This window comes from Ranitomeya imitator, chromosome 3, assembly GCF_032444005.1.
Source record: "Ranitomeya imitator isolate aRanImi1 chromosome 3, aRanImi1.pri, whole genome shotgun sequence".
NCBI lineage: Eukaryota > Metazoa > Chordata > Amphibia > Anura > Dendrobatidae > Ranitomeya > Ranitomeya imitator.
The window spans coordinates 676,810,766-676,882,854 of record NC_091284.1 but is presented as its reverse complement, the minus strand read 5'-3'; the positions used below and the strand labels follow the sequence as shown (position 1 = coordinate 676,882,854).

Genomic DNA, 72,089 nt, shown 5'->3' with positions numbered 1-72,089 from the left:
CCTGAATCCACAAACGCCATGACAGAATACGATGACAAAGAGCACATTAAGGTAATGGACAAAAGGAATTTGGACTGTACAGTACCAATAACGGCAGAGCTATCGAACCGCCTAGTGCGTTTAGGACAATTAGAAATAGCATGAGTAGAATCACCACAATAGAAACACAGTCTGTTCAGACGTCTGTGTTCGTGCCGTTCTACTTTAGTCATAGTCCTGTCGCACTGCATAGGCTCAGGCTTACTCCCAGACAATACCGCCAGATGGTGCACAGATTTACGCTCGCGCAAGCGACGACCGATCTGAATGGCCAAGGACATAGACTCATTCAAACCAGCAGGCATAGGAAATCCCACCATTACATCCTTAAGAGCTTCCGAGAGACCCTTTCTGAACAAAGCCGCTAGTGCAGATTCATTCCACAGAGTGAGTACTGACCATTTTCTAAATTTCTGACAATATAATTCTACATCATCCTGACCCTGGCATAAAGCCAACAGATTTTTCTCAGCTTGATCCACTGAATTAGGCTCATCGTAAAGCAATCCCAGCGCCTGGAAAAATGCATCAACATTACTCAATGCAGAATCTCCTGGTGCAAGAGAAAACGCCCAGTCCTGTGGGTCGCCGCGCAAAAAAGAAATAATAATCAAAACCTGTTGAATAGGATTACCAGAAGAATGAGGTTTCAAGGCCAAAAATAGCTTACAATTATTTCTGAAGCTCAGGAACTTAGTTCTGTCACCAAAAAACAAATCAGGAATCGGAATTCTTGGTTCTAGCATCGATTTCTGATCAATAGTATCTTGAATCTTTTGTACATTTACAACGAGATTATCCATTGAGGAGCACAGAGCCTGAATATCCATGTCCACAGCTGTGTCCTGAAGCACTCTAATGTCTAGGGGAAAAAAAAGACTGAAGACAGAGCTAAGAAAAAAAAATGATGTCAGGATTTCTTTTTTCCCTCTATTGGAAATCATTGAAGGGCTCCTTGTACTGTTATGGCTGGCAATCAGGCAACACAGCGTGCAGTAATCAGCGCACATACAGAGATCTGGCAATAACCCAAAACAATAGGACGAGCTCTGAGACGTGGAATCTCTGTAGACTGCAGTACCTGATCTATCCTCACACAACTGGAAGCAGCAGTGGATTGCGCCTATCAACTACCTATGCAACTCGGCACTGCCTGAGGAGCTGACTAGCCTGAAGATAGAAATACAAGCCTGACTTACCTCAGAGAAATACCCCAAAGGAATAGGCAGCCCCCACATATAATGACTGTTAGCAAGATGAAAAGACAAACGTAGGAATGAAATAGATTCAGCAAAGTGAGGCCCGATATTCTAGACAGAGCGAGGATAGCAAAGAGAACTATGCAGTCTACAAAAAACCCTAAAACGAAAACCACGCAAAGGGGCAAAAAGACCCACCGTGCCGAACTAACAGCACGGCGGTGCACCCCTTTGCTTCTCAGAGCTTCCAGCAAAAGATAATAACAAGCTGGACAGAAAAAACAGAAAACAAACTAGAAGCACTTATCTAGCAGAGCAGCAGGCCCAAGGAAAGATGCAGTAGCTCAGATCCAACACTGGAACATTGACAAGGAGCAAGGAAGACAGACTCAGGTGGAGCTAAATAGCAAGGCAGCCAACGAGCTCACCAAAACACCTGAGGGAGGAAGCCCAGAGACTGCAATACCACTTGTGACCACAGACGTGAACTCAGCCACAGAATTCACAACAGACGAGCTCTCGCTTCTGCAGGAGGACGAAGAGGAGGAGGAGGGGGTGCGAACGGCTACAGCCAATTGTTTCCTAGACCGTGGGCTAGGCAGAACTGTCCCAAACTTGCTGTCCCCTGTGGACCCTGCATCCACCACATTTACCCAGTGTGTCGTGATGGACACGTAACGTCCCTGGCCATGCCTACTGGTCCATGCATCTGTTGTCAGGTGCACCTTTGTGCTCACAGATTGCCTGAGTGCATGGACGATGCGCTCTTTAACATGCTGGTGGAGGGCTGGGATGGCTTTTCTAAAAAAAAGTGTCGACTGGGTAGCTCGTAGCGTGGTACAGCGTAGTCCATCAGGGCTTTGAAAGCTTCGCTTTCAACTAACCGATAGGGCATCATCTCTAACGAGATTAGTCTAGCTATGTGTGCGTTCAAACCCTGTGTACGCGGATGCGAGGCTAAGTACTTCCTTTTTCTAACCATAGTCTCATGTAGGGTGAGCTGGACTGGAGAGCTGGAGATCGTGGAACTAGCGGGGGTGCCGGTGGACATGGCAGACTGAGAGACGGTGGGAGATGGTATTGTTGCCACCGGTGCCCTAGATGCAGTGTTTCCTACTACGAAACTGGTGATTCCCTGACCCTGACGGCTTTGGCCTGGCAAAGAAACCTGCACAGATACTGCAGGTGGTGCGGAAAATGGTGGCCCTACACTGCCGGAAGGGATGTTGCGTTGCTGACTAGCTTCATTGGTCGAGGGTGCTACAACCTTAAGGGACGTTTGGTAGTTAGTCCAGGCTTGCAAATGCATGGTGGTTAAATGTCTATGCATGCAACTTGTATTGAGACTTTTCAGATTCTGTCCTCTGCTTAAGGTAGTTGAACATTTTTGACAGATGACTTTGCGCTGATCAATTGGATGTTGTTTAAAAAAATGCCAGACTGCACTCTTTCTAGCATCGGATACCTTTTCAGGCATTGCAGACTGAGCTTTAACCGGATGGCCACGCTGTCCTCCAACAGGTTTTAGCTTTGCCACGCGTTTTGGGCAAGATACGGGCCCGGCAGATGGAACCTGTTGCGATGTTGATGCCTGCTGCGGCCCCTCCTCCTCCGCTTCAGAACTGCTGCCGCCTGCACCCTGTTCCCCCAATGGCTGCCAATCGGGGTCAAGAACTGGGTCATCTATTACCTCTTCTTGTAGCTCGTGTGCAACTTCGTCTGTGTCACCGTGTCGGTCGGTGGTATAGCGTTCGTGATGGGGCAACATAGTCTCATCAGGGTCTGATTCTTGATCAGCACCCTGCGATGGCAATGTTGTGGTCTGAGTCAAAGGACCAGGATAGTAGTCTGGCTGTGGCTGTGCATCAGTGCACTCCATGTCAGATTCAACTTGTAATGGGCATGGACTGTTAACTGCTTCACTTTCTAAGCCAGGGACGGTATGTGTAAAGAGCTCCATGGAGTAACCCGTTGTGTCGCCTGCTGCATTCTTCTCTGTTGTTGTTTTTGCTGAAGAGGACAAGGAAGCGACTTGTCCCTGACCGTGAACATCCACTAACGACGCGCTGCTTTGACATTTACCAGTTTCACGAGAGGAGGCAAAAGAGCTAGAGGCTGAGTCAGCAAGATAAGCCAAAACTTGCTCTTGCTGCTCCGGCTTTAAAAGCGGTTTTCCTACTCCCAGAAAAGGGAGCGTTCGAGGCCTTGTGTAGCCAGACGACGAACCTGGCTCCACAGCTCCAGACTTAGGTGCAATATTTTTTTTCCCACGACCAGCTGATGCTCCACCACTACTACTACCCTCATTACCAGCTGACAATGAACGCCCCCGGCCACGACCTCTTCCACCAGACTTCCTCATTGTTTTAAAAACGTTACCAAACGAACGGTATTTGTTGCTGTCACACAACTTACACGGTGAGCTATAACTTCAGTATGATTTAGCTACCCCTTTACAGGTGGGTGAGACCACAACGAAAATCAGCCACAATGTTACACACTCTGTTGTTGTTGGCAACAAATGAGATGGCACACACGCAGGACTGTCACTGAAGCGCAAATGTAAATATTTATCTCCCACTGATTTGTGTTTGTTTTTTTTAAAAGGGAGACTTCAGAAAAAAAAAAAATTAAAAAAAAATTATTTTTTACAGAAGAATTTATAAAACAAATAAAATGAAATGATTGTTTCAGGGAGAATTTAGGAAAAAAAAAAAAAAAAAGGCTTTGTAGGGCCCACTGAGTGAGAGAGGACGCACACAGGAGTCAGGAGTGGCACACAAGCCCAGAGGCCAATATTAATCTCCCACCGATTGATTTAGTTATTTTTTTTGGTAGATTTTGGAACCCAAATCAAGCAAAAAAATTAATAGGCTTTCTATGGCCCACAATTGGGGAGAGAGAGAGAGAGATGGCACACCCAGGAGTCAAGACTGGCACACAAGCAGAAGGGGCAATATGAATCTCCCACAGATTTTTTTTTTTTTTTTTTTTTTTTTCAGGGAGACTTGAGAGAAAAAAAAATACAAAAAAAATGATTTTTTTCAGGAATAATTTAGAAACCAAAGAAAATAAAATGATTGTTTCAGGGAGAATTTAGAAAACAAATAAAACAAAAAATAGGCTTTCTAGGGCCCACTGAGTGACAGATGACGCACACAGGAGTCAGGAGTGGCACACAAGCCCAGAGGCCAATATTAATCTCCCACTGATTGATTTAGTGATTTTTTTGGTAGATTTTGGAACCCAAATCAAGCAAAAAAATTAATAGGCTTTCTATGGCCCACAATTGGGGAGAGAGAGAGAGATGGCACACCCAGGAGTCAAGACTGGCACACAAGCAGAAGGGGAAATATGAATCTCCCACAGATTTTTTTTTTTTTTTTCAGGGAGACTTGAGAGAAAAAAAAATACAAAAAAAATGATTTTTTTCAGGAATAATTTAGAAACCAAAGAAAATAAAATGATTGTTTCAGGGAGAATTTAGAAAACAAATAAAACAAAAAATAGGCTTTCTAGGGCCCACTGAGTGACAGATGACGCACACAGGAGTCAGGAGTGGCACACAAGCCCAGAGGCCAATATTAATCTCCCACTGATTGATTTTGTGATTTTTTTCAGGTAGATTTTGGAACCCAAATCAAGCAAAAAAATTAATAGGCTTTCTATGGCCCACTATTTGTGAGAGAGATGGCACGCTCAGGACTGGCACACAAGCCCAGAGGCCAATATTAATCTCCCATTTTTTTTTTTTTTCCAGGGAAAATTTATAAACCCAATAAAAAAAATAATAATAAATAGGCTTTCTATGGCCCACTATCTGAGAGAGAGAGATGGCACGCTTAGGACTGGCACACAAGCCCAAAGCCCAATATTAATCTCCCACTGATTGATTTAATGATTTTTTCAGGTAGAATTTAGAACCCAAATCAAGCAAAAAAAATTAATAGGCTTTCTATGGCCCACTGAGTGAGAGATGGCACACACAGGAGTAAGGAGTGGCACACAAGCCCTGAGGCCAATATTTTTCTCCCACTGATTGATTGATTGATTTTTTCAGGTAGAATTAGGAACCCAAATCAACCCAAAAAATAAATAGGCTTTCTATGGCCCACTATTTGTGAGAGAGATGGCACGCTCAGGACTGGCACACAAGCCCAGAGGCCAATATTAATCTCCCATTTTTTTTTTTTTCCAGGGAAAATTTATAAACCCAATAAAATAATAAAAAAATAGGCTTTCTATGGCCCACTATCTGAGAGAGAGAGAGATGGCACGCTTAGGACTGGCACACAAGCCCAAAGGCCAATATTAATCTTCCACTGATTGATTTATTGATTTTTTCAGGTAGAATTTAGAACCCAAATCAAGCAAAAAAATTAATAGGCTTTCTATGGCCCACTGAGTGAGAGATGGCACACACAGGAGTAAGGAGTGGCACACAAGCCCTGAGGCCAATATTTTTCTCCCACTGATTGATGTTGTGATTTTTTCTGGTAGATTTTGGAACCCAAATCAAGCAAAAAAATAAATAGGCTTTCTATGGCCCACTGAGTGAGAGATGACACAGACAGAGATGGCACTCTAGCAGAAATGTCAATCTTAATCTCCCACAAAAAAAAGCCAGGTATGGCAGGCAGCAATAAGGAGTGGACTGATGCACAAATTAAATAAAAAGTGTGGACAAACAAACAAGATAGCTGTGCAGAAAGGAAGGAACAAGAGGATTTGTGCTTTGAAAAAAGCAGTTGGTTTGCACAGCGGCGTACACACAGCAATGCAGCTATCAGGGAGCCTTCTAGGGCAGCCCAATGAGCTACAGCGCTGAGGAAAAAAAAAAAAAAAGGAGCTTCCACTGTCCCTGCACACCGAAGGTGGTGTTGGGCAGTGGAAATCGCTACAGCACAAGCGGTTTTGTGGTTAATGGACCCTGCCTAACGCTATCCCTGCTTCTGACGAAGCGGCAGCAACCTCTCCCTAAGCTCAGATCAGCAGCAGTAACATGGCGGTCGGCGGGAACTCCCCTTTATAGCCCCTGTGACGCCGCAGACAGCAAGCCAATCACTGCAATGCCCTTCTCTAAGATGGTGGGGACCAGGACCTATGTCATCACGCTGCCCACTCTCTGCGTTTACCTTCATTGGCTGAGAAATGGCGCTTTTCGCGTCATTGAAACACGACTTTGGCGCGAAAGTCGCGTACCGCATGGCCGACCACGCACAGGGGTCGGATCGGGTTTCATGAAACTCGACTTCGCCAAAAGTCGGCGACTTTTGAAAATGTTCGACCCGTTTCGCTCAACCCTATCCATTACTGCTCGTTTCTAGCAAATACCCATGGAGTCAAAATCACCACTACATTTGTAGATAAATTCCCAGAGAGGTATAATTTCCAAAATGGGGTCACTTGAGGGATGCGGGGGGGGGGGGGGAGTTCTGCTCTTCTGGTACTTAGCGGCTTTGTATATGGAGTCTGCAAACTATTGTACGATACTTTGTACTCCAAGAGTTAAATAGTGCTCCTTCCGTTCAAATTCTCATTGTGTGGCTAAGCAGTACCGTACAGCCACATTATGGGGTATTGCCCTATTCAGCAGAAATTGTGTGATATATTTTGGTGCCTTTCTACCCATTTTCCCATGTGAAAATTGAAAATCTCAGGCACGAACAGGTCTTTAGGTAGTGCCTCTAGCACCAGATTTAGATCCCATGGCAGAATTCTAAATCTGGACCTACCACAGGATTGAATAAATCATGATACCCTTCTATCTGCCACAAGATTACAGTTATATAAAGCGCCTAAGGCTGAGACCTGCACTTTAAGAGTACTACTTACTAATCCTAGCTCTAGCCCTGACTGCAGGAACTCTAGAACTACTGGTTCCTTATCCCCTAGAGCCTGCCCTGAAAATTCCAGCGCTTTCTTCCATGTCTTGCCATAAATCCTTGATGTTATTGGCTTTCTACTTTTTAAAAGGGTGGAGACTAATCCCGGTGAGAAAACCTTTCTGACTCAGTATTGTCTTCTCAAATTCCAGATGGAAGCCCTTCACTTGAGAGTGGCATACTGGATCCTGGGTGAGAAGGTCTGGGAACTCCGTCAGGATCCACAGATCTGACACCGACATTGACCTTAAGAGGGAAAACCACTGTCTTTTCAACCAGAAAGAAGCAATGAGAATCACCCACATCTGACCTTCCTCACCACTGTTGGAATCATCGCTATTGGAGGGAAGGCATAGGCAATCCTGAAGCTCCAGGGGACCTGAAGGGCATCTACAGAGTATGAGCTTTGCCTTGGGTTTAGTGAACAGAAGTTCCTCACTTTCCTGTTCTGTATGTTGGCAAATAGATCTAATTCTGACCGCCCCCAAAAGATCCGGGAATTTAAAGACCATTTTCCTGTTTTAGTTTTTTGTGGCTCAGGAAGTCTGACTTTGTTAAATTCTACTCCCCTTACATGAAGTGCTGTAAGGGACAAAAGATGTTCTGCTAGCTGGAGGAGTTTGCTTACCGCCATCATTAGGGCATGGGACCTTGTTCCCCCTTGGTGGCTTATATAAGCCACAGTTGCCTGGTGTCAGACATGACCCGGACATGGTGACCCTAGAAGAAAGCCTCTTAGAGCACTCTCCACGTTCCATAACTCTTTCAGGTTCGATCTCTAGCTTCTCTCTAGAGATGACCAAGTCCCCTGAACTGTGCAATTCCTCAGGTGTGCTCCTCAAACTGAGTTGCTCGCCTCTGTTGTAATTATGTCAAGCCTTACCCACTTGAACCCTGATGACAAGTTTACACTGTCTGCTTACCAAGAGAGGGAATTTTTGACTGTTAGGCTATGTGTATGCAGAATTTTTGGCATCAAAACCGGACTCCCTTGCCAGGAAATCCACTAGCGTTTTTCTTGCGGTTTTCAAGTGTTTTTTTTTTTCATGCGTCCAAATGCAATTCTATAGCGGCAAAATCGCCAATTTTCCGCAAAATTAATGAACATGCTGCATTTTGTTCCACAATGCTTTTCCACTGCGGAAAAAAACGCAGCATGGGCACAGCAATTGCAGAATGCCTAAAAATAATGGGATGCTTTATGTAAGCGTTTTTTAAGCGTTTTCGCAGCAGAAAATCGCCGCAAAAACGCTTAAAAAAAAGCACAATGTGGGCACACAGCCTGAATGAAAGTTTAACCTTCCCTTCTAAATATTCTCTTAGCAGCTTCTGTGCAGACAGAATTTCCCACTGAAGCCATCTTATGTAGAATTGGGCACATCTTACTGCTGGGATGCAAGATGTCAGGGATCCTAGCAGGGACATTGCTTTACTTAGGGTCATTCTTGGATGCTCTATTGCTGTCAAGGCCAGGTTCACCATTTTGTTTATTTTGTTCTCTGATAAAAGACAGATTTGGCGATCAGAGTTCAGAACCAGGCCTAGGAAGGACTGTATCCTTTCTGTTTTTAGTCTTGTCTTGAGGATGTTCACCATCCAGCCGAGATCCTCTCGGATGATTCTCACATCTTTTAGCTGTGCTGCATGGTGGTCTTCCTTCCGATCTTCCCATTATAAAGAAGTCATCCAGGTAAGGCCTCTTTCACACTTACGTCTTTGAGCTCCCGTCGATATCCATCGATTTTTGAAAAAACAGGATCCAGCAAATTTTTCTGCTGGATCCTTTTTTTTCTCATAGATTCGTATTAGTGACTGATTGTGACGGATGGCAATCCATTTCATCCGTCGTGCACTGGGTCCATTGGACAATTGCTGTCCGTCGGGCGGGGACAACGCACAGAGGAACGTTTCTGTACGTCAGAAAATCGCTCAGTGACGGATCCTGTGCTGCCCATCGTTGGCTATAATGGAAGCCTATGGACACAGGATCCATCGCTGTCAAAAGCAGGAATCCAGCGACGGGGTCCGTCTTTTGAAACTGAGCATGCGTGGAAGAATTTCCAGTCAGGGAAAATCTCTCTCTCTTTTTACTATTGATGCTGCCTATGCAGCATCAATAGTAACGAGATATGTTTAAAAATTTTTAAAAAACGCAATATTCTCACCTTCTGGTGTCCTGCGTAACGTTACCGATGCTCGCGATGCTCCCGGCAGCTAGCGCTTCCAGTAATGCATTGCAAAATGACCCGATGATGTCGCGGTCTCGCAAGTACGCTACGTCATCAGAGGTCATTGCACGCAAGGCATTACTGGAAACGCCAGCTGCTGGGAGCATCGCATCGGTAACACTGCGTGGGACACCAGAAGGTAAGAATATTGCGATTTTTTATTTTTTTTAACCTGGGTTGTGTTGTGTATGCATTTTCGCGGAAAACCGCTGCGAAGACACATACACAACAGGTGCACTTAGCCTCAACGGGTCCGTCAGAAAAACAGGCCCAGTGCACCCGTTTTTTACAATCTGCACAGGATCCGTCTTTTCAACATTTTGACGGATTCTGTGCAGATTGTAAAAACGTAAGTGTGAAAAAGGCCTAAGGGATGATAATTGTGTTTGAGTGCAAAGGTAGGCTGTCACCTCTGATAATATCTTGGTGAAAATCCTTCGAACCACTGACAGCCAGAATGGAAGAGCTCTGTATTGATAATGTTCCACATGTCCCTGGACGTACAGAGCTCCTCTCAAATATCTTGATGGTCTGGATGGATTAGGATGTGGTAATACGCATCCTTCAAATAGATAACTTCCATGAAACAGTTGTGTTATAACAGCTTTATAGCTATGTTCACCTATTCCATCTTGAAGGAGCGAATTATTATCCACCGGTTGAGTTTCCTCAGATTAATAATAGTTCTGAAGGAACCATCCGGCTTTTTTTTTTATTATCAAAAAGAGGGGGGAATAAAATTCCCTTCCCTATTCTTCCTCCGGGATCTCGTACAATGCCTATTTTTCCAGGAGTCCCATGATCTCTGCTTCCAGGGCCAGTTGCTCTTTCGGTGACGTCCTGTGGGGTGTCACTATGAAGGTTTGATGTGGCAGACAGATAATTATAAATTATCTAGATAAGGGAACTGACGGTAAACATTCAATTTAAAGACAATGCAAAGCAAAGAGGGATAGGCTAAGGGTACCGTCACACAGTGGCACTTTGATCGCTAGGACGGCACGATCCGTGACGTTCCAGCGATATCGTTACGATCTCGCTGTGTCTGACACGCTACTGCGATCAGGGACCCCGCTGAGAATCGTACGTCGTAGCAGATCGTTTGAAACTTTCTTTCGTCGCTGGATCTCCCGCTGACATTGCTGAATCGGCGTGTGTGACGCCGATTCAGCGATGTCTTCACTGGTAACCAGGGTAAACATCGGGTTACTTAGCGCAGGGCCGCGCTTAGTAACCCGATGTTTACCCTGGTTACCAGCGTAAACGTTAAAAAAACAAACACTACATACTTACCTTCAGCTGTCTGTCCCCGGCGCTGTGCTTCTCTGCACTCCTCCTGTATCCTGTGTCAGCGCCGGCCAGCCGGAAAGCAGAGCGGTGACGTCACCGCTCTGCTTTCCGGATGACCGGCGCTGACAGTGCAGAGGAAAGCACAGCGCCGGGGACAGACAGCTGAAGGTAAGTATGTAATGTTTGTTTTTTTAACGTTTACGCTGGTAACCACGGTAAACATCGGGTTACTAAGCGCGGCCCTGCGCTTAGTAACCCGATGTTTACCCTGGTTACCGGGGACCTCGGGATCGTTGGTCGCTTGGTCGCTGGAGAGCTGCCAGCGACCAAACAGCAATGCTGCAGCGATCGACATCGTTGTCAGTATCGCTGCAGCGTCGCTTAGTGCGACGGTACCCAAACACTAGAAACGAGAAAGAATTCAGAAGGATCTAGATAAGCTTGTACAATGGGCAGCGACTAATAGAATTGTATTTAACAGGGATAAATGCAAGATTCTACATCTGGGCAAGAAAAACGAAAATCACATCTATAGAATGGAAAGAATTAGAACTAAGAAACAGCACATGTGAAAAAGACCTGGGTACATTAATAAATCACAGACTGCACATGAGTCAACAGTGTGATGCAGAAGTTAAAAATGCAAACACAGTTCTAGGATGTATTAAGAGAAGTATAAGCCTAGATCTCCTTCCCATCCCATATACAATCTCTTGCCCGCTCTTGCCACTAACACCTAAAGAACATCTCTAGAATCTGCCCTTTTCTCACCATGGAGAAGGACATAAGGGAGGGTAGGAAACACCGGCGGCGGCTGCAGATCGCCGCTGTCAGTCGGTGGCGAGGTCAGATCAGGGTCTCCAGCCGTGGCCGATGATATTGCAGCATCGGCCATGGCTGGATTGTAATATTTCACCAATTTTCATTGATGAAATATTACGATTGCTCTGATTGACTGCTTCACTTTCAACAGCCAATCAGAGCGATCGTAGCCACGGGGGTGGGCTGAAGCACCACGCCCCCTGTCCCTGCAGGTCGGGTGAAATTTCAGTTAGCCCTTTCACCCGATCTGCAGGATAGCGATCCTGCCATGACACCACAGGTCGAATTGGCACCGACTTTCATGACGCCTACGTGGCGTCACAGGTCGGGAAGGGGTTAGGCCGGCGTCACACTAGGCGTAAGTAAATACGGTCAATTTTTTACGTCCGTAATACGCATTAATTGTCCCAAAACACTGTTCCGTATTCAATGCGAGGATGCGATTTTTACGCACAAATTTATCCATGTGTCATCCGTATGGCATGCGTATGGCTTCCATACGGCGATTTTTTCTCGCAGGCTTGCAAAATGGACATATCATGGATCCATCGGCTCAAATATTCTTAAAAACATATATACAGTATATATATATATACAGTGGGGCAAAAAAGTATTTAGTCAGTCAGCAATAGTGCAAGTTCCACCACTTAAAAAGATGAGAGGCGTCTGTAATTTACATCATAGGTAGACCTCAACTATGGGAGACAAACTGAGAAAACAAAATCCAGAAAATCACATTGTCTGTTTTTTTAACATTTTATTTGCATATTATGGTGGAAAATAAGTATTTGGTCAGAAACAAAATTTCTTCTCAATACTTTGTAATATATCCTTTGTTGGCAATGACAGAGGTCAAACGTTTTCTGTAAGTCTTCACAAGGTTGCCACACACTGTTGTTGGTATGTTGGCCCATTCCTCCATGCAGATCTCCTCTAGAGCAGTGATGTTTTTGGCTTTTCGCTTGGCAACACGGACTTTCAACTCCCTCCAAAGGTTTTCTATAGGGTTGAGATCTGGAGACTGGCTAGGCCACTCCAGGACCTTGAAATGCTTCTTACGAAGCCACTCCTTCGTTGCCCTGGCGGTGTGCTTTGGATCATTGTCATGTTGAAAGACCCAGCCACGTTTCATCTTCAATGCCCTTGCTGATGGAAGGAGGTTTGCACTCAAAATCTCACGATACATGGCCCCATTCATTCTTTCATGTACCCGGATCAGTCGTCCTGGCCCCATTGCAGAGAAACAGCCCCAAAGCATGATGTTTCCACCACCATGCTTTACAGTAGGTATGGTGTTTGATGGATGCAACTCAGTATTCTTTTTCCTCCAAACACGACAAGTTGTGTTTCTACCAAACAGTTCCAGTTTGGCTTCATCAGACCATAGGACATTCTCCCAAAACTCCTCTGGATCATCCAAATGCTCTCTAGCAAACTTCAGACGGGCCCGGACATGTACTGGCTTAAGCAGTGGCACACGTCTGGCACTGCAGGATCTGAGTCCATGGTGGCGTAGTGTGTTACTTATGGTAGGCCTTGTTACATTGGTCCCAGCTCTCTGCAGTTCATTCACTAGGTCCCCCTGCGTGGTTCTGGGATTTTTGCTCACCGTTCTTGTGATCATTCTGACCCCACGGGGTGGGATTTTGCGTGGAGCCCCAGATCGAGGGAGATTATCAGTGGTCTTGTATGTCTTCCATTTTCTAATTATTGCTCCCACTGTTGATTTCTTCACTCCAAGCTGGTTGGCTATTGCAGATTCAGTCTTCCCAGCCTGGTGCAGGGCTACAATTTTGTTTCTGGTGTCCTTTGACAGCTCTTTGGTCTTCACCATAGTGGAGTTGGGAGTCAGACTGTTTGAGGGTGTGCACAGGTGTCTTTTTATACTGATAACAAGTTTAAACAGGTGCCATTACTACAGGTAATGAGTGGAGGAAAGAGGAGACTTTTAAAGAAGAAGTTACAGGTCTGTGAGAGCCAGAAATCTTGATTGTTTGTTTCTGACCAAATACTTATTTTCCACCATAATATGCAAATAAATTGCTAAAAAAACAGACAATGTGATTTTCTGGATTTTTTTTTCTCAGTTTGTCTCCCATAGTTGAGGTCTACCTATGATGTAAATTACAGACGCCTCTCATCTTTTTAAGTGGTGGAACTTGCACTATTGCTGACTGACTAAATACTTTTTTGCCCCACTGTATATATATATATATATATATATACATATATATAAATAAAATTAATTCAGCACTAGATAGCAGAAAAGCTGGTAATTCAATTGCCGGCTTTTCCTATCTCCTTCACAAACCCGACAGGATATGGTTTACATGCGCCCTCTGCTGGATGAACTCATATGAACTCGAGCGTGGGAAAATATTCTGAAAAGTTCCCAGGCTCGAGTTCATATGAGTTCATCCAGCACCCTCTGTGCATCACTGTGACTCGAGGTAACTACAGTACATTCCCCTGCATTCCATTCATTCACAAAGTTTTACAGTCAGGAGCACAGCTGCATTAGCAGAGCTCCTGGGTGTAAAATGATTTAACCCCTTCAAATGGATTTACAGCGTGGGACAAGACTGTAATGACGGAAGGTATGGAATATTGTTGTTTGTTTTTTTAACTTTGTTTCTGGTGACAAGGGTCTTCAGGTGGATTAAGAGTATAATAAAATATTAAAACACCATGTGTCTTTATTTCATTAAAATACTTTTTAATAATGTGTGTGTTTTATTAACCATTTCGTACTATTGGATTAATAATGGATAGGTGTCATAATTGACGCCTCTCCATTATTAACCTGGCTTAATGTCACCTTACAATAGCAAGGTGACATTAACCCTTCATTACCCCATATCCCACAGCTACAGGAGAGTGGGAAGAGAGAGGCTAAGTGCCAGAATAGGCGCATCTTACTGATGTGCCTTTTCTGGGGTGGCTGGGGGCAGATGTTTTTAGCCGGGGGGGGGGTCCTATAACCATGGTCCCTCTCTAGGCTATTTATATCTGCCATCAGTCACTGGCTTTCCCACTCTGGCGGAGAAAATTGCACGGGAGCCCACGCAAATTTTTTCGGGATTTAACCCTTTAATTTAATAGCTAGAGACCCCAAGTTTGACACAAAGACACTTCTTAAATTACTAAAGAGGAATATGTAATAAAAGAAGGGATATGAGACGGTTTACTGTATGTAAACCATGTCTCATATCCTGTCGGGTTTGTGAAGGAGATAGGAAAAGCCGGCAATTTAATTACCGGCTTTTCCGCTATCTAGCGCTGAATTATCTATATATTTATGTGTCTCACTGATATATATATATATATATACACACACACACACCTATACTATGTGTAGACATTTACTATAGATATTCTATTCTAACCTGTCAGTGTGGTTTTACTGTACACCGCGCTGAATTGCCGGCTTTTCTATAGAACACCGCTGCGTATTTCTCGCAAGTCACACGCATGGTCCGTGTGTAATCCGTAAATTTTCTCGCCCCCATAGACTTTCATTTGCGTATTTTTTGCGCAACACGCTGACAAACGCAGCATGCGGGATATTAAAATGAGTTTTCACTGGTCAGATGGGGGGGGCGTATCCTCGTCATTTCTCCACCCTGTCCGTCCCCGTTTTCCGCAATATTTTAGTGAAAAAGAGTATGCGTGCGCCATAGTTGGAGCGTGCGCCATGCAGTCTTCAGTGGCACACGCGCAACTGCGGGCAAAGCCGAAAAGCATTACTGCGCATGCGCCCGCGCATTATGTCCCGGAAGTATTTTGTTGTGTTTCGGGACATAGTACAAAATAATGCTTTTCGGCTTTTCCCGCAGTAGGTCAAAGCATACTGCGCGTGCGCCACTGAAGACTGCATGGCGCACGCTCCAACTATGGCGCACGCATACTCTTTTTCACTAAAATATTGCGGAAAACAGGGATGGATGGGGTGGAGAAATGACGAGGATACGCCCCCCCATCTGACCGGTAAAAACTCATTTTAATATCCCGCCAATTTAAGGTGACAGGTTCCCTTTAAAGCTGTTAACCACACCTCTAGATAAGTTCCTTAAGGGGTCTTCGTTTTCACTTGTGGGGGATTTCAACTGTTTAGGCAAATCAGGGCTCTGCAAACGCGACATGGTGTCTGCTATCGGTTTCAGCCAATTTTGTGTTATATAAGTCAAATGGCACACCTACCCAAATTGTATGGTTCATTTTATCCTGTTACCCTTGTAAAAATGTAAAATGCAGGAAAAATTAAAATGCTGATTTTGTTTCCTTCAATATTGCTTTAATCCCTGTGAAGCACCATAAGGGTTAATAAACGTCTGGAATGTGGTTTTCCAACTTCAGGGGTGCAGTTTTTAGAATGGTGTCACTTTTGGTTATTTTCTGTCATATAGGCTCCTCAAAGTCACTTCAAAAGTGATGTGGTCTCTAAAAAAAAAATGGTTTCGTAAATTTTGTTGGAAAAATGGGAAAATTGCTGATAAACTTAACTCCTCAATTAACAAAAAAAAAAAAGTATAACTCAGGAGAACTATGAGTCCAAAAATGGCCAGAGAGTAAATATTCCCATACAAATTTTTATTGAAAATTCATTTAAAATAACAGACAAACATTACCATATATTAAAATTATGTGACCAAAATCCATAGGTTGTTGGGGACATTTATAGGAACATGGGACAACATCACATCAACTATACATCCTAATTGGAGGAAGAAAAAGAACAAGCAGTATGGAATTTGACACACATGGGAATACATTATGATTAAGGAATATCAAGTGATGAAGATACATATTTTTCTTACTTATATACATTGTCTGATCTCTTGATATTAATTTGATTGATGTGTGATAATAGAGTAATTTCTACCTGCTAAAACCCTCCTCTTTAATGCATATGTATATGTATGGTAGTACATATGTATATTCTGTTACCTGTTGTCCCTTTTGCCTTAACTACAGTGGTTTAGATCATGATCTAATAATTTTTTATATTATTGTCATATTAATTGTCTGGAAAGTTTTTCACCATATTATTAAATTTAGCACATAATCACTTATCTTTGGTGTATTCTTTCACTTTTATTAATATATTTTTTATGGCACTATTATATTATTTGTCGGTGCACTTATGTGATTTGTGCCCCTCGGTTCCATACCCGGGGTGGCAGTGGTTTTCAAACCTTGCCTCAGGGTGATGGACTTTTTATAAAGTGTTAAATTATTGGACATTCACGCTATCACTTAGAAGTCATGATCCAATACTTATACTCACTTATAATGCACTGAACTTTTGAGCGGCACACATCACTTTATTATCCCTGTGTTCTCGGCATCTGCCTTAGTGGCGATCGTGAGTCACCGGATGTGGGTTTAGCACTGACCCGCTCACGTGACCTGCTGAGTCGGAGGGCTGAGACGCAGTGATAGGGTTCACTTGCGTTTCACGCATGCGCACTCGCACCTTCAACGTCATCGCTTGATAGGCGATGACTTGTATTTAAACCGGATGGAGATCCTAGTTAGGCCACGCCCCCTGAGGAAGCGGGATTCATTATACGCGAAACGCCCGTTGGGGTAGCTGACCGGGATCTGGACGGGACCTGCCACCTCCATGGGTAATTAACCTCTATTTCATAGGTATGTGTTAGGTCTTGAGTTTCCGCTTCTGCACAGGGGGAATCTCAAGCCATCTCCGCTGCGGTCTCCCATTCTTATCCAGCCGCAGCGGAGTCTGCTCAGCAGGGACGTCGGTCCCAGCGTCTTGCTCGGTCTCACTCTGTACTAAGAGTTACTGCTGCTTCTCCAGCTTCTGCCATTAAAGCTAGTGCTGGTCAGCAGCGAGCGGACTTCTCTGGGACTAAGTCCTTGTCTGCACACACTGAGCATGCCCAGGGCGAGATCTCCCGTTGGAGATCGAGGGTCAGGTGCTCAGGCTCTGCAGCACATTCCATTGGTCCTTTTAGCAGGTCTTGGAAGGGCAAAACTTCTGTAGCCACTTCCTGTGCTGCAGCTATATAAACTGCGCATGACCGCACGGCCATGCGCTAGTATAGTCTTTGATATTATGTGTGTGTGTAGATGGATGTATGTCGAAGGATGAAAGCTCCTAAATATCCCTCCCTAGTGTTGTCGACTGTTTGCGGATGATGGTAGCTATCTAGCGCCCGACTTGCCATCTGCACGTAACACACATCACAGCGTCCAGTTGCTGTGTCCGCCAGTACGGCGCCATGCGCTTGCCTTGCGCTTTCCATACCCAAGCCTGGGTGGTTAGTGGTGTCCGTCAGTGCAGCATCGCACGCACTCTTGTGCTTATATATTATTATTAAGTTTCCTTATACACCCAGTTGCGGTGTTGTGACAGCAAGGGTCTAATCGGACTTCAATTCCAGTTGGGGTTAAGTTCGCTGACTACTTGCTCGCGCTCTATGTGCGGTACCGCGGTCCTGTGACGCAACAGGATCGCTTCCTTCACGCTGGGTGAGGTTTAACCCTCGTGTGTATATTATTAGTACCGCCATATTGTCCGTCATTACTTAGCAGCAGGTTCCATCTCTGCACGGTGGACCCCGGGCTGCGAACGCACCATACTCTATCTGGTTTATTATTTGGTGCGTTCCGCTAGCCATAACATTATACTAGCGCCAGGGTCTGGCTAGTAATGACGGACAAACAGCAATCCCTGCGGTATATCCAGCAGCTGGTTGGCAGCTCTTGAGAGCGCAACCTCAGCTGTGGATGTTACCGCAGTTGCTGTACAGGCTGCAAGCGTGGCTGCAGCAACCTTGTCCATTGTCACCCCTGTTCCGACATTTTCTCGCCTCCCGCTGCCAGAAAAATTTTCTGGTGATAGCCAATTTTGTAGGGGATTTGTCAGTCAGTGCTCTATTCACCTCGAACTCCTGGCTGCACGTTTTCCCACAGAGCGGGCTAAGGTGGGATTTATAGTGTCTTTTGTCGGACAGGGCGTTGGAATGGGCTACGCCGCTGTGGGAGCGTGGCGATCTTGTGGTGCAGAGTGCTCCGCTGTTTCTGAGCACTCTGAAACAGGTCTTTTTAGGACCTCAAGTCACCCATGATACTGCGCTCCAACTACTGGCATTAACTCAGGGTGAGTCCTTGGTCAGTCATTTTGCCGTCCAATTCCGCACGTTAGCTTCTGAGCTGGATTGGTCGGATAGAGCTCTTATTCCCATATTTTGGAGGGGCTTGGCTGACCACGTTAAGGACGCTCTGGCCACTAGGGAGATTCCTGCCACACTGGAGGAGTTAATAACTGTCTCCACTCGAATTGACCTCCGTTTTAACGAGCGGAGGTTAGAGCGAGCCCAGTGTAGGCAGAGGTTTCGGTTGGCTCCTACCTTCGCCAAACCTCTGGAATCTCCGGTCCTGGTACCTGAGTCACATGAGGCCAGGGAAGTGTCACAAGCGGGATCTAAGTCCCGGACCGCTTGTGCACTCAAGGTCTGTCATGTTTGCCAGCAGTCAGGACATCTAGCCACCAGATGTCCTCAGCGGTCGAGGAAACGTCAGCGTCTAGTGGTAGTAGGTGGAGGTACACTAGACACGGCGACGTTTGCCTCTAAATTGTCCTTTAAGGGGACAATTACTATAGGCTCATTCTCCCACTCGGTAGAGCTCTGCGTGGATTCTGGGGCGGAGGGCAATTTCATGTCTTCTGCCTTCGCCCAACGTCACGCAATACCTCTGGTTATGCTAGCTCAACCAGTAACGGTACGAGTGGTGAATGGGTCGACACTGCCCTCACAGATAACACATCAGACCATCCCTTTTTCTCTGTCCATGTCGCCATCTCATCAGGAGATTATATCTCTGCTCGTCATTCCTGAGGGAATTGATGAGGTCCTGTTGGGAATACCTTGGCTACGGTACCACTCTCCTCATATCGAGTGGTCCTCAGGCAGAATTCTGGGATGGGGCGAATCTTGTGGGGGTAGGTGTCAGAGGGAGTGCGTTCAGGTTGCTACTACAGAGGTATCCGCAGATCTATCCTCTCTCCCCAAGCAGTATTGGTCTTATGCAGACGTGTTCTCCAAAAAGGCGGCGGAGATCCTTCCGCCCCATCGCCCCTATGACTGTCCTATTGATCTCTTGCCTGGTGCTGAGCCTCCCCGGGGTCGAGTCTATCCGCTATCTCTCCCGGAGACGGAGGCAATGTCACAGTACATCCAGGAAAATCTGGCAAGAGGATTCATTAGGAAGTCAGTGTCACCTGCTGGGGCAGGGTTCTTCTTCGTGCAGAAGAAGAATGGGGAATTGCGTCCATGCATAGACTACAGGGGTCTTAATGCTATCACCGTGAAGAATAAGTATCCTTTGCCCTTGATTTCTGAGCTCTTCGACAGGCTTCGGGGAGCTAGGGTATTTACTAAGTTAGATCTGCGGGGTGCTTACAACCTGATTCGCATCCGTGAGGGGGACGAATGGAAGACGGCTTTTAACACCAGGGATGGGCACTATGAATATCTGGTGATGCCCTTCGGGCTCTGTAATGCCCCAGCCGTTTTCCAAGACTTTGTGAACGATATCTTCCAGGATATGCTTTCCACCTCGGTCGTAGTCTATCTGGATGATATTCTCATCTACTCTCCAGATATAGACTCCCACCGGCGAGATGTTTGCAAAGTCTTCGACCTCCTACGGGCAAACTCCCTCTATGCCAAGTTGGAGAAGTGTATGTTCGAGCAGGAGTCCTTACCTTTCCTAGGCTACATCATCTCTGCCCAGGGATTGGCTATGGATCCTGCCAAATTACAGGCTGTGATGGACTGGCAGGAACCCCATTCTCTTAAAGCGGTGCAGCGCTTTATGGGGTTCATTAATTATTACCGCCAGTTCATTCTGCACTTCTCAACTTTGGTAGCTCCCTTGGTTGCCCTCACCAAGAAGGGGGCAAATCCCAAATTGTGGTCTGAGGAGGTCTCCAAGGCCTTTAACTCTATAAAGTCACACTTCGCTAGCGCTCCCATCCTACATCGCCCCGATGTTGATAAGCCATTTATCATGGAGGTGGATGCCTCTTCTGTTGGTGCTGGAGCAGTCCTCTTCCAAAAGGATGCTCAAGGTCGGAAGCATCCTTGCTTCTTTTTCTCCAAGACCTTCTCACCAGCAGAGAGGAATTATTCCATCGGGGACAGGGAGTTGCTAGCCATGAAGTTGGCTTTCTCTGAGTGGAGACATCTCTTGGAGGGAGCACGTTTTCCCTTCCAAGTCTTCACAGACCATAAAAATTTGGTATACCTGCAGACAGCCCAGCGGTTGAATTCTCGCCAGGCCAGATGGTCCTTATTCTTCTCCCGGTTTCATTTCACCCTCCATTTTCTTTCTGGGGAGAAGAACATTCGGGCCGACGCTCTCTCTCGCTCCGTTGTGTCTTCTGCGGAGGAGGAGGAGCCTCGGCTTATTGTCCCCACCGAGAGCTTGAGAACTGTGGCTCCGGTTTCGCTAGAGTCTGTGCCTCCGGGCAAGACTTTCGTTCCATCCAGTTTGCGACCGGAGGTTCTCTCTTGGGCACACTCGTCCAGGGTGGGTGGACATTTTGGTTCCAAGAGGACATCTGAGTTACTGGCGAAGGACATAATGGTGGCCGCATATGGCTCGTGATGTCGCAGAGTATGTTCGGGCGTGTGTCTCTTGCGCCAAGAACAAGACTCCTCGGCAACGGCCAGCTGGTTTGCTTTACCCTCTGCCGGTGGCGGACAGGCCCTGGGAGATGGTCGGGATGGACTTTGTGGTGGGCTTACCCAAGTCTCGTAATTGCACCATTATCTGGGTGATTACCGACCATTTTTCCAAAATGGTGCATTTGGTGCCTCTTCCACGGCTACCTTCTGCACGGGCGTTGGCTGTCTTGTTCATCAAACATATCTTTCGCCTACACGGTATGCCAGACAAAATTGTTAGTGACCGGGGTCCCCAGTTTGCGTCTCGATTCTGGAGAGAGCTATGTCGTCTACTTAGTATTGAGTTGAATCTCTCTTCGGCATATCATCCCGAGACGAATGGGTTGGTAGAGAGGGCCAACCAGACCTTGGCCACATATTTACGACATTTTGTGTCTGCCAGGCAGGATGACTGGGCATCCTTGCTACCGTGGGCAGAGTTTGCGCTTAACAATGCCATAGCCGACTCCACCGGTCAAACTCCATTCCTCCTAAATTACGGCCAACATCCGCGTGTTCCTGTGCCCATGCCTGTGTCTTCTGCTGACTCCAGGGTGGCAGACTGGGCTGCAGAGGCACGGGACATTTGGGACCGCACGCAGGATGCCATTCGGGCCTCCAAGGAGAGAATGAGGTCCTCCGCCGATGCTCATCGGCGTCCCGCTCCGACCTTTGCTCCTGGCGACTTGGTGTGGCTCTCCGCCCGTAACATCAGGCTGCGAGTTGAGTCCACTAAATTTGCTCCTCGCTACTTGGGTCCCTTCAAGGTCCTCGAACAGGTTAATTCTGTGGTCTACCGTCTGGCTCTTCCTCCACGCTTGGGTATCACCGACACCTTTCATGTGTCCCTCCTGAAACCCGTATACATGTCCCGGTTTTCTGAGTCATCTGCCGGGACATCGGGTTCGTCTACGGACGATTACGAGGTGAACGCTATTTTGGGGTGCAAGGTGGTACGTGGCAAAAAGTTCTATCTGGTGGATTGGAAGGGTTATGGTCCAGAGGACAGGTCATGGGAGCCTGCTGAGAACATTCGGGCCCCACAGCTCATTGCTGCCTTCGAGCGTAGCGAGGCCCTAGGAGGGGGGGTAATGTTAGGTCTCGAGTTTCCGCTTCTGCACAGGGGCAATCTCGAGCCATCTCCGCTGCGGTCTCCCATTCTTATCCAGCCGCAGCGGAGTCTGCTCAGCAGGGACGTCGGTCCCAGCGTCTTGCTCGGTCTCACTCTGTACTAAGAGTTACTGCTGCTTCTCCAGCTTCTGCCATTAAAGCTAGTGCTGGTCAGCAGCGAGCGGACTTCTCTGGGACTAAGTCCTTGTCTGCACACACTGAGCATGCCCAGGGCGAGATCTCCCGTTGGAGATCGAGGGTCAGGTGCTCAGGCTCTGCAGCACATTCCATTGGTCCTTTTGGCAGGTCTTGGAAGGGCAAAACTTCTGTAGCCACTTCCTGTGCTGCAGCTATATAAACTGCGCATGACCGCACGGCCATGCGCTAGTATTGTCTTTGATATTATGTGTGTGTGTAGATGGATGTATGTCGAAGGATGAAAGCTCCTAAATATCCCTCCCTAGTGTTGTTGACTGTTTGCGGATGATGGTAGCTATCTAGCGCCCGACTTGCCATCTGCACGTAACACACATCACAGCGTCCAGTTGCTGTGTCCGCCAGTACGGCGCCGTGCGCTTGCCTTGCGCTTTCCATACCCAAGCCTGGGTGGTTAGTGGCGTCCGTCAGTGCGGCATCGCACGCACTCTTGTGCTTATATATTATTATTAAGTTTCCTTATACACCCAGTTGCGGTGTTGTGACAGCAAGGGTCTAATCGGACTTCAATTCCAGTTGGGGTTAAGTTCGCTGACTACTTGCTCGCGCTCTATGTGCGGTACCGCGGTCCTGTGACGCAACAGGATCGCTTCCTTCACGCTGGGTGAGGTTTAACCCTCGTGTGTATATTATTAGTACCGCCATATTGTCCGTCATTACTTAGCAGCAGGTTCCATCTCTGCACGGTGGACCCCGGGCTGCGAACGCACCATACTCTATCTGGTTTATTATTTGGTGCGTTCCGCTAGCCCTAACAGGTATGTGCCTTCCTCGGCACGCTTATTTGGATAGGTGTATTGCGATATTACCGGTACCTATGAGGCAATGTATATTATTTTACTGAATTGCTATACATCACCTACAGCTTAATGCATTTAATGGCAGTAAACTGGTCATATATTCTATTATACGTATTGACATTTTGGCATACCCAGTAGTGTCCTAGTCCTTGATCTCGGGTCTTTTTTGATGTACCTATGGATTTTGTTCACATAATTTTAATATATGGTAATGTTTGTCTGTTATTTTAAATGAATTTTCAATAAAAATTTATATGTGAATATTTACTCTCTGGCCATTTTTGGACTCCTAGTTCTCCCGAGTTATAGGATTGTTGGATGAGTCGCCATCTGAATTGTTTTTTGATACCTATAACTGATGCCTGTTCTATAAAAAAAAAAAGTATTTTAAAAATGATCCAGAAGTAAAGTAGACATGTGGGAAATGTTATTTATAAATTATTTTGTACAACATGACAAAATAGTTGAAAGGATATAAAAATTGAAAGTTTGAAAATTGTTACATTTTCACAAATTAACACAAAACATTTGAACCTAAATTTATCACTATCATGAAGTACAATATGTCACGAAAAAAATCTCATCAGTTGGATCCATTGAAGCGTTCCAGAGTTATGACCACGGAAAGTGAAACTGGTAAGTATTGTAAAATTTGGCCTGGTCAGGAAGGTGAAAACCAGCTGAGTGAAGGGGTTAAACATTCCTTATTCCCCCAGCCTTTCTTTCTCAAACTTTAAAATGACAAACCTTGACTTGTCCAACCATTTGTTGTTATTTCCCCATGATTGGCTGTATATGATCAACGTTTTTATATTTTTAAGAGATATGGTTTTTATTGGCATCCAGTTGCACGGTGGCCTCATCACTGGTTGTTGACTTGCTGCTTTTAACTTCTGTGTGAAAATCCAATAAAACTTTGAATAATTGAAAAAAAAAACAACAAACGACAGGTGTATATGTCATATATGTCCCAGATGGAACAAATATCCTTTAACCCCTTTCTGACCTTGGACGGGATAGTACGTCCGAGGTCAGAAGCCCCGCTTTGATGCGGGCTCCGGCGGTGAACCCGCATCAAAGCCGGGACATGTCAGCTGATTTGAACAGCTGAAATGTGCCCGTTATAGGCGCGGGCAGAATCGCGATGTGCCCGTGCCTATTAACTAGTTAAATGCCGCTGTCAAACGCAGACAGTGGCATTTAACTACCGCATCCGGACGGAAATGACGTCATCGCCGAACCCCGTCACATGATCGGAGGTCGGCGATGCTTCAGAATGGTAACCATTGAGGTCCTTGAGACCTCTATGGTTACTGATCGCCGGTAGCTGTGAGCGCCAGTCGCCACCCTGTGGTCGGCGCTCACAGCACACCTGATTTTCTGCTACATAGCAGCGAACAGCAGATCGCTGCTATGTAGCAGAGGCGATCGTGCTGTGCCAGCTTCTAGCCTCCCATGGAGGCTATTGAAGCATGGCAAAAGTAAAAAAAAAAAAAAAGTGAAAAAAAAAATATAAAAAGTTTAAATCACCCCCCTTTCGCCCCAATCAAAATAAATAAAAAAAAAAAAATCAAATCTACACATATTTGGTATCGCCGCGTTCAGAATCGCCCGATCTATCAATTAAAAAAAAGCATTAACCTGATCGCTAAACGGCGTAGCGAGAAAAAAAATTTGAAACGTCAGAATTACTTTTTTTTTGTTGCCGCGACATTGCATTAAAATGCAATAACGGGCGATCAAAAGAACGTATCTGCACCAAAATGCTATCATTAAAAACGTCATCTCGGCACGCAAAAAATAAGCCCTCAACCAACCCCAGATCATGAAAAATGGAGACGCTACAAGTATTGGAAAATGGCGCAATTTTTTTTTTTTTTAAGCAAAGTTTGGAAATTTTTTTTCACTACTTAGGTAAAAAATAACCTTGTCATGTTAGGTGTCTATGAACTCGTACTGACCTGGAGAATCATAATGGCAGGTCAGTTTTAGCATTTAGTGAACCTAGCAAAAAAGCCAAACAAAAAACAAGCGTGGGATTGCACTTTGTTTGCAATTTTGGAATTTTTTTCCCGTTTTCTAGTACACGACATGCTAAAACCAATGATGTCGTTCAAAAGTACAACTCGTCCCGCAAAAATTAAGCCCTCACATGGCCAAATTGATGGAAAAATAAAAAAGTTATGGCTCTGGGAAGGAGGGGAGTGAAAAACGAACACGGAAAAATGAAAAATCCCTACACTTAACTTGACATGTTCAACATTTTTAGGGTTGGTAAATATGCATGACAGTATGGAAACTTTAGCGGATATTTCTCCTGATGCAGTGAACTGCATTATCTTTATGTTGCTCATAATTTCATAGAGAATAATACATTTTAACCGTTTCGCGATCACATAAATTTACTTTATGTCATCGGCTCGTGGCTGGTGTATGGAGCCTGCTCAGGAATTAAAACTGGACAATATCCAGCAAATGACGGCTGTCTTACACAGCCAGCGTGTACCTGCTGCAACAACAGCCGCCATACCTTGCTCCGAGCATTGTTTACTCATGCTGCTGTCAATGACTGACATTGGTATTGAAATGACATCATTGAGCACTAGCTCAATGATTTCTCACGGCCGGCAAGGAGCATGTTTGTAGGCCCGCGTAACTGCCATCTTGGTCCTCCTGTCAGTCACAAACATAGCCTCATAGAAGAACTGTAATTTCACTATATATAGTGCAATACTCTAGTATAAGCGATCAAACAATTGCAGGTTCAAGTCCCATAGGAAAAGTAGAAAAATAAAGTAACAAAAATAAGTGTTTAAAAATCTAGTTTAAATCAACCATCTTTTTTCTGTATACAAATATTGAACACATGAAACAAGAGATGTGCAAAAAGCAATGGAAAGTCATGACTCCAGCTGAAATCTATCAGAATTTTTAAACTACCGAAGGTTCCAGGGAGCAGTGGTTGGGGCAATAATCTGGAAATAGAAAGAACATCATTTCGCCATAAACCAGCCACGACCAGGTGCTCCCCACAGGATTTCACAGAGGCGTCAAAAGAATTATCAGAAGAGTTGACCAAGAGCAAAGGACAACCTGCTGATAGCTACAGAAAGACCTGGAATCAGCAGGTACAATTGTTTAACCCCTTCACCCCAAAGCCTGTTTTCACCTAAGTGACAGGGCCAATTTTTACAATTCTGACCACTGTCACTTTATGAGGTCATAACTCTGAAACGCTTCAACGGATCCCGGTGATTCTGACATTGTTTTCTCGTGACATATTGTACTTCATGAAAGTGGTAAAACTTCTTCGATATGACTTGCATTTATTTGTGAAAAAAAACAAAAATTTGTCGGAAATTATGAAATATTAGCAATTTTCAAACTTTTAGTTTTCATGCCCTTAAATTAGAGTTATATCACACAATATAGTTAATAAACAACATTTCCCACATGTCTGCTGTACATCAGCACAATTTTGGAAACAATTTTTTTTTGTTAGGGAGTTATAAGGGTTAAAAGTTGACCAGCGATTTCTCATTTTTGCAACAAAATTTGCAAAACCATTTTTTTTTACGGACCACCTCACACTTGAAGTGACTTTGAGGGGTCTATATGACAGAAAATGCCCAAAAGTGACACCATTCTAAAAACTGCACCCCTAAAGGTACTCAAAACCACATTCAAAAAGTTTATTAACCCTTCAGGTGCTTCACAGGAATTTTTTAAATGTTTAAAAAAAAATTAACATTAAACTTTTTTTTTCACAACATTTTTACTTCAGGTCCAATTTGTTTCATTTTACCAAGGGTAACAGGAGAAATTGGACCACAAAAGTTGTTGTACAATTTGTCCTGAGTACAACGATACCCCATATGTGGGGGTAAACCACTGTTTGGGCACATGGCAGAGCTCGGAAGGTAAGGAGCGCCATTTGACTTTCCAATGCAAGATTTGCTGGAATTGAGATCGGAGCCCATGTCACGATTGGAGAGCCCCTGATGTGCCTAAACAGTGGAAACCCCCACAAGTGACACCATTTTGGAAAGTAGACCCTCTAAGGAACTAATCTAGATGTGTGGTGAGCACTTTGAACCTCCAAGTGCTTCACAGAAGTTTATAATGTAGAGCCGTAAAAAAAATTTCTTATTAATTTTCACAAAAAATGATCTTTTTGCCCCAAATTTTTTTTTCCCAAGGGTAACAGGATAAATTGGACCCCAAAAGTTGTTGTGCAATTTGTCCTGAGTACGCCGATACTTCATATATGGGGATAAACCACTACACTACAGTTTATAACGCAGAGCCGTGAAAATAAAAAATATTTTTTTCCCACGAAAATGATATTTTAGCCCCCACGTTTTTATTTTCCCAAGGGTAACAGGACAAATTAGACCCCAAAAGTTGTTGTCCAACTTGTCCTGAGAACGCTGATACCCCATATGTTGGGGGGTTCCACTGTTGGGCGCACAGGAGAACTCGGAAGGGAAGGAGCAGTGTTTTAGTTTTTCAAAGCAGAATTGGCTGGAATTGAGATCGGACGCCATGTCGCGTTTGGAGAGCCCCTGATGTGCCTAAACAGTGGAAACCCCCAATTCTAACTGAAACCCTAATCCAAACACACCCCTAACCCTAATCCCAATGGTAACCCTAACCATAGCCCCAACCCTAACCCTAATGGGAAAATAGAAATAAATACATTTTTTTACATTTTATTATTTTTCCCTAACTAAGGGGGTGATGAAGGGGGGTTTGATTTACTTTTATAGCGTTTTTTTGGCGGATTTTTAGGGTTGGCAGCTGTCACACACTAAAAGACGCTTTTTATTGCAAAAAATATTTTTTGCATTACCACATTTTGAGAGCTATAATTTATCCATATTTTGGCCCACAGAGTCATGTGAGATCTTGCTTTTTGCGGGACGAGTTGACGTTTTTATTGGTACCATTTTCGGGCAGATGACATTTTTTGATCGCTTTGTATTCCGATTTTTATGAGGCGGAATGAACAAAAACCAGCAATTCCTGAAATTCTTTTAGGGGGGGCGTTTATACCGTTCCACGTGTGGTAAAATTGATAAAGCAGCTTTATTCTTCAAGTCAGTACGATTACAGCGATACCTCATTTATATCATTTTTTTATGTTTTGGCGCTTTTACACAAAAACTATTTTATATAAAAAAATAATTGTTTCTGCATCGCTTTATTCTGAGAGCTATAACTTTTTTATTTTTCTGCTGATGACGCTGTATGGCTGCTTTTTTTTTGCGGGACAAGATGAGGTTTTCAGCGGTACCATGGTTATTTATATCTGTCGTTTTGATCGCGTGTTATTCCACTTTTTGTTTGCCTATATGATAATAAAGCAATGTTTTTTGCGGTGGTCACTGAAGGGGTTAACTAGTGGCATAGTTTTATAGAGCGGGTCGTTACGGACACGGCGATACCAAATATGTGTACTTTTATTGTTTTTTTAAATTTACATAAATAAATGGATTTACTGGGAATTTTTTTTTTTTTCTTTATTTGGGGATTTTTTTAATTTTTTTTTATACATTCTATTTTTTTTTTTTTTTTTTTACTTTCTACCATTGTCCCAGGGTGGGACATCACTGTATTAGATCAGATCGTTGATCTGATAGTGTGCATAGCACTCTGTCAGATCAACGATCTGACAGGCAAGTTCAGGAGGCTTTCCGGCACCTGCTCTCAGCAGGCGCCGGCTAGCCAGGTCATTTCATGACCTGGAAGGAGTCATCTGGGATCTGGGGACTCCTTCCGGGTCACCGGAGCAACGCGATCTCATCGCGTTTCTCCGGTGGGAGAGCGCAGGGAGCCCCCGTCCCTGCGCGATCCCCCTCTATGCCGCTGTCACTACTGACAGCGGCATCAGAGGGGTTAAATGCCCGCGATCGGCGCTACCGCCGCTCGTGGGCATTGCTGCGGGGTGTCAGCTGTCATATACAGCTGACACCCGCACCCGATCACCGCGGCGCTCAGCGCGAGACCGCGGTGATCGGTGCGCCGTACTAGTACTGCTGCTGGCACAAATGCAGTTCCGGCAGCGCAGTACTAGTACGGCGCATGTCACAAAGGGGTTAAAAGTAAACAATAAGTAATGCACTCAACCTCCATGAACTGTATGCCCGCTCACCACACAAGACTCCGTTGCTGAACAAAAAGCATGTTCAAGCACGTTTAGGGCAAGTTCACACAGGGTATTTTTGCTGGTTTTCTATACTAATTTTCATCTGCTTTTTACAGTACCAGCAGAGCCTACGAGATTTCAGAAATCTCATGCACTCACATTATTTTGTTTGTGTGGTCAGTATTTTGTGCTTTGCTGCGTTTTTTGGACATAGAGCATGTCACTTCTTTCAGTGTTTTTCCAGCGTTTTCCACCCATTGACTTGAATGGATGGTGAAAAAAAAGCTGCAAATACGCAGGCTGACTTTCCTTGCAGCGTATTTGCAGCAGAAAAGTCAAGGAGAGCCGGATGTGACGTCAGACCCGGCTCTGCTACATCTAGATGACAGGCTGCATGATGCGTTCATACAGCCTGTCATCCAGCAGGGCGGACCCGATCCCCATTCACTAGAATGGGGGGTCCAACCTTAGTGTTTGACACGCTGTCATATGCATGACGGCGCAGCAAAGACCGCTTCTGATTGGTGGGGAAATCATCCCCGCTGGTCATAGAGCCACGGTTCCCACGCTGTCAGAAGACAGCGGGAGCGCTCAGCTTTGATTGGAGGTGTAAACTTCACCTACGGTCATTGGTGTCAGCTGATGGGACTACTGCTCCCATCATCCGACACCTGCTACTGCTAATTAAAGTGAGACAGTAGTTAAAGGGTTAAGTAAACACACACTAAGAAAAAAGTCTTTTAATGAAACACCACAGTTTTACCATTTATTTTATTAGTCTACCATTCCAAGTGAAGCCCTCGATCTCCTGAAATAAAAATAATAAACCAACACAAATACTCCCTGTTCTGACGCAGTCCAAGATAACGAGTGTGCCACGCAGTATCTGGGAGAGATAAAGCTTACAATCGGGAGTGCTGCTAATGCGACCACTCCCGGCTGTAAGCTACTGGGGAATGTTACGCAGTGGGCGCAGGCTCAGTAACAAGCGGTGACTTCACAGCCTGCGCTCCCTCACAGCCTGACCTGAGGTAACCTCTACACCGTGGGAAAATGCCAGTGAAGAGGTTACCGCAGGTAATCTATCCTATCAATCTATTCATTCTATCTACAGGAAGTTGTTTTTTTTTTTTTTCTTTGTGCATGCCAATAAAGTTGAGTGCACACAGAGGGGAAAAAAAGGCATGAAAAAAAACAAAGCGTCAAAACACACACCTAAACGTGCGTTTTTGGCACAGCTTCTTTCCTGCCAAGAAGATCAGGTTTTGCTGCAGAAAAAAAAAGAAGCAAAAACGCCCTGTGTGAACTTACCCTTAAAGTGTGCTCAACAATGTTTAGACAAGCCTGTGACATACTAGGAGAATAAAGTCTGGTCAGAAGACACCATAATACGCACCATGTTTGGATGCCAAAAACTACTGCATATCACCCCAAAAACAGCATACCAAGAGTGAAGTTTGGAGGTGGGCACATCATGGTGAAGGGCTGTTTTTCAGAATATGGCAGTGGCAAACTTCATCATCGAAGGAAGGATGAATGGACAAATATACCGAGACATTCTCGCTGCCATCTACCAGGATGATGAAGATGAAACGAGTGTGGACATTTCAGCAAGACAATGGTCCCAAACACACAGGCAAGAAAACTCATTTGGTTTCAGAGAAAGAAAATAAAGCTGCTAGAATGGCCCAGCCGATCAGCTGACCTGAATCCAGTACACAATTTATAGAAGGAAATAAAGCTCAGAATACATAGAAGGAGCCCACAAGACCTTCAGGATATTAAGAGTATTTGTGGGGGAGAATGTGCCAAAATCACACCTGAGCAATGCCTGCAACTAGTTTCTCCATACAGGAGACATCTTGAAGCTGTCATCACCAACAAAAGCTTTTGACCGAAATATTAAATACATTTCAGTAAGCGTGTTCACTACTTCTTCACTGTGTCATTTCCTCTTTTATGGAGATCTATGGTTTGATTTCTTTGCCTGTGTGGATTGGATGGATTGTTACTGAAATCTGATGAGCATTTAATGTTAATAACATCCTTAGAAATAGATTTACTTAGAAAATTGGTGATGTGTTCAATACATATTTCACCCAGTATATATATATTTATTTATTATTGCCGCATCAGTAAGGCTGTGAGCACACAATGTATTTTTGATGCTCTTTTTCAGCTCGGAATTGGTCCAAAAATACTATGGAATCCTTATGCCAGCAAAGTCAATGATCAGTATTTTTCTTTTCAGGATTTGCGGTGAGTTTAAATCTACAGCATGTCAATTCTTTGTGCGTTTTTGACCCATTGAATGCAGGGGGGGGGGAAAGCATGCAAAAAAAAAATGCAGCGGAATTTTATGCAGCGTTTTTTGCTGCCAAGAGATGCAGAAACCTTCCAGAAATTTCCGTGTGCACATAGAAAATTATTTTAACCACACTTTAAACAAAGGAAAAAAAAAGTTGAAAAACAATAATGATTATACATATAGACAAATCCTATCCTATTTTTTTTTCCTATCTAGTCCAAATAGCTCACAGCTTATTGCTAAAGGAACAGTTCCTTTTTTACCCCTCTATTGATAGCAGAATTCTGTTCAGTTGAGACTATACAGACAAAACTTCTATACTGCACATTAATAATTGTAACCCAGCGAAACAACCCAATTATTACAGGATAGTGGAGCAGACAGATGGTCAGGGCACATAGTACACAATGCTGACATTAACGGCCAACCTGTATCCCTGATGGAGGACAAAACACAAGGCATAACACCGGCTTTACAACCATACTGAGGGAAAACAGCAGGTGTTCAGAATAGATCAGGGCTGCTTGTAAATGAGACTGAATACACAGCGGAGTGATAGCATCAACCAGCTGCCTCTGGTAAATAGGTGAGGGCACAAAATGACAGGTCTCCTGCTCTAGAAATAGCCTGAGGCATTATCACCCCAGTCATGTCCTTAGTTGCCATTTGTGGCACTTGTATTTTCTCACATCTTATGCCTGGAAGTCCTGCTGGAAATCAGAGAATACAATGTCTTTTACAGCAGTCTGACATTCTAGATTTATTTAGTTTTGTCATGGTGTATTAGAATTGTATGGCGAGAAATAAATATCCAGTGACTCTCGTCTGATGTGCGCAGTTCTATAAGCCATGCCTTACTTTTACTAGCCAGACCAAGTTCTATCACTATAGAGCATCACACACCCTTGTGACTCAGCAGAAACATCCTCCATATCTGATAATTATGCTACCGATTTTTTTTCTAACTCACTCTATAATAATACACTAAGATGATGGAAACGCAGAGCTAATAGGACACACAGAAATAGTTAAAGGGAATCTGTCATCCCCCTTATTAATATGGGCATACAGGTAATAGAAATGTTACACTAGTCCTACCTGTATGCCTCATAGCTGCGGTCTTGCTGTTGAGAAATTGTATTTTATTTCTGTATGTTAATTATTTCTTCCAAGGTAGCTAGGAGGAATATAGAGCGCACATAGGGTCTTATCAGAGAGGGGGAACATGCGCGAGAGATAATACAAACTCACTCACCTATTATGGTTGTGTGAGACACAACCACTGCACTTAGCATTGGCGGCTGCTGTAAGCCTTGATGTGCTAGGTGAAGAGAATGGGGCATCAGACTGCGCTGCTCGCCTGTCAGGATATTGTACCAGACAAGTCCAAGAAGATGTAATAGAGAATAGACTTTATTTCTACACGTTTCGTGGTGATCACACCACTTCCTCAGGACCGTCCATCTAGAGTCACAGTGCCCTGTACAGTATAATGGTGGCCCCGAAATCCCGCGCAATAGTGCGATTAGACAGTACCTTTTCGTCCCTTCAGTGTTCTTCTGCGCAGGTCTCTGCCGTTTTCCTGAAGTGGTTTAGCGTTAAAAAGGGTGGCCTGGTGATTAAATGGCACTGTTTGCACAAACCCTATGGAGGTTCTAAGTTAATAGAGGCGAGTAAACCGTAATTTATTAGGGAGTAAGAAAAACATCTAAACAAAATGCTTCATTTGCCCAGCGGAGGAACTTGAGAGTACTAGAATACATTCTGCCCAAGACTTGAGTAGTTACTGATTGTATCAATGTATTCTGAAATCAGCTAGTTGTTGGAAAACCCTTTTAATAAAGCAGACAACCTCTTCACAGTGAAGCACAGGCCAACTATGGACCACAATGTCCAGATCTCGATTCATCAACTGTGTAGGTCTACTCAAGGCTGATCGTTTTGGTAAAAAGATGCTGGGCTAGTCCAGACATCATGATCCATATTCGGACTGTGTTTTTCACAGATTTATGTATTTGCCCCTACTAAATGAACACTGCTCTGACTTTCTATACTCAGCATTGGAGACGTTTCCATAAAGTCACTACAGTACAGTAGAGCACAGAGACGAATTTCTGAAATAAAAAAAAAAAGGGTAAATTCAATAAGTTAATTGAAAGAATTGGCAAGAAAAAGGTTTTATCATATAATAGCTGAAATCATGAAAGCACATTTATGAATCCTGGCCATGGTGTAAAAGCTGTTAGTGACGTTATTACTTGTACCTAAGAAGCAGGCTGCGTTTGCTACATATTCTATCCCCTGTAAGATGTAGCCAGGACACCTCCATGTCCGGAGTGACGCAGTCTTGGAAGGACTGCACAATAAAAGGGTCAGTGTATTAAAAAGCAAGAAGCAGCTTTACAACTCCGACACATTAACTTAGGATTTCTTCTTCAGGAAAAACCCAAATGCTTTTGAAGACATTGGAGTAAGGAAGTTATTAGTCTCTTCTTAGGAGGCAGAAGTCTGTAGTTGGCCTTTATACACATATTCCAAAGCAGTGGCAATTATACGCATGTCCTTTTCAATACTTCTAGCCCAGTTCTCAACATCTCCAATTTCCTGTTTAAAAAAACAAAACAAAAACCACAATATAAGGTCAAACGTGTCAAGACAGGATCCAGTGCTAGATTCTTCACCAAATATTACGACTGTATTCTACAAGGTCCTGGTGTATTCACAATATTGGGTATACTCAATGTCAGAACGTCTGTGACACTAGTGTTTATTATTTCACACGGTTGCAAATTAACACATTTAAAGGGAAGGTGCCATCAAAAAAAATTTTTTTTTCAGAAATTGTAAAAATGTAAAGAATTAATGATTACATTTTCTTAAAAAATATTATCATTTGTTTATAATTTAGTAAAATATGAAAAATAATTTGAAAAGTTTTGGAATTTCCACTTTTCAACACTAGGGGGAGCAGCTGCTGAAATTTCAGAAAAACCTAGTGTACAAATAGCTCACATTACAGCACTGCAGTAATTATGGGCGGAGTCTGCTGAGGTGTTTGATGTCTCCTCTCCTCTCCTTATGGGTGTTTGCTAAGGGATTAGAGAGGATGAGATTCAGGAACCCAGTGAGCAGCCATTTTGTTGGTGACTGCAGAGTATGGCTGCCGTCACACTATCAGTATTTGGTCAGTATTTTACCTCAGTATTTGTAAGCCAAAACCAGGAGTGGAACAAATAGAGGAAAAGTATAATAGAAACATATGCACCACTTCTGCATTTATCACCCACTCCTGGTTTTGGCTACAAATACTGAGGTAAAATACTGACCAAATAATGATAGTGTGAAGGCAGCCTTATACTGACAAGTAGACAGTCACCAAGGATGGCAGGCAGCAAAAGGATTCTGGGAGATATGTGGTGGAGGGAGCAGGGTGACAGCAGCACAGAGTATTTCAGGAGAGCAGTGTGCTGGTCTATGGGGGCCCCCTGTTCGGTGTGCGGAGCAGCCAGGGATTGTACATCGAGCGCTGTCTTTTATACACATGGATGGACCGACTGCTCCACAGAAATCCAGGAAACATTTCTGCGGATTGATGGCCTGGTCTGATCCAGACTTTGCATGCAGACCCCATTCCCCTCCTCAGATCCTGTCTTCTCCATCCTGTCCTGGCAATGTGTGAAAGCGAGGCGACAGGCGCAGTCCGGGGTGACGCTGGGAAGGAAATTTAGCCATATAGTAACAATAAAAATGAGACCCCTCTCTTCAGCTGCCTCACCAGCCTTCCCCTGACTGCACCTAACTGGAGGTCACGCTGTCCCCTCTATTACCCCAGACCCGAGTGCAGGTGCTCAGCCAGAACCACCATAGAATGGGTCCGCTTTCTGAAGATAATACTGCCACAGTGTTCTCACATAATACCACCATATAGATCACACACAATACTATCAAATAGATCACACAATACTGTCATACAGTTCTCACATAATACCACCATATAGATCACACATAATACCGCCAGTGTTCTCACATACCGCCATATAGATCACACATAATACCGCCAGTGTTCTCACATACCACCATATGCTTCTCACATAATACCGCCATATAGATCACCCATAATGCCGCCACATAGATCTCACATGTATTGTAAATAAAGACTCGGCCAGAATAAAGTCCTTTATTAATCTTTTTTATACCATACCGAACGCATAATCCTCGACTCCCTCATCTCCCACAACAAAAATAATAAACCACAATGGGGAAAGACACGCAGGGGGGAGAGGAGTGCATAGGAGAGGATTAGATACTGACTGCTGAGCCGTGTATCTAATCCTGTCCTGTGTGATACTGTGCTGCGCCGTGTATCTAATCCTATCTTGTGTGATACTGTACACAGGACAGGATTAGCTACACAAGACTAGATTAGCTACACAGGACAGAGGTAGCAGTGGTAGATGGTATATAGAGGCAGGCAGCAGTGGTAGGTGGTATACAGAGGCAGGTAGCGGTGGTATATAGGGGCAGGTAGCAGTGGTATATAGGGGCTACTAGCAGTGGTATATAGGAGCAGGTAGCAGTGGTATATAGGGGCTGGTAGCAGTGGTATATAGTGGCTGGTAGCAGTGGTATATAGTGGCTGGTAGCAGTGGTATATAGGGGTTAGTAGCAATGGTATATAGGGACAGGTAGCAGTGGTATATAGGGGCTAGTAGCAGTGGTATATAGGGGCTGGTAGCAGTGGTATATAGGGGCTGGTAGCAGTGGTATATAGTGGCTAGTAGCAGTGGTATATAGGGGCTGGTAGCAGTGGTATATAGGGACAGGTAGCAGTGGTATATAGGGGCAGGTAGCAGTGGTATATAGGGGTTGGTAGCAGTGGTATATAGGGGCTGGTAGCAGTGGTATATAAGGGCTAGTAGCAGTGGTATATAGGGGCTGGTAGCAGTGGTAGATGCATAAGAAAATAAAAACTCTGTACTTACCTTCAGTCCTCTCCCAGGAAGTGCCGAGTCATGTTCAGGGCAGAGCAGTGTGACGATCTCCCTGCTCTGCTCTGAACGGCAGTGAGCAGTGATTGCAGCCTGTGCTGTAATACTAAGTACAGGCTGCAATCACAGCTCCTCGCTGCAGATACTCACCCCGACCCTCACTTCCCAGCAGCAGCTTCTCCCTGGCAGCTCCTGCCATCGCACACACTGAGCTGTGTGTGCGATGACAGAGGAAAATAAAAAACAAAATGGCCGCGATCTCCTCTCACAGCTGTGACGTAGCAGCCCAGGGGGCGTGCCCAAGTCACAGCTGAGAGGCAGGAGGAGCGGTCGGAGCCCGACTGTTGGCTCCTATGCCCATGGCTGCCGTAAGTGAGGTGTGCAAGTGTCGTGCCCAGACACTTACACCCACACTAATGAAAATGGCGGCCTCCAGTGGCAAAAGTAAAAATGAATAAATAAAAAAGTATTAAAGTACTACATTTACTTTTGTATTAAAAATAATTGATTATATAATTAATAATTATTAATACAAAAACTAAAATCACGGCACCCTCCCTTTAATGAAAGCTTGTCGGGATAATTAGTAATTTAAGGTGACAATTGTTTAAAGTTGAGACAGTTTGTTTATTAAGATTTGGCAAAAACTTATTAGGTAGCAAATACAAGGAAGATTGGATGTTTGGGAATGTATTCTTTATTAAGTAACAATGAGGTCAAACGCTGACAGCGGCATTTAACTAGTGCTTCTGGACAGAAATGTGCTCATTGCTGCCCTCGTCACGTGATCGGCGGTCAGCAATGCATCAGCATAACAACCAGAGGTCTCCTTGAGACCTTTATGGTTGTTGATGCCGGATTGCAGTGAGCGCCACACTGTGGTCAGCGCCCATAGCAATGCTGTAATTCTGCTACAGAGGCAATGCTCAGGTCGCTCCTATGTAGCAGAGCTGATCGAGTTGTGCCAGCTTCCAGCCTCCCATTGAGGCTTTTGAAGCATGGCAAAAAAAAATAATACACACACATACATACATACATACACACCGTATATACTCGATTATAAGCCGAGATTTTCAGCCCACTTTTTTGGTCTGAAAGTCCCCCTCTCGGCTTATAGTTGAGTCATACCCAGGGGTCGGCAGGTGAGGGGGAGCAGGGGCTGTCTAATTATATTAACCTGCTCCTGGCGCAGTCCCTGCTTCTTCCTGTAGTGAGCAGTCACATGGTACCGCTCATTACAGTAATAAATATGCGGCTCAACCTCCCATAGGGGTGGAGCAGCATATTCATTACTGTAAGGAGAGGTAACGGTGACCGCTCAGTACAGGAAGAAACTGCCGGCGCCGGGGAAGCAGGGACTGCACAGCACCAAAATCAGGTAAATATAACGGGGAGGGGAGCGCTGCGCGATAGTCACCTGTCCCACGTTCCGGCGCCGCTCCTTCTTCAGCAGTGACGCTCAGGTCAGAGGGCGCAGTGACGTAGTTAGTGCGCGCCCTCAGCCTGAACGCCAGTGCTGAAGATGGAGCGGCGCCGGAATGAGGAGCAGGTCATTATTGAGAGTCCCGGGGGCCTGAGCGACGGAGAGGGCAAGTGTCTGTATGGAGCACCTATGGGGCCATAACGTTTGTGCAGCACTATATGGCGCAAGTGTCTGTATGGGGCCATAACATTTGTGCAGCACTATATGGCGCAAGTGTCTGTATGGGGCCATAACGTTTGTGCAGCACTATATGGCGCAAGTGTCTGTATGGGGCCATAACGTTTGTGCAGCACTATATGGCGCAAGTGTCTGTATGGAGCACCTATGGGGCCATAACGTTTGTGCAGCACTATAGGGGGCCATAACATTTGTGCAGCACTATATGGGGCCATAACGTTTGTGCAGCACTATATGGGGCCATAGCATTTGTGCAGCACTATATGGCGCAAGTGTCTGTATGGGGCCATAACATTTGTGCAGCACTATATGGCGCAAGTGTCTGTATGGGGCCATAACGTTTGTGCAGCACTATATGGCGCAAGTGTCTATATGGAGCATCTTATGGGGCCATTATTAACCTTTATGCAGGATTATATGGGGCATATTTTAATATGGAGCATCTTATGGGGCCAGCATAAACTGTATGGAGCATCTTATGGGGCCCATCAAACTTTATGGAGCATTATATGGGGCTCCTGATTCAATATGGATATTCAAAAACACTTAACCTACTGATTTCTTAATTTTACTTTTATTGGTATCTATTTTTACTTTTGACATTTACCGGTAGCTGCTGCATTTCTCACCCTAGGCTTATAGTCGAGTCATTAAGTTTTCCCAGTTTTTTGTGGCAAAATTAGGGGGGGGGGGGGGGGGGTCGGCTTATACTCAAGTATATATTATATATTTTTTTATATTTAAATCACCCCCTTTCGCCCCATTCAAAATGAAACTATAATAAAAAAAAAAATCAATCACCCTAGGCTTATAGTCGAGTCATTAAGTTTTCCCAGTTTTTTGTGGCAAAATTAGGGGGGGGGGGGGGGGTCGGCTTATACTCAAGTATATATTATATATTTTTTTATATTTAAATCACCCCCTTTCGCCCCATTCAAAATGAAACTATAATAAAAAAAAAAATCAATTATACACATATTTGGTATCTCCGCGTTGAGAATCGCCCGATCAATAAAGAAGGATTAACCTCATCGCTAACCGGCATAGCAATAAAAAAAAATTTAAAACGCCAGAATTATGTTTTTTTTGGTCACTGAGACATTGCATTAAAATGCAATAACGGGCAATCAAAAGAACGTATCTGCACCAAAATGGTATCATTAAAAAAAAGAAAGCTCAGCACGCAAAAAATAAGCCCTTACCCGAGCCCAGATCATGAAAAATGGAGACGCTACAGGTGTCGGAAAATAGCACAAATTTTTATTTATTTATTTTTCTCACCACTGATATAAAAAATAACCTAGACATGTTTGGTGTCTATGAACTCGTAATACAGTCAAATAAATAAGGCAGCACACTGTGGCGCCAAAACCAGAAAACATGAAAATTGAATTGCATTACTGCACTAGAAATATGAAAAATTGAGCAAGTTAAGCGCATATATTGGCCAATTTATGTGCACCTTGTAGCCACGATATGGCATTTCTGGTAAACAAGGGCCTAGCAATACCTTTCCTCTCCGAGAATAAAGTCTTCATCTGAATGGGAACCTAATGGGAGTCCTCTCTGACATATTTCTAGTGCAGTAAAGCAATTTTCATGTTTCAGTGTGCTGCCTTATTTATTTGACTGTATACGAGTTGGTGACTAGGTTCAGCACCTGTTCACACTTACCGTATTTTTTGGACTATAAAAGACACATCGGACCATATGATGCACAAGATCTAAATCTGCGAATTCGGCTTCAGGAAAATGGCCGCCGCAATCTCCATCTGCACATGCGCGGCCTCCCGCGGCCATTTTCCTGAAGCCCCAGGAATCAGAGCACTCCATCTGCGCACGCGCGGCCTCAGGAAGATGGCCGCCGCTACCGAGAAACCGGTGATTAACCCGGCTCAGCTGCTCACATTGGATACCGGGGCACTGCATCACCTCACCTGTGGAAGGGACACTACTCACGCCATACCGCTCATCATCCCCGCACCTCTGCCGCCGCCACCACACAACTGCCGGTAAGCCTGCATTATGACCATAAGACGCCCCTTTCCCCTCCCCCCCCCCCCCCCAATTTCCTCACTTTTTTTTTTTTGGGGGGGGGGGGGAGAGAGAGTGCGTGTTATAGTCTGAAAAATACGGTAGTCTAGGTTTGGATGTGACGGTCAGTTTTTTTACAAATCTGAACTCGTAAAGACCTGGAGAATCAAAATGGCAGGTCAGTTTTAGCATTAAGTGAATCTAGCAAAAAAGCCAAACAAAAAACAAGTGTGGGATTGCACTTTTTTTTTTGCAATTTCACCGCACTTGGAATTTTTTTCCCCGTTTTCTAGTACACGACATGCTAAAACCCAATGATGTCGTTCAAAAGTACAACTCGTCCCGCAAAAAATAAGCCCTCACATGGCCATATTTACGGAGAAAAAAAAAAGAAAAAAAAAAAAAAAAAGTCATGGCTCTGGGAAGGAGAGGAGCGAAAAACGAAAACATGAAAATACCCCGGGTCATGAAAGGGTTAATAGGCAGCACATTGTCCTGTGTAATCAGCTGATGTGCTGCTGATAGAACATCACGCTATGTGCACAAAACAAAAGTATTGTTCTCTATGCATAGAATTCTGGTCGGCTGATCTAAACCGGCCAGTGAACATCCGCTGGTTGCCTTTCAAGTAGCCATTCGGCAGGTGTAAATGTAGAAGAGAATTGGAGTTTTCCCACTACTGCCCTAACGTATCTTTGAAAAACTTAACTTTAGATTAAAAGGGGTTGACCAGGACCAAACAACTGATGGCCCACTTGTAAATTAGGTCATCAATGTGAGATTGGTAGGGGTCTGACACCCAACGCCCCCACTGATCTGCCAATAGTTTTCAAGTGAATGTGAGAAGCTACAGGACTCAGTAGTGGCCAGTAAACAATCTGTGGAGCTGCGATGTTCCTCTCTGCACACACCTTACATCCAGCCACTGCCGGGGCAGATAGGCTGATCAGCCTGGGGTTTTGGGTTCGGGGATAAGCTCCCTTATTCCGATTACCCATTTTACAGATTTAATCCCAGACAACCCCTTTCATCTACACAAGATTAATTTATCTTCTAGTAATCAGTAAAAATGTATAATATAACACATAAAAATAGGACATTGCTCAGCTTAAGACTCATGTAAGCATGATGTGCACTGTCATCTGGAAAGACTCCAGACTTCCATTCTTCTCTATATACAAGCCTTATGTTTAGTCGATGGTCGTCTTTAAGCTGCTCAGGTTTCTATGTGTAACACGTGAGGACTCACTTTCAACGCCTGATTAAAGTTTTCCACCAGACTGATCCACTGTGTTGTCTGCTTTGCAAACTGTGAGGCTTGGGTCTGCAGTATCTTCACTTCATGGTCCAGCTTCCTTTGATTCACGTACGCCTGGGCCACCCTGCATCCGAGCAAAAAGAAGGAAAAAAGAATGATGTTCTTAGTTACACGACACTTTGTCATAGTAATTCAATCCTCTTTATTTAATAACATCGTACAAGAATGCCAGTAGAAATTAATAAAAATCAAGAAGAGATCCGAGCTGAAAAGAGTCCATTGTAATTTGCAGTGTTGGGAGCTCTCATACAATGGGGCTGATGTAGACTGCAATGCATTCATGAGTGATTAAACACCGCCACCTGGTGGCCGCAAGATAGAGTACATAGCATTTCCTGGATACCCAAGGCCAAGTTTGCACGCTGAGTTTTTGGTGCACTTTTTCGGCAGCGTATTTTCATGCACAGAAAACGAGAATTACAGTTCCAAAAAATAAAAAAAGTGTATATAGGATTTATATAAACCTCATGCCACTATACATTTAAATAATGCTGCGAAAACTGACCTGCAGTGCGTTTTTGAAATCTGTAACATATTTTTGTCTTGAGGGTCATAGGTTTTATTTGCAGATTTTCCCCATAAACTTGGATGAGATGCGTAACATGCAAGAAAAATTTAGATCAATAAAGTTTTATCAAAACTAAGCAAACAAACAAAAACTGGTGTAGAAATAAACACGATAAAAAAAATGCAAAGAAAGAAAAAAAAAAAAAAAAAAAAAAAAACAAGTAGCCTAACTTAGCGAATAGGTAAAAAAGTTGAATATCTGCAACATCAAAACGCACCAAAATACTCAGTGTTGCAACTTAGCCACGTGAATTCTGGTCCTGTAACAGCAGGAAAATTTTATGCATACTCATGATCCAAGAACTATCGTTTCTCCTTGCAGAGAGTGACATGTTAAGCATGCCAAGATGAGGAAACTTAAAGCTGCAATGCTCCTCTGGGAAATATGCGAATGGTCTCAGAGAGGAAGAGGACTAGAACTCTAGTGCCACCTATTGGAAGTAGCGATCCTAACAGTCAATGTCGACCCTTTACCGAGCCTTGTCACATGACAGGAAAAAAGCCAAAACCAGAATCTCAATTTGCAGACACTGTTTCGGGGTACTACCTCTCGTCAGTGCGAAGTGGAGATCTGGCTTGGCTGAGTGAGAGGCATCTGACCGGGATCCAAGCTGTAACTAGAGTTCTAGTCCTCTTCCTCTCTGAAGAGATAATTTGCATATTTCCCAGAGGAGCATTGCGGCTTTAAGTCTTTTCATCTCGACATGCTTAACATGTCACTCTCCGCAAGGAGAAACAATACTTCTTGGATTCCGGTCTGGTCTCTGCTCTGAACTTACCGTATATACTCGAGTATAAGCCGAGATTTTCAGCTCATTTTTTTTTAGGCTGAAAGTGCCCCTCTCGGCTTATACTCGAGTCATTGTCCCAGGGGGTTGGCGGGGGAGCGGCAGCTGTCCATCATACTCACCTGCTCCCGGCACCTGCAGCTCTTCCTGTGTTCAGCGGTCACGTGGTACCGCTCATTAAAGTAATGACTATGGACGCGACTCCACTCCTATAGGGGTGGAGCCAAATATTCATTACTTTAATGAGCGGTGCCAGTAACCGCTGAACACCGGAACAAGCTGCCGGCGTCAGAGACCATAGCGGAGAAGCAGGGACCACTCCAGGAGGGTGAGTAAAACGGGGGAGAGGAGTCTTCAGTCTTCCGCGTCCTCTGGCTGTGACATTCAGGTCAGAGGGCGCGATGACGTGTTTAGTCTGCGTGCCGCCCTCTGCCTGAACAGTCACTGCCAGAGGACGTGGAAGACACAGCGGAGTGGGGAAACGGGGACAGGTGAATATCGCAAGTGCCGATGTCCCCGCCTGCTCAGGACAAGAGGGGAGTATGTCTTTTTTTTTTTTTTTTTTAAATCACAGCAGCTGCATATGGGGCAAATGTTTCTATGGAGCATCTTATGGGGCCATAATCAACCTTTTTGCAGCATTATATGGGGCATATTTTTGTAGGAAGCATCTTATGGCGCCCATCATAAACTTTATGGAGCATTATATGGGGCTCCTGATTCAATATGGATATTCAAAACACTTAACCTACTGATGTCTCAATTTTACTTTTATTGGTATCTATTTTTATTTTTGACATTTACCGGTAGCTGCTGTATTTTCCACCCTAGGCTTATACTCGAGTCATAACGTTTTCCCAGTTTTTTGTGGCAAAATTAGGGGTCTCGGCTTATACTCTGGTCGGCTTATACTAGAGTATATACGGTATTTATAATGCGATTGTGGACATAAGCTATGCGACGAACAAGGTCTCCAAAAAATTAGAAGTCAGAGACATACACAGGTCACAGAGCTCTCAGGAGAGTTAGAATATTTTTTATTGTAGGAACACATTTTTAATGAAATACTCAGCTGCAGCAGAACCCCTTTTTGAAGAGAAATTAGGATCTTCATGAAAAATTGCTTTCTAAATAAAAACATTTTTGCCACCCATATAATACGTCATCTACATGTGTCAGCCAAAATGCTGTCCTAACCTCAGATACAGTCTCCACTGCCATCCTAATGTCCAAACACCAGTCACAGACCTTCCCACGGCAAGGATATTATTACGGTACTGGTTGCCAGTCTGCCCTCCCAGTGCCCACCCTTCCCAGGTGTCATCCATAGACATACTATTTACAGCCCAATCACCTGTGCATCCAAAGTCCCAGCTATTGCCACAATAATCAGCCTGTGCCCGTTCCCTCAGAACTTTAGGCTTCTCTTCTAGTTACAGAAGCATCCTCTTCCTGTGCCAGATGTTGGTACAGAAAGAGGAAATCCTGGTAGGAAAAGGTCTGGAAGACCATATAATGAGAAGAAAAATGATGCAGCACTCACCCTTGCGCTTCTTCCAAGTGTGCTCTTTATTCAGCAAAACATACTATACATAGTATGAACCGGCATACGCAGTGATCTGTGAGGGAGCGGGAGTGAGGAGAGACCGGACGACGGCCGTTTCGCGCTACGGCGCTTCTACAGGTCCATGCAGCATGGACCCGTAGAAGCGCCGTAGCGCGAAACGGCCGTCGTCCGGTCTCTCCTCACTCCCGCTCCCTCACAGATCACTGCGTATGCCGGTTCATACTATGTATAGTATGTTTTGCTGAATAAAGAGCACACTTGGAAGAAGCGCAAGGGTGAGTGCTGCATCATTTTTCTTCTCATTATATGGTCTTGTACAAAACTCTGACGATTGCATAGCACCACCCGCAGCTCACAGTAAGGGAGACCTCATCTGTCCTTCTGAAACAGATCGTTTAAGCGAATCTCCAATTGCGCTATAGTGAAGCTCTGTGCCGATCATCTTTCTGTTTCTTGGTGTGGCAAAGGTCTGGAAGTGTGTGCCAGCGTAGAGATGGAGTGGTCCAGCCTCAGACATCACACTGTCGTCCCAGCAGACTCCCACTACCCCTATATCCAACGCCATGAAAATAGGGATCAGACTGTTTATTACCATCATCGTTACTATGCTGGGAAGAAATATGTAGTTACAGTGATCATTTTGCAGCTCTAGAAAAAGAAATATCTCGACAGCTGTATCGGTGGACAAATCTGTCTTCATAACTTAAAATTAGTACAAAGAAGTCTGGGGCTGGAGACGGCTAAAAGACTACTTCAATCCGCAGAGCCACTCCCATTGTTACGGCTAGCGGAACGCACCAAATAATAAGATAGATAGAATAAGGTGCGTTCGCAGCCCGGGGTCCACCGTGCAGAGATGGAACCTGCTGCTGAGTAATGACGGACTATATGGTGGTACAAAATAGATTCACACACAGGTTAACTTTACCCAGTATGAAGAAAGTGAACCCTGCTGCGTCACAAGGCCGCGGTACCGCACAAAAGAGCGCAAGCAAGGAGTCACAGAACTCAATCCCAAGACTCTGGATTAGAGTTCATCTAGACCTCTCGCGCTCGACACCGCAACTGGGGTGTCAGAGTGAATGAAATAATTATTTAGATGAACGAGAGTGCGTGCGGTGCCACTCTGGCTGACGCCACTAACCACCCAGGCTTGGGTAAGGAAAGCGTTGTGAAAGCGCACGGCGCCGCACTGGCGGTCACAGCAATTTGACGCGGTTTTGTGTGTCACGTGCTGATAGCCAAGTCGGGCGCTAGATAACAATCATCCACCTTACGCAAGCAGTCATACACGAGGGGATAATTAATGACCGACATTCACACGTCACACACACGTTTACAAGTGTACACCATCGTTTGGCCGAGCGGCCATGTGAACCTTCTATAGCGGCAGTACTACAAGACCTTCCAGATGGTATAATAGGAGCCGCAACAGGTCCTGAGCATGTGACCCTCGACCTCCAATGGGAGGTTGTCCTGTGGGCATGCTCAGTATGGGAAAAGCAGGACTTAGTCCCAGAAAGATCTGCTCGCTGCTGATCAGTGCTGGCTACAAAGGCAGAGCCTGGAAGGACAGTAGTAACCAGTCGTCCAGTATCAGCCAGAGTTAGATACTGGGACCGATGTCTCCGCTGAGCAGGCTCCACTGCAGCTGGAGATGAATGGGAGACCGCAGCGGAGATGGTTCGAGATTCCCCCTATATGGAGGCGGGAACTCGACACCTAACACCCGTGCTCATGAAAGGGGTTTTATGCTTACAGAAAACTTCTCCGGCACAATTTGTTTAAAAATATTGTAGTTTCTTACGGATAACGGTATTTCTCTGATCCCATGACTGCACCACGGAGAGAGAGGGATCCTCCCTCAGGGACAGGAAACCTAAAGGTGAAAAAAGCGGTACCTCCAGTGGCATAGGAAGGGGGGTGCGGGGGGGGGGGGGGGGCGGGCCGCCCCGGGCGGCACAATGCGGGGGGCGGGCATCTAGCCCTGCTGGCACAAGCATCTTTTCATTCAGTGCAGGGCCAGGCAGTGCAGGCACATCGGGGTTAAGAATGCAGCGTGACTGTTTGTGGGCAGAGAGTTCTCCTGCTCTGCTCCTCCGCCCGCCCCTCGCTGGCTGCTGTGAAGTGAACACTTATTAGGACAGGCAGATTCTGGAGGAGCTCCTTCCTTGCCGCCCTGAGTGCAATGTATCTTTGTATTCTGACAGTCTGGGTGACCTGGGGCGGCCACAGCTGATATATATATATATATATATACACACACACACACACACACTTCAGCAGCCGCCCAGGCTCCCAGCACCTGTCCTGTATGTGTATATACTGTATCTGTACAGCCTGCATGACAGTATATATAATATATATACAGGACAGGTGCTGGGGGCCTGGGCGGCTGCTGAAATATATACACTGCACAGTACCACCACTCCCCTGTATATATACACTGCACAGTACCACTGCCCTGTATATATACACAGCACAGGACCACTGCCCTGTATATATACACTGCACAGCACCACGCCTCCTGTATATATACACTGCACAGCACCACTGCCCTGTATAGATACACTGCACAGCACCACTGCCCTGTATAGATACACTGCACAGCACCACTGCCCTGTATAGATACACTGCACATGACCACTGCCCTGTATATATACACTGCACAGGACCACTGCCCTGTATATATACACTGCACAGGTCCACTGCCCTGTATATATACACTGCACAGGACCACTGCCCTGTATATATACACTGCACAGTACCACTCCTCCTGTATATATACACTGCACAGTACCACGCCTCCTGTATAGATACACTGCACAGCACCACTGCCCTGTATAGATACACTGCACAGCACCACTGCCCTGTATAGATACACTGCACAGCACCACTGCCCTGTATAGATACACTGCACATGACCACTGCCCTGTATATATACACTGCACAGGACCACTGCCCTGTATATATACACTGCACAGGTCCACTGCCCTGTATATATACACTGCACAGGACCACTGCCCTGTATATATACACTGCACAGTACCACTCCTCCTGTATATATACACTGCACAGTACCACTCCTCCTGTATATATACACTGCACAGTACCACGCCTCCTGTATATATACACTGCACAGCACCACTGCCCTGTATAGATACACTGCACAGCACCACTGCCCTGTATAGATACACTGCACAGCACCACTGCCCTGTATAGATACACTGCACATGACCACTGCCCTGTATATATACACTGCACAGGACCACTGCCCTGTATATATACACTGCACAGGTCCACTGCCCTGTATATATACACTGCACAGGACCACTGCCCTGTATATATACACTGCACAGTACCACTCCTCCTGTATATATACACTGCACAGTACCACTCCTCCTGTATATATACACTGCACAGTACCACGCCTCCTGTATATATACACTGCACAGCACCACTGCCCTGTATAGATACACTGCACAGCACCACTGCCCTGTATAGATACACTGCACAGCACCACTGCCCTGTATAGATACACTGCACATGACCACTGCCCTGTATATATACACTGCACAGGACCACTGCCCTGTATATATACACTGCACAGGTCCACTGCCCTGTATATATACACTGCACAGGACCACTGCCCTGTATATATACACTGCACAGTACCACTCCTCCTATCCTTTATATATACACTGCAGAATTTGCAATAGCGGTCACTCATGTTAGAAGTGAAATCTGGCATTGTACTATACCTAGATTTCTCTGCCGTATCTGGGCATCATGAATCGTGGTATGTGTTAAAGGGGGGACCCACTGAGACTCTTTTGCCCGGGGCCCTCAAAAACCTGGAGCCAGCCCTGGGGGTGGGTCACTGGGCCGGCGCTGCAGCTGTTTAACGCTATTGATGTGCGGGCCCGCACCCGCACGTCAATAGTTAACAGCCGCCAGCCAATCTGAGGCTGGCAGCTGACGTCAGTCCCAGTGTGCATGTCGCCGGCGTCTGACATCATTGTCAGTCGCCGGCGAGTGGACGTTTCAGCTGCGTGGAAAGAGCAGGAGCGCGGTCAGGTAAGCAGAACTTGTTTTTTTTTTTTGCAGTCCCGATCATGTGATGGTAACATTCACCGGCGAAACAATTTAAATTCTCCATCTGAGGTCTTATTCCTGCTGGGGGGGGCGCCAAGCTCGGGAACAGCCCCGGGCAGCAAAAGCTCTAGCTACGCCTCTGGGTACCTCTCTCCCACATCAGTTGGTTTACAGAGTCTTAACAGAACTTCAGCTGTAACTTAAAATGGTTATTCAAACAAAAAAAATATTTTAATTTTAGGCTTAGAGGCACCGCGTGACTAAATATTAATGACTAAACTAAGTGTGCACACCCACACGTGAAGGGAGGGAATATATGGGTGCCGTCATAGGATCAGAGAAATACTGTTATTGGTGAGTAACTACAATATTCTCTTACCCCTATGACAGCACCACAGAGAGAATTTCGTAGAATGTATATTGGGGGGGGGGGGAGGGGACCACTGCCTCCAGGACCCTTCTGCCAAAAGTGAGGCCTGAAGAAGTCAGGTCTAGTTGGTAGTGTTTAAAAATAAAAAAAAAATAAAAAAAATATGTAGAGGGAGAAGACCAAGTGGCTGCTCTACATATCTGCTCAATTGATGCTCCCGCTCGCTCTGCCCAGGAGGTTGCCACTGATCTGGTCGAATGAGCTCTGACTCCCTCTGGAATGGCTTCATTACATGAAGAATATGACAGAATATGAATAAGGGCATCCCTTACCCATCCCGCCAACTTGGCCTTCGATGCTTTATGTCCTTTGATTGGACCCTGAAAACACACAAACAGAGACCTATAACTCCTACACTCCCTTGTGGCTGCTAGATATTGGGTTAAGCATCTTAACATCTAGTGTGTGTAGGAGTTCTTCATTTCTATTTCTGGGGTTTGGACAGAAAGAGGGTAAAAGATCTCCTGAGATCTATGAAACCGTGACATCACTTTAGGAAGTTAGGATGGATCAGTCCTAAGGACTACTCTATCATCTAATATCTGGGTCAGAGGCAGGTATGCAGATAGAGCCTGCATATCACTAATTCTGCGAGCCGACGTTAGCGCTACAAGAGATGTTTTAAGGGATATTTTTAAAGAAGCTTGTGACAAAGGTTCAAAAGGTGCTTTAGTCAGTGTAGAAACTACTAGGTTTAGATCCCAGGGAGGTGTAGTGTGGTGGACAGCTGGTCTAGATCTATTTGAGGCCTTAATAAATCTTTTTATCCAGCGATTCCCAGCTAAGTCACAGTTGTAAAGGGCCCCTAGTGCTGCCACTTGAACTTTAAGAGTGCTTGTTGCTAAGCCCTTTTCCAAACCATTTTGAATGAACTCTAGCACTTTCTGAATTGGGATCTCCCCCGATAGACTGGCACCCGAAACTGACAAATCTCCTCCAGACCTTCCCATATGCTCTAGTAGTTACTGGTTTTCTACTTAACAAGAGAGTTGAAACTAAGTTTGAAGAGAATCCTCTCTTGGTTAAAAGTTCCCTTTCAAATTCCAGGCCGTCATATGCAAGCTTTTCACTTGCGGATAATTTACCGGCCCCTGACACAGAAGGTTCGGGATATCTGGGAGAACCCAAGGAAAAGGGAGCCATCATGATTACCCTTGCTCTGTCCTCCTGAATCTTCCTCAGTACAAAGGGAATTAGTGCTATTGGGGGAAAGGCATAGGCTAGCTGAAAGTCCCAGGGAATTAAGGCGTCTAGGGTTACTGGACTTCCCCGTGGGTCGATCGAACAGAAGGCATGTGTCTTCCGGTTTAGACTGTTTGGGAACAAGTCTATCTCCGGGAGACCCCAAACCTCTACTATGTGGTTGAATACCGCCTGGTTTAATTCCCACTCCCCCTGTTTCAGCTGTGTTCGGCTTAGAAAATCTTGATATGAAGGGCTGACAGTGAGGACATATTGGCCTCTGCTAACAACAGGATAGATTTTGCTACCTCCATCAGCGCTCGAGATCTCGTTCCCCCCTGGTGATTCAAGTATGCTACCACCACCCTGTTGTCCAAGAGCACCCTCACGTGATGGGAACGGAGGAAGACTAGGAAGTGGTTGAGTGCACATTTTACTGCCAGGAGTTCTTTCATGTTTGAGGAAACTAGTTTTTCCTCCTCCGACCAGGGGCCTTGGGCAATTTGGTCGTGTGAGCCCCCCATCCCAAGGACTCACGTCGGTAGTCAGTGTTACAGATATCGGCCATACCCATGGAACACTCCTGGTTAGGTTGTCTGGATCCACCCACCAAGCTAGGGAATGTATTATTTGTGAGGAGATTTTTAAGCGCTTTTCTAAATCTCCCTTTAAGCGAGAGTCTGCTTCTAGTTTCTCCCACTGGAGATCTCTGGTGTGATTCTGGGCCCATTGGACCGCTGGAATACAGGCTGTCATTGACCCCAGTACATACTGTACCTTGCGCAAAGTGACGACTGGGGATCCCTTCAATTGTGTTACCAGTTGAATCATGTTTGAAACTTTTCCCCCTGGAAGACAGCATTCTTGCTTTATGGAGTCTACCATTATCCTTAGGTACTGTTGTAGTTGGATTGGGATAATCCTGGACTTTGCTAGGTTCAACATCCAACCTAGATTTGTCAGGGATGTCATTACTTTGTCCGACTGTTGGCTGCAATGGAGGAATGATTCGCCAATTACCCAGAGGTCATCCAGATATGGGACTATTAGTACGTTTTGCTCTCTTATGTGAGCCATGACCTCTGCCATTAGTTTCGTAAACACCCTCTGGGCTATGGCTAGGCCAAAGGGAAGGGCCCTGAATTGGTAATGCTTTAGTTCCCCTTGCATTAGTACCGCCACTCTGAGGAATTTTTGGTTATCTGAGTGGATGGGCACATGGTAGCATGCGTCTTAAAATCGATGATAGTCATAAAACAAGACGGATAAAGCGTTCTGACACAGGTTTTTATTGTTTCCATTTTGAAACTCTGAGTCACTAGGTACTTGTTTAGTTTTTTCAGATTTATGATCGTCCTGTAAGTTCCATCCGGTTTTGTTCGAAGAAACAGAGGAGTAGAATCCTGTGCCCTTGTCCTGGTCTGAAACTTCCTGCAGGATGTTTTGTCAGAAGACTCTGTACCTCCTTTTGAAGGCCCAGTTGCCCGGCCTCTACTTTGTGGTGTTATGACAAAATGATGATATGGCATCGTATGGGACTTCAGTTTTAGTTCTGTCTTTATTATATTTAGTATCCACGCACTCCCAGATATTTTTTCCCAGGCTGGAAGGAAGTATGTCAACCTCCCTCCCACCTGGGGCACACCTTCACTGGGGCTGTTTTTTGTTATCAATTTGTTGAACATGAAGCCTCTTCCTTTAAATTTTCTATCCTCCCATCCTTCTTTTTGATTTTTAGGGGGTCTTCGACGCATACATTTTCTGCTTCGAAAGGGCAGTCTATAGGATCGGTTGGGGAACCCTGGAAAAACTTTTTTCTTGTCCCTTGCTTTCTCAAGAACGTTATCTAGGGTAGGACCAATGGTTAGGGAATGGAGCATAGTTTGGCTTTTGTCTGTAGATCTCCTGGCCCATACTTGAGCCACAAACAAAGCCCTTCTAGCTGCGTTTGGAAACGAGGCAGACCTTGCCGCTAGTCTCACTGAGTCTATAGAGGCATCTGCTAGATACGCAGCGGCTCCCTTCATTGAGACGGAGTCCAATATTGATTCTCTTGGGGGATCTATCCTTTAGCTGTGACTCTAGGTGGTCTAACTACACTACTAATGCCCTGGCGGTACATGTGGCGGCTATTGCTGGTTTTAACCCGACATTGGCAGCCTCCCAAGAGCCCTTTAAGAATTCTTCCGCCCTCTTGTCCATGGGGTCCTTAAGGGTCCCCATATCTTCAAAAGGCAAGGCAAATTTTTTAGAGGCTTTTGCGATGGCGACATCTAACTTTGGCGCCTTTCCCCAGAAAGAGCAAGCTGGGTCGTCAAATGGGTATTTCTTCTTTGGGGTTAGGAGGACTCTTGTCTGGTCTCTTCCATTCCTTTTTTATTAAAGCTTGTATTTTTTCATTAAATGGGAACGCTCTTCGTTTCCGTTGTTCTAGGCCGCTAAACATAAGATCTTGCGCCGTTTTCTTGGACCGAGTCTCCTCTAGCCCCATGGTTGTTCTAACCGCTTTTACTAAGGCATGTTTCTTCAATAGGGAAACAATTGCAACTCCCTTCTGAAGATTAAGAGGATGATGGAGAAGAGAGTGAACTATCTGAACTATACTGATCAATATCTTCCTCACTGGAATTGGACTCCGGGGATTTGCGTCTGGATTTATGCTTCCTTTTTAGACTTGACGTTTTTGTTTTTTTTTTAACGCATCTTCCACTTGGGTTTTGATTAACTCTTTTAGGTCAGATGCGAATCTTGGGGACTCTTCACATATATTTTCTATGCATATGGCACAGAGCTTTTTTTTTTTTTTTAACACACATAGCGGGAAGTTCTACAGAGCAGATTGCACATACTCTGTGTCTGGTTTTTGCTGTACATTTCTTCCCCCAAGAAAACATAATAAACCCCATTTAGAATATGGACATTCACAGAGGTCACTTACCCTCCTAATGTGAGGGAGATACCGCTTCTGGCCTAGGAGTTGCATCCTCGATTTGAACCGCTGTTGTTCTCCCGGATCCATTGGAGCCTCTGCTGCGACGGGATCCTGAGCTGCGAAGCTGGGAAGAGGCGTCCTGCTGCTGTCGCCGCTGCTGGCATTTTTTGGAGGGGGACTGCAGAATTTCTTCTGCCGGCTGCTCCTTCTCACTCATGGTGAAAAATAATAGAGCACCGGCGTTTGATTGGACTGCCTTATATTTCCGGGTGGGCGGCGTGCCATCAGTTTTACCCAGAGATGCCTTGCGCCGCCCCGGAAATAACCCCCGAGCCTGCGCACTCTGGATCTCCCAGAAAGCATTGCGGTCGCTCACGCGTGCGCCCGGTCTCCAGGAGGGAGCGTCGGAAGCGCCGCCGCTGCCTCCAAAGTTGTGGCGCTTCCTATAGGTGACCGCCGCCACCTCCTCCTGGGCCAGACCGGTGGCATGTCAGCAGGTGGCCGCCGCCACCTATTACCGGCCATATATGGATTACTGAGGGAGAGGCAGACTGGTTCCTGCTTCACTACCTCTCCCCCGCACACGCACAGGGCCCGCCGACCCCGGATCGTGGCCTTCGAGGAGGGAGAATCCACCACGCCTGAGGCAGGGCCCCCCGCTGCCTCAATCCGGCTAGATGGACCCCCGGCATCCCGCAACGATAGGTATGCTGCAGGTTCCCCATCAGAGACAGGAAACCGAACCGATACTGGAGAGAGTTACCGCCTTTTTCACCTGTAGGTTTCCTGTCCCTGAGGGCAGATCCCTCTCTCTCTGTGGTGCAGTCATGGGGGTAAGAGAGACTAAAATGGTTGTTTATGCACCATCCCTGGGTCCAGTGCAAAGTCTCTGTTGCTTAACTAGGTCTGTCATTGTCTGCAGCGCTAATGTCACGTGGACAGCACCGCAGCCAATCAGTAAGTTCATCTGCTCTGCTTCGATAGAAGAAAATGCTGAGCTCACTGATTGCAGACAATAGCAGAAACATAGCAGTGGTGGAGACTCAGTGCTGGACCAGGGGAGGGTGAGTAAACCTGTTTTTTTTTTTTGTTTTTTCCAAAATATCAGATTTTCTGAAAACGGGAAATCCCTTTCAGTGTCTAAGTAAATGGCAAAAAAAGGAAAAATATAGTTCTCAGGAAATTAGTTCTTATCTCATTGAGTCAAATTTTTCCATACTGTCGCCCCATGAAAGGTGACGTGAAATCAGGCTTTGTACTGATGCGAGCACGCTGTATACGTGGACTCCAGCTGTCCTGAGTCACCACAGCCATTTTCCAAGTAATACAATAGATGAGAACTAGACAAATGCAGACACACAGATACAAGTACGTGAAGCCGTGTGAATGGGGCCCAACACGGAAATCAATTGATCTGGATGTATAATAAGCTCTCAGTGCTCCAGCTAATTGACAAGAGGTCACAAACAAGGCAACCCCGACTAACCCAAAATGCTCCAATGCGGTCCTCACAGCTAGCAGGCTGTCATGTAACAAGGAGCACAACTGGTTTAACACGAAAACTGTGCTTTGTTTAGCATGAAGTTCAGCGGCTCTGCAATGCGATTACTACCCATGTAGCAAGGTAAGGTCGCATTTAGGCGTTATCGATTTTTATGGTACACAAAGATTCAGTTTTTACCATTGGTGGATATCCTCATATGAAAAAAAAAAAAAAAAAAGAAATAAAGTACAAATATTGTCCTAACCACTAGAATGCTAACACCGTACAGCACGTGGATGGCAACGTGCGAGGTGAACGGCTTGTATGGGTAATTTCATCCATGTCTTTCTGTTATTGTTTATGGATCACTTGGTTCATAGATATGTGAGCAGCCATAGAGGCTAATGGGGACACGTTATCCACTATAAAATAGATCGCACAAGTTTGTGATTCCCAGATGTCTGATTGAGGCCTGAGGCACATTGCTCTTCTATACACTAATAGGCAGAGGCTCCGCTATAATGAGGTGAGTTGAGCACTTCGCCTCAAGCGGCATCCAGTCCCTCAAAACAGGGGGCGGCAGCGCAGCACCGTCCCCTGCAGTCAGATCAGATGTGCCGGGTACTAGCCATAAGCATGAAGCTGTGTCACCAGCAGGAGGCGGCGGGGATGCCGGGCGCGGTGCTGCCTCCTCACACAAACTTGTCCGGTTATAAGTTAAGTACTGAGGGACGGGATGGGGAAGGGGTGAGCGGCCCCAGCCAGAGAAGACGAGCTACTTGTGATTGAAGGAACTAAGCACAGCCTGTGGGCGGGGACTGTGTCTGCTTGCCTGCTACACAGTAGCATAGCTACTGGGGGGGCAGACGGGGCTATCGCCCCGGACCCTGTCACTTAAAGGGGCCCACCAGGAGCCAGGGCCACTTCTGTGATGTACAGAACACGGCATAGGAGCAGAGCAATGTGATGTCACTAATCAATGTGAGTCTATGGGAGCCTTGTTCTGGCCTCTTTCTCACTCTCAGGCTATGTGCACATGTTGCGGATTTGGCTGCGGATCCGCAGTGGATTGGCCGCTGCGGATCCGCAGCAGTTTTCCATGCGTTGTACAGTACCATGTAAGCCTATGGAAAACCAAATCCGCAGTGCACATGGTGTTGAAAATACCACACGGAAACGCTGTGTTGTATTTTCTGCAGCATGTCAATTCTTTGTGCGGATTCTGCAGCATTTTACACCTGCTCCTGTATAGGAATCCGCAGGTGTAAAAACGCAGGCGAAATCATCACACAAAAGCAGGAAATCTGCAGTAAATACGCATGTAAAACGCAGCACATTTTACCTGTGGATTTTGCAAAAACAGTGCGAAAAAATCCACATACGAATCCGCAACGTGTGCACATAGCCTCATAGTCTTACATTGAGCGCTTGTGACATAGCATCTAACTTCTGGCCTGTCAGAAACTGCGCTCACAAGTTTGAGCAGCGGCACTGCAGCAGTGCAACAAAATAGTGAATACGCCGGAGGATGAGTAAATGACTGGGAACGGGGACCTGCGCTTAAAACACCTGCTAGAGGGGTGCTTTAATAATTCAATAATAAGCAATTTAATACTATAAAGTTGATAAAGGTTTGGAATAAATGTCTGCAGTCACTTTATGTGACTGCACACTGCCATATCATGACAGGGAGCTGCGGGCCCATCATACTGTGTATAAGGGAGCTGCGGGCCCATCATACTGTGTATAAGGGAGCTGCGGGCCCATCATACTGTGTATAAGGGAGCTGCGGGCCCATCATACTGTGTATAAGGGAGCTGCGGGCCCATCATACTGTGTATAAGGGAGCTGCGGGCCAATCATACTGTGTATAAGGGAGCTGCGGGCCAATCATACTGTGTATAAGGGAGCTGCGGGCCAATCATACTGTGTATAAGGGAGCTGCGGGCCAATCATACTGTGTATAAGGGAGCTGCGGCCCCATCATACTGTGTATAAGGGAGCTGCGGCCCCATCATACTGTGTATAAGGGAGCTGTGGCCCCATCATACTGTGTATAAGGGAGCTGTGGCCCCATCATACTGTGTATAAGGGAGCTGTGGCCCCATCATACTGTGTATAAGGGAGCTGTGGCCCCATCATACTGTGTATAAGGGAGCTGTGGCCCCATCATACTGTGTATAAGGGAGCTGCGGGCCTATCATACTGTGGTATAAGCAAGCTGTGGCCACATCATACTGTGTATAATGGAGCTGCGGGCCCATCATCTTGTGTATAAGGAAGCTGCGGGTCCATCATACTGTGTATAAGGAAGCTGCCTGTGGCACATCATACTGTGTATAAGGGAGCTGTGGTCACATCATGCTGTGTACAGGAGAACTGTGAGGGACATCATACTGTTTGACGGAAGCTGCGGGCCCATCATACTGTTTAGAAGGGAGCTGTGGACCCACCATACTGTGTATAGGGAACTGTGAAGGCATATTGTGCATATGGGAGCTGTTGGCCCATTACACTGTATATAGGGGGAGCTCTGTGGGGCATTATACCTTCTATAGTGGAGATCTGTCAGCATTATACTGTGCAAAGGGGAGCAGTGGGAATATCATACGATGTATCGGGGAGTTATAGAATCATCATACTGGGTATAGGGGAGCTGTGGGGGCCTTATACAGTGTATATGGAAGCTTTGAGCTCACCATACTGTGTATAATGGAGCAGTACATGAGGGAACTTAGGGGACATTATTAAATGTAATGTGGGCACTTAGCATTACTGTATTGTTATAGGGGCACTCAGAGTATTGTGACCATCAAAGTTGCATATTGTCACAATATGGCGGTAAAGTCAACGTTCGTTTTTGTATATAGATTTATTTTCAATAACAGAGCGGTCATATTCTGAGGTTCCACTATATTCACAATTAGAGTGCACAACCGTAACTGTAATTCCATCGTGCCCCCCCTCGGTTTTCTCGTGCCCCCGGTATTATGTGCTTGTCACTGTCACTAGAATATAGCAGTGATGCCAGCAGGGTAAATCCCGCGTCATAAGTTTCTTCCTTAATATGCCAATGGTACCAGTCCCCCCTGGCTGCCTGCTGTGTGCCCTCTTTGGTATACACCAGGTAAGCACAGGAGCCACAGGCAGCAGGAGACTGTATGACCATGAAGATAAATAGAAGAGGATGTGTTATGTTTGTATTGTATCCTGCCTGGCATTAAAGGGGTTATCTGAGATGGGGAAAATATACAGTATATACATACTAGTTTATTTAAAATAAATCCTATACAGAGAGATATTGCCCTCCTGTCACCCCCGGGAATTCAGCCACAGACCTCTCTGGTGTTCGACAGCGGTTCTGGAAGCGATGACTGCACCATCTGGATGTCACCGAACAGATAAAACCTGTGATTAACTGCAGCGGTCAGGTGACAGTGAGGCTATGTGCACACGTATTTTTGAGGGCTGCGGATTTTTCCGCAGAGGATTTCAGAAATCCGCAGGTAAAAGGCACTGCATTTTACAGCGGATTTACTGTGGTTTTTTTTTTTTTGCGTATTTTGTGCAGATTCCACCTGCGTTTTTTTTTTTTTTTTTTACACCTACAGATTCCCATTATGGAGCAGGTGTAAACCGCAGCAGAAACCGCACAAAGAATTGACACGCAGCAGCATTCGCTGTAGAGAAGGAATGAAAAATCTTTTTTTTTTTTCCCCCTTGAAAATAAAGTTTGTGCGTCCCCTCCCGCCTCCCATCCCATGTGCGCATCCCCCCCCGCTTGCCAGGAAATACTCACCCAGCTCCAGCGATGTCTCCTCTCAGCGCCGGCAGCAGGCCCTGTGTGAGCGGTCACATGGTCCCACTCATTACAGTGAGGAACAGGCGTATATTCATCAATGTAATGAGCGGTACCACGTGACCGCTCACACAGGGCCTGCTGCCGGCACTAAGAGGAGACATCGCTGGAGCTGGGTGAGTATTTCCTGGCAAGCGGGGGAGGGGGCACAAACTTTATTTTTAAGGGAAAAGAAAAAAAAAAAAAAAGATTTTTCATTCCTTCTCTCCAGCGAACGCTGCTGGGAAGAAGGAATGAATTCTGGCTTCAGCACCACACGCATGGGGGACAGCGCTTACTGTAGCGCTGTCTCTCCTGTGGGCGGTAAGTGCACAAGGAGGAGAGTGCACACTGTTCTCCGTGTGCAGGACGCTTTGCGGACCGTGCTGCCGGAGAAAAACGGACATGTCTTTCAACTCGGACACACGGTCCGTGAAAACACAGACATGTGCATAGACCCATTCATTTGAATGGGTCTACGTGTGTCAGTGTCTCCGGTACGTGAGAAAACTGTCAGTACACGTACCGGAGACACTGACATGTGAAAGAGGCCTTACATTGAGTAATGACTTCCGGCTAGCCCAACAAACACAGGATCGATCCAGCAGGTCACAACCTGCAGAAGATGACCAGAGCGGCACTGATAGAAGCTGAAGACAATGACAGGCAAGTATAAGACTGGGGGCAGGGAGCTTTAATTAGTATAACCACTCCAGCACTGAAATAAAAGAAAAAAAATGGGGAATTGGTGCATTAAAGAGAACTTGTTACCTTTGCACCTGCAGTGCTATGTGTGGGCAGCTCGTTATACAGCAGGAGAAGTCGAGCAGAGTCATTGTATATATTTATATTTTAGGAGTCCGGTGGGCAGCCCTACTAAAGTTACAGCTTTCTCTGCATGCAGTCATACGGGGGAGGCTCAATCATTAAGAAGGCCCGCCCACTGGACTCCTGAACAAAGAACCAGCTGGCAGTCAGGTTGGGTTCAGACATATTCGGACTGCAATGCCTGTAATGTGGGCCTCTAGAACCAAACTTACAGCCTTAGAGACACATATGAGACTGTAAGTTTGGATTGGGAGCACCACGTCAGTAGGGGCATTGCAGCCTATACACAGACTGTGAAATACGCCAATCTGAACCCGGCCATAAATTAATATAATACAAGTTATATAGCAATTTAATCATCTCCTCCACTCTATATCATGCTGCCTTCAGATGAAATCCCTACAGGTATGCACTCACCCAACGTTTAGATGATCTACCAACGCCTCGGTGAGGCTCGTAGCTGCAGCAATGGCCTCTTTTCTTCTTTTCTCTGTTGAAAAGAAACAGCGTTACTTCGTACAACAGCACTGACGGGTATAATATCAAGGACAGAGTCTGCTCTATGGTCTTACCCATATCATTTCCCCTATTGTTAAAAGAAAGCCGAACAGTTAGACATGAAACTTATGTCATCAGGACTTCTGCCGGTGAAATCTCAATGCTGTCAGTAGAGATGGAAGCAGAGGTCCTGTTCACACTGGGCAGTGTCATCTATAATTAGGCACCAGCAGTTTTTAACATTTTTAGGATCAAATAGTTTCTTGTGTTAAGAATTACAATGTATTTGCAAATGGGTGAGCCGTATGGGCTCCGATTCCTTGTACACACGAGTCATATCTGAATAACAGGAGAATAGTGCATGCTGGGATATTGTCACACACCGACATATTGAACCCTAGTATAGCGCACCGGCAGAATGCTGCCCGTGTGATGGCAGCATTTTACATGGACAAACATGGTGGAGGAGTGGGTCTTCTCCTTTCTTCTAACTGCACCTTTAACCCAATCCCACCTCTACCCTCCCCTCTTTTGAAGTCCATTCTGTCCACATCTACTCTCCCTCCAACCTCCAAATGGCCATCATATACCGACCTCCATGCCCGGCCACTGCCTTTATTGACCAATTGTCCACTTGGCTTCTTCACTTTCTCTCTGCTGATATTCCCACCATCATCATGGGTGACTTCAACATCCCCATTGATACTCTTCAGTCAACAGCCTCCAAACTTCTGTCCCTTACCTCATCCTTTGGACTTACTCAGTGGTCCTCCGCAGCTACCCACACAGGCGGACATACATTAAACCTGGTATTCACCAGTCTCTGCTCTCTATCCAACTTCACCACCTCCCCTCTTCCTCTATCCGACCACCATCTGCTCACCTTCTCATCCCTGTCCTCCTCACCGGTCATCCATGTCCAGCAAAATGCGCACCCCCGCAGACACCTCGCACACCTAGACACCAACACACTCTCTGACTCTATCCTACCACTGGCATCCATATCCTCACTCCACGACACAGACAGTGTCACTGCTTTCTACAATGCCACTCTTGCATCAGCTATTGACACGGTTGCCCCTCTCGTCCATGGCAGAGTGCGACGTATCAATAGACAACCTTGGCATAACACCACTAAAAAGCTCCGGCAAGTGTCCAGGGTTGCGTAGTGGCGTTGGAAGAAAACACACTTGCAAGACGACTTCACTGCATTCAAACAGGCAACACTCGCTTTTAAATCTGCTCTCACCTCTTCTTAACAGGTCTACTTCACAACCCTCGTATCTTCCCTATCCTACAACCCCAAACAGTTATTCAAAACCTTTAACTCCCTCCTCTGCTTCCTCCAACCTCCCTCATCTCTGCTGAGGACTTTGCCACACACTTAAAAAATAAGATCAACTAGACAAGGCAAGTCTTCATTATTCAACCACCACAACCCCTTTGTATACCAGACCAATGCCCAAACCCCATAACCTCCCTGTCCAACATCACTGAAGGGGGGCTTAATTGTCTCCTCTCCAAATCGCACCTCACCACCTGTGTGCTCGACCCCATCTCATCCCTTCCCCACCACACATCTCTAACCCACCTATTCAACCTATCACAATCTTCTGGCACCTTCCCTTCTGCTTTCAAACATGCCACAATCACGCCTATCCTTAAAAAGCCAACCCTCAATCCAACTGCTATGTCCAGCTATCGCCCAATATCACTGCTCCCATTTGCTTCCAAACTCCTAGAGCAGCACGTCCACTCTGAACTTTCCTCCCACCTCTCATCTAACTTGCTCTTTGACAATCTACAATCTGGTTTCCACCCCCATCACTCAACTGAGACAGCCCTGACCAAATCACTAACGACCTACTTACCGCAAAAGCTAAATGGACAATACTCTGCACTCCTCCTTCTAGACTTGTCCCCTGCTTTTGACACAGTTGACCACTATCTCTTACTACAGATCCTCTCCTTCTTTGGCATCAAAGACCTCACCCTATCCTGGATCTCCTCGTACCTTTCCAACCGCACATTCAGCGTCTCCCACTCCCACACTAACTCCTCATCCCACCCTCTCTCTGTTGGCGTCCCCCAAGGCTCTGTTCTAGGACCCCTACTCTTCTCAATCTATACACTTGGCCTGGGACAACTCATAAAGTCCCATGGATTCCAGTACCACCTCTATGCTGATGACACTCAGATCTACCACTCTGGCCCAGACATCACCGCTCTGCTGTCCAGAATCCCAGAGTTTCTATCAGCCATATCCTCCTTCTCCTCTCGCTTCCTCAAACTAAGTGTGGACAAATCTGAACTCGTCATCTTTCCTCCATCCCATAGGTCTTCCTTACCTATCTATCGCAATCAATGATATCATGCTTTCCCCCGTACCGGAAGTCCGCTGCCCTGGAGTAACCTTCGACTCTGCCCTGTCTGCCCTTCAAACCGCACATCCAAGCTCTTTCCACCTCCAGCTCAAAAATATCTCCAGAATCCGTCCTTTCCTCAACCGTCAATCTACTAAAATGCTTGTGCACGCCCTCATCATCTCCCACCTTGACTACTGCAACATCCTTTTCTGCAGCCTCCCTGCTAACACCCTTGCGCCTCTCCAGTCCATCCTTAACTCTGCTGCCCGACTAATTCATCTCTCTCCTCGCTACTCCTCTGCTTCCCCCCTCTGCAAATCTCTTCACTGGCTCCCATTCCCTCAGCGTATCCAGTTCAAATTACTAATACTGACCTACAAAGCCATCCACAACCTGTCTCCTCCATATATCTCTGAACTAATCTCCCCTCACGTGATCTCCGGTCCTCCCAAGACCTCCTTTTCTCCTCCACACTTATTCGCTCCTCATCCAACCACCTCCAAGACTTCTCCCGAATATCCCCCATCCTCTGGAATTATTTGTCCCAACACGTCTGACTATCAACCACATTCGGATCCTTCAGACGGAACCTGAAAACCCATCTCTTCAGGAAAGCCTACAGCCTGCACTGACCCTGCTGCCTCATCACTACCGAAGCTACCGCCTCACCAACACCGGAGCTCCTGCAACCCTCAGCCTACTGTCTCCTTCCCCATAATCCTGCAGAATGTAAGCCCGCAAGGGCAGGGTCCTCATCCCTCTGCATCAGTCTGTCATTGTTAGTCTGTTTACTGTAAGTGATATCTGTAACTTGTATGTAACCCCTTCTCATGTAAAGCACCATGGAATCAATGGTGCTATATAAATAAATAATAATAATAATAATAATAATAATAATGATGGACCAAAAATAGGGACACGTGCATGCAGCCTGAGACTGCCAGGTCCCCAGTCCTCATCAGTCACATTTCTAATCACATTGTACACGACTTAAGGTACCGTCACATTTAGCGACGCTGCAGCGATCCAGACAACGATCCCGATCGCTGCAGCGTCGCTGTGTGGTCGCTGGAGAGCTGTCACACAGACAGCTCTCCAGCGACCAACTATGCCGGTCCCCTGGTAACCAGGCTAAACATCGGGTTACTAAGCGCAGGGCCGCGCTTAGTAACCCGATGTTTACCCTGGTTACCAGCGTAAACGTAAAAAAAAACAAAAAAACACTACATACTTACCTTCCGGTGTCTGTCCTCCGGCGCTGTGCTTCTCTGCACTGACTGTGAGCGCCAGCCGGAAAGCACAGCGGTGACGTCACCGCTGTACTCTGCTTTCCGGCCGGCGCTCACAGTGCAGAGAAGCACAGCGCCGGGGACAGACAGCGGAAGGTAAGTATGTAGTGTTTGTTTTTTACGTTTACGCTGGTAACTAGGTAAACATCGGGTTACTAAGTGCGGCCCTGCGCTTAGTAACCCGATGTTTACCCTGGTTACCAGTGAAGACATCGCTGAATCGGCGTCACACACGCCGATTCAGCGATGTCTGCAGGAGGTCCAGCGACGAAATAAAGTTCTGGACTTTCTGCTCCGACCAACGATGGCACAGCAGGATCCTGATCGCTGCTGCCTGTCACACTGGACGATATCGCTAGCCAGAACGCTGCAGCGTCACGGATCGCTAGCGATATTGTTGAGTGTGAAGGTACCTTTAGTCACACGACTGGATTTAGTGGTCTGTATACGGACCACAATGCCCGGTCTGAGGGTCTCCAGACTCAAACGTGTGTCTATGAGGCTGTAAGTTCGGGTCGGGGGACCTGCGGTCAGACCAGGTATAGCAGTCCGTGTACAGACTATGAAACATGTTTGTGTGAACCTCATGATGGTTATGCACTGCACATATATATCAGGAGCAGACGCAGGCGGAACAGGGCCCCTGTGTGAGGACAAAACAGGGGCCCCAATGTGTCTGTGACAGCAGTAGCCACATGTTTTGGAGGTGTAAGTGGCCCCCTCAAATCCAGACACACTAACTATATATATCAGGGAGACAGCAGACACATCTATATATCACACACAGGATGAGGAGGAACATGTCAGGGAGACAGCAGACATAACTAGATGGGTATTTCCTGAAGGAACTACAGATAGTGCTTTGGAATGGTACCCGGGCTGCCTCTGCAAGACTTTCACACTTGGGTGCCCTTCAGGGTCCGATTTGGGGGGCGGGGCCCCATAGGGTCCGATTTGGGGGGCGGGGGTGCACTTACTTTTCACACACGGGACCGGGGGTGCACTTACTTTTCACACACGGGACCGGGGGTGCACTTACTTTTCACACACGGGACCGGGGGTGCACTTACTTTTCACACACGGGACCGGGGGTGCACTTACTTTTCACACACGGGACCGGGGGTGCACTTACTTTTCACACACGGGACCGGGGGTGCACTTACTTTTGCACACCCGGGGCGCACTTACTTTTGCACACCCGGGGCGCACTTACTTTAGCATACCCGGGGCGCACTTACTTTAGCATACCCGGGGCCGGGGGCGCACTTACTTTTGCACATCCTGGGCCGGGAGCGCACTTACTTCTCACACACGGGGCAGGGTGCACTTACTTTTGCACACACGGGGGCGGGGGCGTACTTACTTTTGCACACACGGGGGCGGGGGCACACTTACTTTTACACACTTGGGGTGGAGGTGCAATTACTTTTGCACACATGGGGCAGGGGTGCACTTACTTTTGCACATACGGGGCGGGGGTGCACTTACCCTCTGGGTCCGATTTGGTGGGCGGGGCACCTCAGGGACAGATTTGGTGGGCGGGGTCACTCTGGGTCCGATTTGGTGGGCTGGCACCTCAGGTAACAATTTGGTGCGCGGGTCACTTTAAGAGCTGATATATCTGGCAAACCTGTGTCCTAGTTGGGTCATGTAGAGTTCGTAGGCGTTGGCATAGTAACTGGGTCTGACTTCGCATATCAATGAGCTAATCAGCCAGGTGGCAGTTGGGCTGCTTTCTGAGGCAATTTCAAAATAACTGCCATTATAAGCTTGTGGCAAGATTTCCCCATTGAAATGCATTGAGACAAAATTTTCAAACGCCAATTGCGCCAAAACTACAAATCCGATCGACACGAAAAATACTTAGCACACCTGCCAGGAACGCTGGCTTCGAAATGACACCTCACTGGAGTCTGTGCGTGTAGCGGTTCGGGCCGCATTAATTGCGGACTGAATAATAATAACAAGAAGTTGACTACGGTGGAATAACAATATAGTGCTTTTTACAAAGCACTATAACTATATATCACACACAGAGGATGAGGGGGAACATGTCACGGGGCCAGCACACATATCTATATATCACACAGAGGATGAGGAGGAACATGTCAGGAAGACAGCAGACATATCTATATATCACACACAGAGGATGAGGAGGAACATGTCAGGGAGACAGCAGACATATCTATATATCACACAGAGGATGAGGGGGAACATGTCAGGAAGACAGCAGACATCTATATATCACACACAGAGGATGAGGGGGAACATGTCAGGGAGACAGCAGACATATCTATATATCACACACAGAGGATGAGGGGGAACATGTCAGGGAGACAGCAGACATATCTATATATCACACACAGAGGATGAGGGGGAACATGTCAGGGAGACAGCAGACATCTATATATCACACACAGAGGATGAGGGTGAACATGTCAGGGAGACAGCAGACATATCTATGTATCACACACAGAGGATGAGGGGGAACATGTCAGGAAGACAGCAGACATCTATATATCACACACAGAAGATGAGGGGGAACATGTCAGGGAGACAGCAGACATATCTATATATCACACACAGAGGATGAGGGGGAACATGTCAGGGAGCCAGCAGACATCTATATATCACACACAGAGGATGAGGGGGAACATGTCAGGGAGCCAGCAGACATCTATATATCACACACAGAGGATGAGGGGGAACATGTCAGGGAGGCAGCAGACATATCTATATATCACACACAGAGGATGAGGGGGAACATGTCAGGGAGCCAGCAGATATCTATATATCACACACAGAGGATGAGGGGGAAGATGTCAGGGAGACAGCAGACATATCTATATATCACACACAGAGGATGAGGGGGAACATGTCAGGGAGACAGCAGACATCTATATATCACACACAGAGGATGAGGGGGAACATGTCAGGGAGCCAGCAGACATATCTATATATCACACACAGAGGACGAGGGGGAAGATGTCAGGGAGCCAGCAGACAGATCTATATATCACACACAGAGGATGAGGGGGAGCATGTCAGGGAGCCAGCAGACATATCTATACATCACACACAGAGGATGAGGGGGAACATGTCAGGGAGCCAGCAGACATATCTATATATCACACACAGAGGATGAGGGGGAACATGTCAGGGAGCCAGCAGATATCTATATATCACACACAGAGGATGAGGGGGAACATGTCAGGGAGCCAGCAGACAGATCTATATATCACACACAGAGGATGAGGGGGAGCATGTCAGGGAGACAGCAGACAGATCTATATATCACACACAGAGGATGAGGGGGAACATGTCAGGGAGCCAGCAGATATCTATATATCACACACAGAGGATGAGGGGGAACATGTCAGGGAGCCAGCAGACAGATCTATATATCACACACAGAGGATGAGGGGGAGCATGTCAGGGAGCCAGCAGATATCTATATATCACACACAGAGGATGAGGGGGAGCATGTCAGGGAGCCAGCAGACATATCTATATATCACACACAGAGGATGAGGGGGAGCATGTCAGGGAGCCAGCAGACATATCTATATATCACACACAGAGGATGAGGGGGAAGATGTCAGGGAGCCAGCAGACATATCTATATATCACACACAGAGGATGAGGGGGAAGATGTCAGGGAGCCAGCAGACATCTATATATCACACACAGAGGATGAGGGGGAACATGTCAGGGAGCCAGCAGACATCTATATATCACACACAGAGGATGAGGGGGAACATGTCAGGGAGCCAGCAGATATATATATATCACACACAGAGGATGAGGGGGAACATGTCAGGGAGCCAGCAGACATCTATATATCACACAGAGGATGAGGGGGAACATGTCAGGGAGCCAGCAGACATCTATATATCACACAGAGGATGAGGGGGAACATGTCAGGGAGCCAGCATAACCAGGTCTAGTGCACCGACTTCCGCACACAGTGACCGGCTGCAGCGCCCTCCTATCAGTCCCGCACACTGAGGCCGCGCTCCCACGGACACTTTTTCCCGAGGCCTCGGAGCAGGACAGGCCCCGGCGCTCACCTTGCAGCTCCTTCCTCTCATTCTGTTTCGCCTGGTGCTCCTTGAGCAGCCGGGACAGCATGGCGGCGGGTGTCAGGCGCCAGGGAGCGGTGTATGGCGGGGAGTCCGGGGGAGAGGAGAGGGCGGAAGTGGCGGCAGATCCTGTGCCCGAGTCCGGCACACGTTGACATCCAGCGGCTGATGTGAGAGCGCTGCAGCCGGGAGAGGAGCCAGTCAGCGTCACCTGTGCGCCCTGCTCTTATCTACAGGCCGCTGCTATGACAAAGCCGCCATTGCCTTCTCCCCAGAGACGTCACTTGTGTTTTTTTAATCATTTTACTAATAATGCAGCTACATGAGTCTTGTTTGCGAGCTGGTGTGGATTTTCTTGTTTTTTTTATGCATGGTATTCTAAGGCCACGTTCACACCGTCAGTATTTTACCTCAGTATTTTTAAGCTAAAACCAGGAGTGGAGCAATCAGAGGAAAAGTATATCAGAAACATATGCTCCACTTCTGTATTTATCACCCACTCCTGGTTTTGGCTTACACATACTGATAATGTGAACGTGGCCTTACCCTTTCCTGATTTTCTATTTATGCGTTTTCAATTTTCACTCCCCTTCTTCCAAGAGCCATAACTTATTTTTTCATGCTCATACCTGGAAGAGCACTGTTTTTTTTTTCTGTGGGACATGTTATAATTTTGGATGACACCATGCATTTTACCATATAAATTACTGGAAATCAGGAAAAAAATTCCAGATGGGATAAAATGGTTAAAAAACCCCTTAAGGTTGGGATCACATTACGTTAGGGCAGTCCGTTAACGCTGCCATTAATCTCTATTTCGGGCGTGCGCTAGCGATGTTCTGTCATTGAGTGACCGATCCTGGGACGCGGGCTGCAGCGTTTCTGGGTCCGTCACCGCTAGCGCAGATAGAGCATCTGCTAGCTCTGTCTGCGCTAGCATGATGGAAAGTCGGCTCTTGCGTTAACGCAGCCTGCTTAACGCATGTGTTGAACGGGCTGCTGTTAACGCAATGTGAACCTAGCCTAACCCCTTAACATCCACAGATACACATTATTCCTCAGCACCGCTTTTTAACGGCGCTGTGAAATAAGTGTAGCGCCCCCCAGCATTGGAAAATCTCCGGGGTCTCGGATACCAGGGTAGCCGGGTCCCCAGAGAACATGATTTGGGTCGGTGTTTCCGTCCCCAGTCACGTGATCCCTGATGTCACAAAAAAAGTCAGATTTTCCATTCATTTCCTCTCCCCTATGATATTATCTATCATATCAGAGGAGAGAGAAATGGGGACCCCCCTGTACCTCCGCCAGCGATCGGCACGCATAGCAAGTGAGCATTTCTGCTACAACCCCTGGCAAAAATTATGGAATCACCGGCCTTGGAGGATGTTCATTCAGTTGTTTAATTTTGTTAAAAAAAAGCAGATCACAGACATGACACAAAACTAAAGTAATTTCAAATGGCAACTTTCTGGCTTTAAGAAACACTAAGGGTATGTGTCCACGTTCAGGATTGCATCAGGATTCGGTCAGGATTTTTCATCAGTATTTGTAAGCCAAAACCAGGAGAGGAACAATTAGAGGAAAAGTATAAAAGAAATCAAGAACAAAAGCTGTGGTAGACAGTAATGGGTACTTTTTTTTAACCAAGCATAGGGGAAAAATTATGGAATCACGCAATTCTGAGGAAAAAATTATGGAATCACCCTGTAAATTTTCATACCCAAAAATAATACCTGCATCAAATTAGATCTGCTCGTTAGTCTGCATCTAAAAAGGAGTGATCACACTTTGGAGAGCTGTTGCACCAAGTGGACTGACATGAATCATGGCTCCAACACGAGAAATGTCATTTGAAACAAAGGTGAGGATTATCAAACTCTTAACAGAGGGTAAATCATCAAGCAATGTTGCAAAAGATGCTGGTTGTTCACAGCTGTGTCTAAAATCTGGACCAAATACAAACAACATGGGAAGGTTGTTAAAGGCAAACATACTGGTAGACCAAGGAAGACATAAAAGTGTCAAGACCGGAAACTTAAAGCAATATGTCTCCAAAACAGGAAATGCACAACAAAACAAATGAGGAACGAATGGGTGGAAACTGGACTCAACGTCTGTGACCAAACTTTAAGAAACTGCCTAAAGGAAATGGGATTTACATACAGAAAAGCTAAACGAAAGCCATCATTAACACCTAAACAGAAAAAAAAACAAGGTTACAGTGGGGTAAGGAAAAGCAATTATGGACTGTGGATGACTGGATGAAAGTCATATTCAGTGATGAATCGCGATTCTGCATTAGGCAAGGTGATGATGCTGGAACTTTTGTTTGGTGCCGTTCCAATGAGATTTATAAAGATGACTGCCTGAAGACAACATACAAATTTCCACAGTCATTGATGATATGGGGCTGCATGTTAGGTAAAGGCACTGGGGAGATGGCTGTCATTACATCTTCAATAAATGCACAAGTTTACATTGATATTTTGGACACTTTTCTTATCCCATCAATTGAAAGGATGTTTGGGGATAATGAAAGTATTTTTCAAGATGATAATGCATCCTGCCGTAGAGCAAAAACTGTGCAAACATTCCTTGAAAAAAGACATAAGGTCAATGTCATGGCCTACAAATAGTCCGGATCTCAATCCAATTGAAAATCTTTGGTGGAAGCTGAAGAAAATGGTCCATGACAAGGCTCCAACCTGCAAAGCTGATCTGGCAACAGCAATCAGAGAAAGTTGGAGGCAGATTGATGAAGAGTACTGTTTGACACTCATTAAGTCCATGCCTTAAAGACTGCAAGCTGTTATAAAAGCCAGAGGTGGTGCAGGTGTTTTTTTGTTTGTTTTTCATGATTTCATAATTTTTTCCTCAGAATTGAGTGATTCCATAATTTGTCCCCTATGCTTGGTTAAAAAAAGTAACCATTACTGACTACCACATTTTTTTGTTCTTGATTTCTTTTAATGTTTCTTAAAGCCAGAAAGTTGCCATTTGAAATGACTTTAGTTTGGTGCCATGTCAGTGATCTGCATTTTTTCTACAAAATTAAACAACTGAATGAACATCCTCCAAGGTTAGTGATTCCATATTTTTTGCCAGGGGTTGTACATAGAGCAGGGCTCCCCATTGGGAGTCGTGCCAAAAAAGGAACCCAATACATTCAGACTAATCCACCATTTGTCATATCCAAGGGGCAGGTCAGTAAACGACAACATCGACGCGGAACCAAGTACAGTGCTATATACTGTACCTCCTTTGACGAGGCAATCAGGCGGGTCAAGAAGTTGGGAAGGGGCACCCTAATGGCCAAAACAGACATTGAAGGGGCGTTCCGGTTACTACCTGGGCTTCCGAATAGTGTCCGCCTATTGGGCTGCTTCTGTGAAGGAGCATACTACATAGATCGCTGTTTGCCCATGGGGTGCTCCATAGCCTGCTCACTGTTTGAGGCGTTTAGTTGCTTCCTCGAATTGGTCGTCATGGACATTTCTAAGGGGGCACATATTATCATTACCTCAACGACTTATGCCTGGGCCCAAAAGATTCGCCACAGTGTGAATAGACGCGGTAGTCCACCTGTGAGAAGGAGAGAGCTGGAGGGAGAGCGGACACCCCAGAGCCAAGGGGTTAGATTGAGAAAGGAAGAAAGCGGTGTAGCTTGCTTCATGGGTGGGGTACTCTGCTGAGTAGCAGACACTGCTACTCTGCCCAAAGTATTGCCTGGGCTAGATGCAGTTAAAAATTAGTAATTAGATAAACAGGTGGTGTAACTTGCTTCATGGATGGGGTACTCTGCTGAGTAGCAGAAACTGCTACTAGGCCCAAAAGGATTTCCTGGGCTAGATGCAGTTTAAAATTAGTAATTAGATCTACAGGTGATGTAGCTTGCTTGATGGGTGGAGTACTCTGCTGAGTAGCAGACACTGCTTCTAGGCCCAAAAGTATTGCCTGAGCTAGATGCAGTTAAAAATTAGTAATTAGATAAAGAGGCGGTGTCGCTTACTTCATGGGTGGGCTACTCTGCTGACTAGCAGAAATTATAGCTTTGGAGCAGACCTCTGAATCCCAGGCCATAGTATGAGTAAACAGCTCTGCAGACTCAACCATCTGTGTTACCCCAAGCCATAGTGTATGTAGTTTCTAAAGGTTAAAATGGGGGGGGAGTGACCCCACTCACCTGGAATTGATGATGCCAACATCATGTACAACACAGCAAGGGGACTCCAAAAAGAGTCTCCATTTTTTCCCAAAATTGGGCCACAGACACCACTTAAGTGGCATCAATTTCCCCAGAGTTTCTTAAAATGGTTGGTGAGGTAATTTTCAAAAATCATCAAGCTTCTCCTGCTGTCACCATAGATACCCAGTGCCCAGTCACCGACATGTAACCTGTCA

At 45.8% G+C, this 72,089-nt stretch overlaps 1 protein-coding gene across 2 annotated transcripts; it reads right to left on the bottom strand.

Moving 5' to 3' along the window:
- Positions 1 to 33,403: 33,403 nt before the first annotated feature.
- BLOC1S1 (biogenesis of lysosomal organelles complex 1 subunit 1) lies at positions 33,404 to 68,058 on the bottom strand. Of its 2 annotated transcripts, XM_069758372.1 has the most exons (5): positions 67,677 to 67,977; positions 59,871 to 59,943; positions 42,249 to 42,326; positions 41,675 to 41,807; positions 33,404 to 34,347 (listed from the first exon to the last, which is right to left on the bottom strand). In XM_069758372.1, exons 1-5 carry the CDS (start codon positions 67,735 to 67,737, stop codon positions 34,237 to 34,239), a joined length of 456 nt encoding a protein of 151 aa, XP_069614473.1. In that variant the 5' UTR covers positions 67,738 to 67,977; the 3' UTR covers positions 33,404 to 34,236. The 2 variants fall into 2 exon arrangements, with proteins under 2 accessions (XP_069614473.1, XP_069614474.1); XM_069758373.1 differs by lacking the exon at positions 42,249 to 42,326 and having other exon boundaries at positions 33,905 to 34,347; positions 67,677 to 68,058.
- Between the last annotated feature and the right edge of the window lie 4,031 nt (positions 68,059 to 72,089).

Excerpts from the sequence above, each read along its gene's own strand:
- BLOC1S1 (XM_069758372.1), bottom strand. The coding sequence starts at position 67,737 with ATGCTGTCCCGGCTGCTCAAGGAGCACCAGGCGAAACAGAATGAGAGG. Across the intron at positions 41,808-42,248 it reads ATTTCAAAAACGCACTGCAG|GGTGGCCCAGGCGTACGTGA; the intron begins GTCAGTTTTCGC and ends GCTCGGATGCAG. Across the intron at positions 34,348-41,674 it reads ACTTTAATCAGGCGTTGAAA|GAAATTGGAGATGTTGAGAA; the intron begins GTGAGTCCTCAC and ends TTTTTTAAACAG.